We start from the raw sequence: 72,089 nt of genomic DNA, 5'->3' as shown, positions 1-72,089 counted from the left end.
ACTTAGTCTTGCGGTACATTAAGTAAATTTATTTGTATCTTGAATAGTTGTCTATAATTTAGACAAAATATTCAATACTACCTCTTGTCTGGATAGTCATAGGATCACACAAATCAGAATGAACTGATTTCAACATATCTTTGACTCCATACCCCTTGGACTAAAAGCTTCTTGGTTATTTTCCTTCCAAGTAAGATTCGCAGGTTGGAAAGATTTCCACTATCAATGAACCCAAAAGTTCATCAGCTACCAATGAATCCTACTCAAGTATAACCTAGCTTTAGATGCCAAAGATATAATTGGTTCATTTCCGAAGGTTGCTTTCTCTTAAAATTAGAAGATGTGTTACTAATTTCCATTTGTTGTATCGTGGGAGTTATTGGATTATAAATTGTCAACCATCATACCAGAATAGATAACTTCCCTATTTTTCTTGATAACAACTTTGTTATCAAAATAGACACAATATCTATAATAGTTTAGAAACTGAAATCAGGTTCTTTCTAAACTTGGTACGTAAAGACAATTACTTAAAATCCATATTTTATTCTTATCAAAGGATAAACATCTCCCATTGCAACAACTACCACTTTTACAGTAGTGCCCATGTGGACGGTGATTTACCTTTCATTTAGTTGTCGGGTTTCCTACCCTGCAATGAATTGCAGACATGATTAATGGCATCTTGTATCTACACTCCAGGTTCTGGTAGATAACACCACTAGACATGTTTCAACTAATGAATTAAATACACCTAAATTGTTCTTAGTTCTTAGAAGACAGTCTACCTTAATGTCCAAGTCCTATTTCCAATCATTACAATTGGGACTACTAAGTCTTTTCTATAGTATGACTACTAGGGATTGACAAACATCCTAAGAATCACAAAAACATTTGGTCAAGATCAACTCCTTAAAATCTCCATGAATTTTGTGTATACAAAATCAAGAGGAGATTTTATTCATTAATTTTATTATCTCGTCAACTTTACTTTATGAATAAAATTAATAGTTGATCTGTCTTTGATCAAATATTTGGTCAAAACTCTTTGAATTTAAAATAACATTGATTCCTCAAACAATATTATTTAAATTTACCAACACCTCAAACACCGTGAATTTTGCATGCCACGTTAGTGTGGACGATACAAATTCAACATTTGTAAAAGGAGGGTTTTACCCATTAACTATCTTGTCAACGTATCTTTATGACAAATAAAATTATCTCAACACCGTTAATTTTGTATGCCACGTTAGTGTGGACGTATACAAAATCAATCATTTGTAAGAGGGTTTTAACCCTTTAATTTTATTATCTTGTCAACCTAGTTTTATGACAAATTAATAGTTGGTTTCATTTGGTCACACAAATAATAGCAGTGACTCCGATGGGAGGATACTATTAGATGTGTCTAAGTGTATACCATTACTTGACACTAAGTCCATTAATAAGATTATGCCCCTTCCGTTGGGGAAGATCACACGCTCTTAATTAACTTCCTATAGTCATCCAAAATGGAAGTTTGTTCTAGTGATCCACAAACAAGCTCATCCGTTATGGAGGAAGGCACTCAGAGCCAACGCGCAAGCTTGTTTGCATCACTTACAAACCAGTAATGGAGACCATGGGATTTATTTAAAAATCCCTCTCCCACTTAGTTATTTATAAACGAGGAATTTTAACTATGCTAGCCTACTAGTCATGTATACTAACATGCACACACAGCACAATATATAAAAGCAATAAATAGAAAATCTAATTTTCAACTATTATGGCTTTTATCTCTAGTTGTCCTCCGTGTGTTGTCATCCCAAGCTGCTGCCATATTTGGCCACCGCCACCGGGTCTAGCTGTCGCATCCATCTTGCTCCTAGTTCCGCTGCGCCTCTGGTCCTTAGAAGGTTCCACGCTTTGCAAGATTCGATCCGCAACATAAATAGAATTTTACATTTTGATCCTATATTCCATAAAAGGAATGTACATGTATCTAGATCAAAAATAAAATCCTAATAAAACTAAATACAGCTCCTGCTGTATTTTAATACAATCATGCACACACAGATAAATGCCCTTGACATGTCCAAGGGTCCAATCACACACATAATAACTATAAGTCATAATAGTTGGATCCTGCATCCACAAAGTTAGCACATCCTACTATTAACCTGCCTAAATTATGTATGACATGTGCATAATTAAACTAATACCAAATACACAGAGGCAAAACCCTAGCTCTGATACCAATTGTTGGTTGCTACTCGGAAAGCCTAGAGGTTCCACTGTACAAAAATTTTGTACAAAGGTCTGAACCTTTTCCTAGCTACCATGTGTTCTTTTAAATTAAATTTTTGATCGCCTGCGGAACTTAACACGTTTGATCCAAAACTTAATCTATTTGTTCTTTTAGGTTTTGACTTGGATCTCCTGCGGAACTTAACACGTTCGACCCAAATCACCTTAAGTTATTAATTCCATTAAATATTAATTTCCATAATTGGTTCCCAGTACTGACGTGGCGAGGCACATGGCCTTCTTGGATATGGGAGCAACCACCACCGACTAGACAAAACCTTTTATAGAAATCTAATATTTAATTTCCTAAAATAACTTTAGGTTAACCGAAAAGAACAATCAAATCACAAGGAAAAATAAAACAAAAGAACACAACTTCGAAAAACATATTCGAAATACTAGAATCGTAAGCCTCTTGTATTTGGTATTATTTCCAAAAATAACTAGTATGATGCGGAAAGAAAAAATACTAGTTATACCTTTTAGAAAGACCTCTTGATCTTCTACCGTATTCCTCTTCTAACCTCGGACGTTGTGTGGGCAACGATCTTCCGAGATGAGAATCCACCAAAGCACCTTCTTCTCCTTTCTTCAAGTTTCGGCCAAGCACAAAGCTTCCAAAAGATAAAGATCTTTTCCACCAACCAAGCTCCAAGGGATACAAGCTTTCTCTCCTTCTTCTTCTCCAAGTAGTATCCGCCACCACAAGAGCTCCAAGCAAATAGAGAAGGTTCGGCCACCACCAAGAGGAAGAGAGGAAGAGAGGTTGGCCGGCCACAACACCAAGGAAAAGAGGGAGAGAAATAATAGAGGTTGTTCACCATGAAGCCTTCTCTACCCCCTCTTTTATAATCCTTGGTCTTGGCAAATAAGGAAATTTAATTAAAAACTTCCTTAATTCTTTTGCCATGAAAAGGAAAAATTTATTTAATTAAAACAATTTTCCTTTTCTCAATTTACATGGTCGGCCTATTAAAGTTACAAACAAGGAGAGTTTTAATTAATTAAAACTTCCTAATTTGTCTCTAGAAATTTATAAAATTTCTCCAATAATTTAATCCTTCATGATTGGTTTATAAAAGGAAATTTAATAAATTAAAATCTTTCTTTTAAACATGTGGATAAAAAGAAAGTTATCTCTAAAAATTAAAATCTCTTTTAATTTACAAATAAGGAAAGATATCAAATCTTTTCTCAATCTTTTGTAGAAACTAATAAAAGAAAATTATTAATTTTTAAACTTTTCTTTTAAATCATGAACATGGTTAAAAAGGAAAGTTTTCTTAAAATTTAAAATCCTCCTTTAATCAACAAATAAGGAAAGATTTCAAATTTTAAACTCTCTTTAAACATGTAGATGATTTACAAATAAGGAAAGTTTTACCAAAATTAAAACCATCCTTTTAAACTACAAATAAGGAAAGAGATTAATCTCTTCTCTTAATCTTTGGTAGAAAACTATAAAAGGAAATTTTTAATTTTTAAACTCTCTTTTAAAATCATGATATCCACATAAGAAATAATTTTAATAAAAATCCTTTTTAATATTCTAGTGGTCGACCACCTAAGCTTGGGACCCAAGCTTTGGCCGGCCACCTACATGGCTCATCCACTTGGTCTTGGCCGGCCCTAGCTTGGGTTCCAAGCTAGCTTGGCCGGCCCCATTGGATGGGTAAGAAGGTGGGTATGCGGTGGGTATAAATCTCTATATACTAGAGGCTACGATAGGGACCGAGAGGAGGAATTGGTTTTGGTCTCCCGATGAAATTAAGCATCCCGTGTTCGCCCCGAACACACAACTTAATTTCATCAATAATAATTCATTCCACTAAAGAACTATTATTGAACTACCGCACCAATCCCAAATTACATTTTGGGATCCTTCTTATTATGAGCGTGTTAGTCTCCCTGTGTTTAAGATATCGAATGTCCACTAATTAAGTGAGTTACTGACAACTCATTTAATTAATATCTAAGTCCAAGAGTAGTACCACTCAACCTTATTATCATGTCGGACTAAGTCCACCTGCAGGGTTTAACATGACAATCCTTATGAGCTCCTCTTGAGGACATTATCAACCTAGTATCTCTAGGACACAGTTTCCTTCTATAATCAACAACACACACTATAAGTGATACCATTTCCCAACTTATCGGGTTTATTGATTTATCGAACTAAATCTCACCCATTGATAAATTAAAGAAATAAATATCAAATATATGTTCTTGTTATTATATTAGGATTAAGAGCACACACTTCCATAATAACTGAGGTCTTTATTTCTTTATAAAGTCAAGATAAAAGGAACGACCTCAAATGGTCCTACTCAATACACTCTAAGTGTACTAGTGTAATCATATAGTTAAGATAAACTAATACCTAATTACACTACGACCTTCCAATGGTTTGTTCCTTTCCATCTTGATCGTGAGCTACTGTTTATAATTTATAAGGAACCGATAACATGATCTTCTGTATGTGACACCACACACCATGTTATCTACAATATAAATTAATTGAGCAACTACATTTATCATAAATGTAGACATTTGACCAATGCGATTCTTATTTCTAGATTAATGTTTATACCAAAAGCTAGGCTTTTAGTATACACTCTAACAATCTCCCACTTATACTAAAAGACTAAGCTGCCATATCTGCTGCCATACATCTGATTCCCAACCCTTCAACATGCCCATCAAAAGCTCTTGCCTTAAGGACCTTAGTGAAAAGATCTATAGGTCATCACCTGATGCAATCTAGGCAGCAACAACTTCTCCTCATTTATACGATTTCTCGTATTGGGTGGTACTTGCGCTCTATTGTGTTTACTTGCCTTATAGACTTATGGTTTCTTCGAGTTTGATACTGCACCAACATTATTACATTAAATTGTAACAATCTTTGGACAAACCAGAAATCATATCTAAGTCTATCTTGAGGTTATTGAGTCATTCAGCTTTTATGGCTACCTCAGAGGCTTGCCATATACTAAGCTTCTATGGTGGAGTCCAGAAAAACACCTATGCTTATCACTCTTCCATAGTTATGACTATACCTCCTAAAGTAATCACAAAACCCCGAGGTTGACTTATTATTATCCCTATCCGATTGGAAGCCAAAATCCATGCAACCCACTAGGACCAAATTAACTGCCTTGTAAGCTAGCATATAATCTCTAGCGCCTCTAAGGTACTTTAATATATACTTTACTGTAGTCCAATGTCCTTGTCAAGGGTTACTTTGATATCTGCTAACTATGCCCTTGGCAAAACAAATTTCAGATCTCGTGCATAGCATACATTAGGTTGTCTAACTGCCGAAGCATAAAGAACTGCCTACATGTCCTCAATCTCCTTTAATGTCATCGGAGACATCTCTTTAGATAAAGACACTCCATGCTTAAAAGGTAAGAAACCTTTTGAGGAGTTTTGCATGCTTAAAACGAGCAAGGATTTTTCCGATGTATCAAGCTTGGAATAAATATATTTTTTCTTGTGATCCCTTATTACTTTGATCTTAAAAATATATACATTCTCCCAAGTCCTTTATATCGAATTATTTGGACAACCATACCCTTACTTCTGACAACATTTTGATATTGTTTCCAACTACCAAAAATGTTATCTACGATAGTACAAGAAATACCACCACGTTTCCATCACATCTTTTGTATACACAAAACTTTATCCGTTTACTCAATAAATCCATAGGTGTGGATTACTTTGATAAACCGGATGTTCCAAGACCTTGAAGCTTTGTATCGGTCCATAGACGATTGAGCTTACATACAAGATGCTCTTAGCACTTTGCAATGAACCCTTCGGTTGCTTTATATGGATGCTTTCTTCAAGACTTCCATTAAGGAATCGTCTTGACATCCACTTGCCAAATAGATAAAGAATCGGATAGACTTAAGCATGGCTACCGGTGAAAAGGTTTCCTTTTCATCAAGCCTTGCTTTGAAGGTTTCTACCTTCCGTCTATCCTCTTTTTCTATTATAGACCTTTACACCCAAAGGCTTTTACACCACTTGGTGGTTCTACAAGCTTCAGTTTTATTATAATACATATATTCTAATTCTATTATTCATTACTCTTTGCCAAGATGCTTCATATTTATCTTGGAGTGCTTCGTCATATGTCCGGAGATCAGGTTCATGTCCTTCAGGGATCGAGTTCAAAAACTCTCCCAAAACATGAATCTTTTAAGGTTGCTTAACAACCCTCCCACTACGACAAGGCATTTTCTGCAATTGTGTATCATTTGTGATACGTGTTGCAGTTTTCTTGTGGTATCTCATCTTGTACAGTTGGTACTAGATTAGACATGTCTTTTATTATTTTCTTAAGAACAAATTTACTTTATGAGCACGTGGTTCATTATATAGTCCTTTTCTAAAAATCAGTCATTGATGTTATCAATGACCTTCTGATTTTTAAGACTATAAACCTACTTTTGTTTATCTAGGATAACTTACAAACAAGTGAACTCCTATCCAACTTATCATTATCTCTCTTTAACATATATGCTGGATTACCTGAATCCGAATATGCTTCAAAATAGGCTTACGACTATTCAGCAATTCTATATGAGTAGAGAGTTATGACTTGGAAGGCACTATGTTCACTTTCATTTTCAGAGTTTATCCTTAAAACAAATTTGGTAATTTTCTTAATAACTCATCATCTATCTAATTATTCCATAAGAGTTCTTTTCCTTCTTTCTACTACACCATTCTGTTGGGGTGTACCAGATGCAGTTAGTTAGGATTGAAATCCAACTTCTGATAAGTGACTCCTAAAATCTTTCAAGAGGTACTTGCCACTACGATCTTCCATAGTGACTTTGTACTTTATTCCTCCGCATCAACCTTGTACTCTTTGAACTAATCAAAGTACTTAGTCTTGCGGTACATTAAGTAAATTTATTTGTATCTTGAATAGTTGTCTATAATTTAGACAAAATATTCAATACTACCTCTTGTCTGGATAGTCATAGGATCACACAAATCAGAATGAACTGATTTCAACATATCTTTGACTCCATACCCCTTGGACTAAAAGCTTCTTGGTTATTTTCCTTCCAAGTAAGATTCGCAGGTTGGAAAGATTTCCACTATCAATGAACCCAAAAGTTCATCAGCTACCAATGAATCCTACTCAAGTATAACCTAGCTTTAGATGCCAAAGATATAATTGGTTCATTTCCGAAGGTTGCTTTCTCTTAAAATTAGAAGATGTGTTACTAATTTCCATTTGTTGTATCGTGGGAGTTATTGGATTATAAATTGTCAACCATCATACCAGAATAGATAACTTCCCTATTTTTCTTGATAACAACTTTGTTATCAAAATAGACACAATATCTATAATAGTTTAGAAACTGAAATCAGGTTCTTTCTAAACTTGGTACGTAAAGACAATTACTTAAAATCCATATTTTATTCTTATCAAAGGATAAACATCTCCCACTGCAACAGCTACCACTTTTACAGTAGTACCCATGTGGACGGTGATTTACCTTTCATTTAGTTGTCGGGTTTCCTGGAACCCTGCAATGAATTGCAGACATGATTAATGGTATCTTGTATCTACACTCCAGGTTCTTGTAGATAACACCACTAGACATGTTTCAACTAATGAATTAAATACACCTAAATTGTTCTTAGTTCTTAGAAGACAGTCTACCTTAATGTCCAAGTCCTATTTCCAATCATTACAATTGGGACTACTAAGTCTTTTCTATAGTATGACTACTGGGGATTGACAAACATCCTAAGAATCACAAAAACATTTGGTCAAGATCAACTCCTTAAAATCTCCATGAATTTTGTGTATACAAAATCGAAGAGGAGATTTTATTCATTAATTTTATTATCTCGTCAACTTTACTTTATGACGAATAAAATTAATAGTTGATCTGTCTTTGATCAAATATTTGGTCAAAACTCTTTGAATTTAAAATAACATTGATTCCTCAAACAATATTATTTAAATTTACCAACACCTCAAACACCGTGAATTTTGCATGCCACGTTAGTGTGGACGTATACAAATTCAACATTTGTAAAAGGAGGGTTTTACCCATTAACTATCTTGTCAACGTATCTTTATGACAAATAAAATTATCTCAAACACCGTTAATTTTGTATGCCACGTTAGTGTGGACGATACAAAATCAATCATTTGTAAGAGGGTTTTAACCCTTTAATTTTATTATCTTGTCAACCTAGTTTTATGACAAATTAATAGTTGGTTTCATTTGGTCACACAAATAATAGCAGTGACTCCGATGGGAGGATACTATTAGATGTGTCTAAGTGTATACCATTACTTGACACTAAGTCCATTAATAAGATTATGCCCCTTCCGTTGGGGAAGATCACACGCTCTTAATTAACTTCCTATAGTCATCCAAAATGGAAGTTTGTTCTAGTGATCCACAAACAAGCTCATCCGTTATGGAGGAAGGCACTCAGAGCCAGCGCAAGCTTGTTTGCATCACTTACAAACCAGTAATGGAGACCATGGGATTTATTTAAAATCCCTCTCCCACTTAGTTATTTATAAACGAGGAATTTTAACTATGCTAGCCTACTAGTATACTAACATGGACACACAAGACAATATATAAAAGCAATAAATAGAAAATCTAATTTTCAACTATTATGGCTTTTATCTCTAGTTGTCCTCCGTGTGTTGTCATCCCAAGCTGCTGCCATATTTGGCCACCGCCACCGGGTGTCGCATCCATCTTGCTCCTAGTTCCACTGCGCCTCTGGTCCTTAGAAGGTTCCACGCTTTGCAAGATTCGATCCGCGACATAAATAGAATTTTACATTTTGATCCTATATTCCATAAAAGGAATGTACATGTATCTAGATCAAAAATAAAATCCTAATAAAACTAAATACAGCTCCTGCTGTATTTTAATACAATCATGCACACACAGATAAATGCCCTTGACATGTCCAAGGGTCCAATCACACACATAATAACTATAAGTCATAATAGTTGGATCCTGCATTCACAAAGTTAGCACATCCTACTATTAACCTGCCTAAATTATGTATGACATGTGCATAATTAAACTAATACCAAATACACAGAGGCAAAACCCTAGCTCTGATACCAATTGTTGGTTGCTACTCAGAAAGCCTAGAGGTTCCACTGTACAAAATTTTGTACAAAGGTCTGAACCTTTTCCTAGCTACCATGTGTTCTTTTAAATTAAATTTTGGATCGCCTGCGGAACTTAACACGTTTGATCCAAAACTTAATCTATTTGTTCTTTTAGGTTTTGACTTGGATCTCCTGCGGAACTTAACACGTTCGACCCAAATCACCTTAAGTTATTAATTCCATTAAATATTAATTTCCATAATTGGTTCCCAGTACTGACGTGGCGAGGCACATGGCCTTCTTGGATATGGGAGCAACCACCACCGACTAGACAAAACCTTTTATAGAAATCTAATATTTAATTTCCTAAAATAACTTTAGGTTAACCGAAAAGAACAATCAAATCACAAGGAAAAATAAAACAAAAGAACACAACTTCGAAAAACATATTCGAAATACTAGAATCGTAAGCCTCTTGTATTTGGTATTATTTCCAAAAATAACTAGTATGATGCGGAAAGAAAAAATACTAGTTATACCTTTTAGAAAGACATCTTGATCTTCTACCGTATTCCTCTTCTAACCTCGGACGTTGTATGGGCAACGATCTTCCGAGATGAGAATCCACCAAAGCACCTTCTTCTCCTTTCTTCAAGTTTCGGCCAAGCTTCCAAAAGATAAAGATCTTTTCCACCAACCAAGCTCCAAGGGATACAAGCTTTCTCCTTCTTCTTCTTCTTCTCCAAGTAGTATCCGCCACCACAAGAGCTCCAAGCAAATAGAGAAGCGGCCACCACCAAGAGGAAGAGAGGAGAGAGGTTGGGCCACAACACCAAGGAAAAGAGGAGAGAAATAATAGAGGTTGTTCACCATGAAGCCTTCTCTACCCCTCTTTATAATCCTTGGTCTTGGCAAATAAGGAAATTTAATTAAAACTTCCTTAATTCTTTTGCCATGAAAAGGAAAAATTTATTTAATTAAAAACAATTTTCCTTTTCTCAATTTACATGGCCAGCCACCAAAGTTACAAACAAGGAGAGTTTTAATTAATTAAAACTTCCTAATTTGTCTCAGAAATTTATAAAATTTCTCCAATAATTTAATCCTTCATGATTGGTTTATAAAAGGAAATTTAATAAATTAAAATCTTTCTTTTAAACATGTGGATAAAAAGAAAGTTATCTCTAAAAATTAAAATCTCTTTTAATCTACAAATAAGTAAAGATATCAAATCTTTTCTCAATCGTTTGTAGAAACTAATAAAAGAGAATTATTAGTTTTTAAACTTTTCTTTTAAATCATGAACATGGTTAAAAGGAAAGTTTTCTTAAAATTTAAAATCCTCCTTTAATCAACAAATAAGGAAAGATTTCAAATTTTAAACTCTCTTTAAACATGTAGATGATTTACAAATAAGGAAAGTTTTTACCAAAAATTAAAACCATCCTTTTAAACTACAAATAAGGAAAGAGATTAATCTCTTCTCTTAATCTTTTGTAGAAAACTATAAAAGGAAATTTTTAATTTTTAAACTCTCTTTTAAAATCATGATATCCACATAAGAAATAATTTTAATAAAAATCCTTTTTAATATTCTAGTGGTCGGCCACCTAAGCTTGGGACCCAAGCTTTGGCCGGCCACCTACATGGCTCATCCACTTGGTCTTGACCGGCCCTAGCTTGGGTTCCAAGCTAGCTTGGCCGGCCCCATTAGATGGGTAAGAAGGTGGGTATGCGGTGGGTATAAATCTCTATATACTAGAGGCTACGATAGGGACCGAGAGGAGGAATTGGTTTTGGTCTCCCGATGAAATTAAGCATCCCGTGTTCGCCCCGAACACACAACTTAATTTCATCAATAATAATTCATTCCACTAAAGAACTATTATTGAACGAACTCCTCCCAAATTACATTTGGGCTCCTTCTTATTATGAGCGTGTTAGTCTCCCTGTGTTTAAGATATCGAATGTCCACTAATTAAGTGAGTTACTGACAACTCATTTAATTAATATCTAAGTCCAAGAGTAGTACCACTCAACCTTATTATCATGTCGGACTAAGTCCACCTGCAGGGTTTAACATGACAATCCTTATGAGCTCCACTTGAGGACATTATCAACCTAGTATCTCTAGGACACAGTTTCCTTCTATAATCAACAACACACACTATAAGTGATACCATTTCCCAACTTATCGGGTTTATTGATTTATCGAACTAAATCTCACCCATTGATAAATTAAAGAAATAAATATCAAATATATGTTCTTGTTATTATATTAGGATTAAGAGCACACACTTCCATAATAACTGAGGTCTTTATTCTTTTATAAAGTCAGTATAAAAGGAACGACCTCAAATGGTCCTACTCAATACACTCTAAGTGTACTAGTGTAATCATATAGTTAAGATAAACTAATATCTAATTACACTACGACCTTCCAATGGTTTGTTCCTTTCCATCTTGATCGTGAGCTACTGTTTATAATTTATAAGGAACCGATAACATGATCTTCTGTATGTGACACCACACACCATGTTATCTACAATATAAATTAATTGAGCAACTACATTTATCATAAATGTAGACATTTGACCAATGCGATTCTTATTTCTAGATTAATGTTTATACCAAAAGCTAGGCTTTTAGTATACACTCTAACAATAATATGATTTTTATTATTAATTGAAATATTTATACCTTTGCTTGTAGGGGTGGCATTTTCTTTGGATCCGGAGGTAGAAGCTTCCTCTTGATCGGACCTTGATTCTCCTCCATTTGATTTTTCTTGACTTGTGGAGGTAGAATCTTCTTCCTCCTCTTTGTCTCTTGACCCGGATGTAGAAGCTTCTCCTTCTTCTTAATCCGGCGTCACCAAGGATTGCTCCCCCTCAATCCTAGAGGTGGAGGCTTCATCATCTTGAATATGAAACAAGGAGTATGCTCCCTCTTTGTTCCCTTCGTTGCATTCCCTTGAGGATGAAGCTTCTTGGATTTCCTCTTCTTCGGAGGTTGAGCATCTCTCAACCTCGGAGTCCTCCTCTTGGTCTTGCTCCAAAGAGTCACCCTCTCTGGATACTTCTTGCTCTTGTACAGTGGAGGGGATCTCTTCATGAAGCTTGGCCAACTTGCTCCATAATTTCTTTGCATCTTCAAATTCTCCAATTTTGCAAAGGATGGTGCTTGGCAATAAATTGACCAAAAGCTTGGTCACTTTGTCATTTGCATCGCACCTTTGGACTTGCTCCGAGCTCCATTTGCTTTTCTTGAGAACTTTGCCCTTTGAATTTCTTGGAGCCTTGAAGCCTTCCATTAGAGCAAACCATTGCTCTATCTCCATCATAAGAAAATTTTTGATTCTTGATTTCCAAGAATCGAAGCTTGTGGATGTGTACGGTGGAGCCACCCTTGTGTCAAATCCAAGTCCATCTTGGAATTGCATCTTGAAGTTGAGCTTGATAAAGTCTTGGACTTGAAGAATTTGCTCCAACTTCTTCACCCTCTAGCTTTTCTAGTTATGCTTGACCCTTCCGGCGATGATTCCGGTGAAGAGCGGCCTTGCTCTGATACCACTTGTTAGGTCCAAAAGTAGCTAGAGGAGGGGGGGTGAATAGCTCGTCGCGTTCGCTCGTTGCTCGGCGCTGCTTGTTTCTTCAAGAATGCGCAGCGGAAAATACAGAAACAATCACACAACGCTAACACGGTTGGTTTACTTGGTATCCACCTCACAAGAGGTGACTAATCCAAGGATCCACACCAACACACACACCCTCCACTAATAAAACTCTCCTTTATGGTAACTACCAAGGGCGGAGAAGCCCTACAAGACTCAATATAAGAAGAGAGGGAAAGGATACAAGAAATACAAGCTTACAATGAGTATAAACCCTAACCCTAGCTTCTCTTCTTGGCTTTGATCCGCCTCTTGACTTGGAGAACTTCCAAGATCCTTCAAGAACTGGCGATCTGAGCTGTGGAGGAGCTGGCGAGAGATCTGGAGTGAATCGGTGAAGAGATGCCGAAGGAATCGTGCGCCTGCGGCCTTTATCGACGCTAATGGTCGGATCCCGATCGATTCGAATGTTCCCAATCGATCAGGGAGGCTTTGGATCGATCCACGGATCGATCCAGAGCGACTCTGTGCTCTGGAGTAACGCCTGGATCGATCCACGGATCGATCCAGCGCTTATCGCGCGAAGCAGCATCGTCCCGATCGATTCACTGATCGATTGGGACATCTGGATCGATCCACGGATCGATCCAGAGGCTCTCTGTTGCTAGAAAAGGCCTGGATCGATCCACTGATCGATCCAACACTTGTTTTTTGCCAAAAACCAAGTTCCAAGCCTCTCAAACCAACATCCGGTCAACCTTGACCTGTTGGTACATCATGCCTAGCATCTGGTCACTCCTTTGACCTGCTAGGACTTCCCACCAAGTGTCTGGTCAATCCCTTTGACCCACTTGGACTTTTCTATTCATGCCAAGTATCTGGTCACTCCCTTGACCTACTTGGACTTCCACCAGATGTCCGGTCAATCCCTTTGACCTATCTGTATTTCCTCGTGCCAAGTATCCAGTCAATCCTTTGACCTACTTGGACTTCCCAACACCAGATGTCCGATCATCCTTGATCAATCTAGATTTTCTCTTGCCTGGCTTCACTCACCAGGACTTTCACCTAGCTTCACTCACTAGGATTTTCCATCTGCCTAGCTTCACTCACTAGGGCTTTCACCTGGCTTCACTCACCAGGACTTTCACCTAGCTTCACTCACTAGGGTTTTCCATCTGCCTAGCTTCACTCACTAGGGCTTTCACCTGGCTTCACTCACCAGGACTTTCACCTAGCTTCACTCACTAGGGTTTTCAATCTGCCTAGCTTCACTCACTAGGACTTCCCTTCTGCCTGGCTTCACTCACCAGGACTTCCATTCTACCTAACATCCCAGTTAGGACTTCCCAGTCAAGTATCCGGTCAACCTTGACCTACTTGACTCTTCTTCAATCAATTTCTTATTGTCAAACATCTAAACTCAAACCAAGACTCAGCTTGGTCAACCAGGTCAACCTTGACCTGAGGGATGTTGCACCAACACACTGTTCTGGGTCCATCGGAATTATGGTGTTATCGACCGGAGCCTTGTAGCCTTTGGTGATGCTGAACCACTGGTCAAAGTCAGTCTTCAGATAGACCTCCATTCGCTTCTTCCAGTACGGGAAGTCATCGTCGTTGAAGAGGGGAGGGCGGACAGTGTTGTATCCCTCATTTTGGGCCATTACTCTTGCACACAATAAAGAAAAACAGAGATGGTCCCAAGACTTTTGGCCTTGGATTAGTAGTGTGGGACAAAAATAAAAATATTAAGATTGAATTGGTGTTGCACCAATTCAGATTGGTTTGCTACGAGAAAATGTTTCCAAAGAGGTAATTGTACTAATTTGAATTATGTCAAAAAACTTAAAAATTGAAAATAAGAAAATAAAAAATTTCACCCATTTTGCCTGATTGGTGGTTATACCAAATCAAAGTGGTACCTGCTCTGATAGCACTTGTTGGATCGAAAAGAGCGCTAGAGGGGTGAATAACGATCGTCGAAAATTGGTACTAAAATAAAGTACGCAGTGGAAAGATAACAATTAAAACAATGCTAACAAACCAAGTTTTACTTGATTCGGAGCCTTCGTCGACTCCAACTCCAAGGCCCGCATGTGAGAGTGTTTTCGGTGGGCAATTCAATAATATTTCGCAAATCTTTTACAAAATTAATACAATGAATGTATAATCTTAAGTGCAGAAGTAAATAAGTATACCAACAACTTCTCAAAGATCTGTAAGACTGTGCTTTCAGTTGTTGGAATCGCGTCACTCTGTCGTCGGAGTTGTGTTGCTCGGTCGTCAGAGCAGCGTCACTCGGCCGTCAGAGTCGTGTCGTGGAGTCGCAGGAGCATCTTTAGAGCAGCACACAAGAAAGTAATCGTAGAAGAAACTTGTGTTCTGTGCTCCTGATGGAAGGCTGCTTATATAGGCAGTTCTGGGCGCTTCGATCCCTTCCGGGTGCCTGGACCATGACATCAGTCAACCAATCAGGGTGCTCCAAGTTGGCAACAAGATAAGCTTCAACCATTCCGGGCACCCAGATATCCTTTTCCAGCAAATTGTATTCCTGCAAGAAAAGGTTAGTCCAAGGCAAATAAAAAGTATACTACCTTGCAAAACAAAGTTAGCACAATAACAAGTAGAGCAATAATTAGATTATGTCTCCTCAAGATCAGAATCTAGTCAAGATCTCAACTTAGATTTTCAAAATATATCTATGTTGGATCGACGCCTACTGTTCCCTCAAACGGGGAGCACACCCTCACCAAGTCACTCTTCTCCAGTGACTTACCTTAACTTACCACTTTGCCAGACATCTAGTCAGCCCGTCGACCTATCTGGACTTCATGCCAGCTATCCGGTCGGCCCGTTGACCTAGCTGGACTTCGTGCCATATATCCGGTCAGCCCATCGACCTATCTAGACTTTTTACCAGCTATCTGGTTAGCCCGTCGACCTAGTTGGATTTCTTGCCAGATATCCAGTCAGCCCGTCGACTTATCTGGACTTCTCCTGCACACTTAGTTAAATCATTAGACCATAACAAACCTGCTAAGTTAACTTACTTTGTCATTCATCAAAACTTGAGTTAGACCGTTAGTGCAACCTACACCAACAATAACGACAATAATAATAACAGAATTCTAATAAACTAGATAGGCTACCACCACTCCCGCTAGGACAGACACTAGAGCAGTAGCCAACATTATCCCTATCAGCCTGGATTCATTTAGGGTAATCTCAAATGGGGCAGCTTTAGGATTCTCCATCGAATCCACAATCGGATCCTCTTCTAGATCTTCCTCGATCATTTCCGAGTCCTCTTTGAACTCTTCAGGATCCTCTTCAGCCATATGGTAAAGTAGTTCCTCACATAATTCTGAATATGTGACGCGTCCTTCATGAAACCCCCATATACAGTCTACTATGAACTTAGGATGCTCTGGCAATGAACGCATCAAAGCTCAGATCCTATAACTATCCAGGACTGGAAACTCTTCTCTCTCAAGTTTCCAAAATAGGTCATCAAGTCGTCTAACGTATCCGTCGACTCCATAAGCAAAGTTATACTCTATCTCCTGAATTTCTTCCCTCAGCTGGTTCCACCGCACTTCACGACAAGTCAATGTAGTAATCGTCCGTGTCATCTGAAAAATTGAAATTAAATAAGTCAGTACAAAATTGACTAACCAGTACAAAATCGACTTAATTCAATTTATACAAGCATAGAATCAACATAATAAATCAAGAAAAATAAATCTTCACGATTTTTAGGAGCCTAAGTTTACTGACCCATCAGACCCGGTTGATCGAGAATCCAGATCCTAAGCTTGCTCCATTGTCCTCAATTGGAACCGATCTAATTGGACAGGGATTTACTGTACTTATGTTATGTTATTGTTTAATCTAAGCTCATTTCAACCAATTTCAGATTTATTGATCAAACTCAGGTTCGTTTGATCAAATCAATGTCCATTGGTGTAACTCTGATTCATTAGAACAAATCTAATCCAATTGATCAATTTAGACCCAATAGAATATATATGATCATTTGATCATTTTTTGTCCAAATCCAATCAATCAACCTAAATTAATTCTGATTTGAATCAACCTATTTTGGTTAAATCAATTAATAATTTAATATAAACCAAATCTAATTGGACCCAAATTGATTCCTCCATTAATTAAATCTATTTTCTAATTAATTAATGCATGCATTCAAATAATATTAATGCTACATGAAGCATGCATGGGCAAAATATCAAGGGTGCATGTTTTTTTTTTATTTATAAAATTCATTGTATGCAATAGGAAGAGAAAAAAAAAGTAAAAAAAATATCTCACCAAGCATTGTGCTTTCTCATCACTGTCCTTTCTTCTTTTTTTTTTTTTTTTTTTTTTTTTTTAACTCAAGGATTTCTCCGCCGCACGCTACCCACACCACTTCAATCGTGCAACCCCGATAGACGCGGTCACCTACCATACCAGCCTCTTGCCGACCTATAGGGAAGGTCGCTGGTCCTTTCCGGCACCAGACTTCGGTTGCTCTCGGTTCGACAAGGTCGCCTGTTTTTGTTCTGTCCGTCCCAACCACCAATACATCGCCGGCCAGACGGGACGTCATCTCCGGCCATAGAACACCTTTGTGGGCATATCCCCGCAGCATGAGCCCAGCTCAGATGGAAATCACGACCCTATCTCGATTTTAGCACAGTGCACTACCGAACAGTAGTGCTATCACCAGCGGCGATTCAATCGCTGACCAGCGACCCTATCATTAGTCTCCTGCTGCTTTAATGCAGTCGTTGGCCCTCCTTTGCATCGACCAAACCGTCGGCTACAGGAGCACGGAGATTTCCATTCAAAAGTCACCTTCATGACTCGTTGCGGCGTGATCAACAACGAGAAATCATAAAAAGATATAATTCCTAATGCTCTTATACCAATGAAGGAATTATATCTATTAATTGTACAAAATAATTAAATATTTATATCGATCTCTCACAGATCTACAATCGACGACAATGGGACTTACTCTCGGAAGAATCATCACAGAATCGGAAAGTTCTCTGTAATTATATGAATCAAATTTTACCGTCTCAGATGTTCTTCTTCCTTTCTCGTTGTCTTTTTTTGCATCCTCTTCCTTGAATGATCCTTAGATGTACCTTTTATAAAAAAAATAACCCAAAATATAATAGACTTTTCCATTAAAAATAATAGGATATATGAAACACATTCCCGCGTTCTCATTTCTTACCGTTGATATTTTATGAATGATTATTTTAATAGATTTTAACATCAATTTTTAACGGATACTAACCTTCCTCGTACAAAAGTCAATTACTCTAAGATAAATGTATCTGTGGTTTACTCTATTTCAGAAAGTGTACAGCTATCTTGAAAGAACCACTAACATGACAACTTTATCTTTTCTTCTAATGGAGAGTTTTCTCCACCTATAAACAAATTTGAGTAGAAGAAAAATAATGAAAAATTTAGAGTCGCCAAAGAATTATAGGTGGTGGATAGAAATTAGAGATTCTAACCATATAAATTAATTTATTAACATTAATTATATTCATACGCATTTCTATTGTGACTAATCGTGGTTGATTGTCATTGCTAAAATTATGGGTGGATTTAGGATTTTAAATTTAGGAGGTCGCATATTAAGTGATGAGTATTATCAAATTTACTATGTATATTTACCTTCAAAGGGTCTAAAGAAGATTCTAGGAGAAGAATGGAAGAATTTTAACTTGTAAGGTGGATAACTTATATATTTCTTCTTATTCTTTTTTCTTGTTTATCGATGTTCATGTCTTTCATTTTCATATTCAATTGTTATGACACGAAAAAGATTTTAAAATTTTATTTTGTGTTTCATAGGTGTTAATTGTGATTTCAATTTGAGAAATCGGGAGAGAGAAAAGTCTTTAAGGGTAGATTTGGGAATAGAAATATTGTTTCATTAATTTATATAAATAGTCTGCCATTCTGAAAATTTATTTTTATCATTATGTCTCTTCTTATAACTCAGCACAAATAATATTAAATTAGCGAATTCTAACTCTAAATCCTCAATTAGTATGAGTGGTAAAAGATGAATATGTTCATCCTAGTATATCTCAGCGCCTCTGTTAATTCGTCCCAAGGCCAACACAGAAGAGATAAATCATGGGCTGCTACTAGTCTTTGGAATAGTGACTAGCACATAAAGGAGACATTTACCTTGGTTTTGTCGAGATTCGAACCCTAGATCTTATGCTGATAACACCTTATGCTCTAGTCACTAGATCCATTCGAAGGGACTAAATCCTCTGTTAATATGCAACTATGGAAATTTGTGTTAATTATAAATCCTTCGATCATAAGTTTATTTTTCGAATTACTACCGAAGATTAAAGAATTCTTAGACCTATCATGATGCAGCTTGTAATTGTTTTTTTTTAATGAAAATTTAACAATTTCCTAAAACTTCACCGACGAACATTAAATTTAGCATAAATACAGATAACTACCCGTTGAAACCTTCAAACCGTTTCATCATTACCAATCTCTTTAAAAACAATTCCAATTTTTTAGCTTAAATAATTTATTGAATCCATGTACAAGGAGAGACCTTTGTTTAAAACCTAATTTCGTCCCTCTAATTTATTCAATGTTCCAACTTAATCCCTCTTCTTTTTCATGTACCAAATGCATCCTATAACTTTTAAAAAATGTCCCAAGATTGTCCCTCCTTTTATTTGGACATTAGTTGCTGACAGAGGAGTGTCTGAAAAACCTGATTCCATCCCTCTAGTTTACTCACTGTCCCAACTTAGTCCCTCTTCTTTTTTATATGTCAAATACATCCCTTAACTTTTAAAAAATACCTCAAGATCATTCCTCTGTTTATTTAGATGTTAGTTGCTGATGAAGGAGTGTCTCCTTTTCTAAAAATTAATTTTACAACAATAACATCAACACAAAATGAGGGAAAAAGCATGAAACCAAAATAAGGTGTATCAATTAAACCAAAATAAAGTACATCAGAATAAAAATAACATACTGCCATTTACATAGAAACAACATAATATCAATATTTCAACCAAAAAAAGAGTCTGCTTGATATTCAAATAACAATAACAAATTCAACACACTTGACCAATACTAATTAAGTATAACCAAAAATAATATCCAAAATATACAAATAACAACTACAATATCACTGTTTGGTAATTGATACACTTGACAATTCTGCTTGCACGCTTTCTTTTGTTGGTTGTCCAATGAAGCTCGTAATCCTGATAACATCACAAAGTTCTTTCCACTTTTCACAAAAACATGATTTTGCCCATTGAATACTTGCTTCACTTGGAAAATAAAATTTTCAAAAACTAAAATTCATCCAATGAAAACAAGTAATCAAATATAATTCTATTTCACTTACGTTGATTAATTGCAAATTGCATCTTACACAAGTCAACAGAATGCTACTGGTTTGGCCCCATGATCTGATAATGTGTCTCATCAGATATCATGGGACTATATCCAAATCCTTCCAGGTGATTCTTTCCCAACACCGCCTTAATTTTAGGACATATTACACTATTCCATTTCTCAGCCTTTGCCCTATTCATTTAAAATCTAACCATCGGTAATTTCTTATTGCTTCAAACATGGGAATTATTGATTTTTCGCTTGCATCCAATATGAAACTGTTGAAGCATTTACACATTATTAAGAAGTATGTCACATTTAGGAGCAATGCTAAAATGTGACCCAGATCAATGATGCTCAGGTTTTTTTGGCTAACCACTATATACATTTTCATCAATTTTCTTCAACTCTTCCTTGCGTCTTTTGAACACTTCAATTCTTGTCGCTCTAGTAGTAGCCCAAAGAGCATTCTTAACCGCCACACCTCTAAAGCCATTGTGTTTTATGTTGCTGTAGATATGCCTCACATAGAATCTATTCTCAGCATTTGGAAATAACGGCTCAAAAGTAGGAATCAAACCTTTTTGTTTGTCAGACATAAAGGTCCAACCATATTGATCCTCTAAACCAATATCATTGTCCAATAGTTACAGAAACTATATCCAACTATCTTTCGTCTCTCTTTCAGCCATGGCATAAGCAATAGGAAAAATGTTATTATTTGGATCTAGCCCAACTGTTGACAACAATTGCCCCCTATTCTTGTTTTTCATAAAACAACCATCAACACCAATCAGAGGCTTACATGCCTATTTAAAACCTTCTTTATAGGCGGAGAGGCAAACATAAAGTATATGTAATCTTAGACCATCATCATCTTCTATCAACTTTAGAATCACCTAAACACCTATATCATACCTCTTCAGTTTAGCATAGTAATTTCTTATTTTGCTAAATTATTCTTCTATGCTGCCCTTAATTATCTTAAGTGTTTTTCTCTTAGCTAGATAAGCTTGTTTCTTTGAAATATTTGCCTTCAAAGTAGTGCATATCTCTTGTTTGAACTCATTGGTCTCCAACTTAGGATTTGATTTGAATTTCTTTGTAAAAGTTGTACCCAACCAGGTTGAGCTGATGCTTTTACTAGTACGCTTCCAATAACAGTTGCTATGTGTAGATTTCAATGTCTTTATTTGCTAACAAGAATCTTTATTCATTGGCGATACAAGAATATTTCATCCATAGCATTCAGTTTTGTACTCACCCCAATGTCTAATTTTATCATTCTTGATAAAACTTACAAGCTTCCCTCATCTTATATGTTGGCTTTCTATCGTAAACTTTGCCTCTTCTTTCGAACTGAATATCATACCAAGTTTCAATTTAAGATTTTTGAAATCTACATTCGAGTCATAAGTCAGAAATCTTTTTGAATCATCATCTTCTTCTGATTCAACAACACTCCCCAAACCATCACTATCTACACAGTCACCATCCCCTTCATCTCATTGCATTATTGACAACAACTCATCAGAAATGTCTCCCTGATTTCCTAGACCCCCTCTCCCCCTCAATGAATTTGTCAAACAATTCATCATCTTCCTCAACACCCGATCAATGAATTTGTCAAACAATTCATCATCTTCCTCAACACCAAAGTTATTATCATAAAATTTATCTCTAGCTTTTTTATCATCGTCTTCCTCACTCTGGCTACCATTTATCATCACTTCAAGACCTTTGCTTTCTCTAAACCATCAGGAGGATTTATCTGATTGATTGTAACAACATCAATATGTTCTATATAAATTTCTGCTTCAAAGTTTCTAGGAGTATGATTCCTAATATCAAGTGCAGTTTCATCATTGTCCAAATATCTCCCATTATATAAAGTTCTTCCAACTTTGTGCCAAAATCTGAAGCTAGTTTTCTTTGTACATCCTACTTCTTCAGCAAACCCCTAAAGTTCAATCATTCCCATCTTCTCCATACCGACATAATCAAAAAATTCAACACTCCCACCTCTATATACTTTCTTCTTCCCACTAGTTTTCATCATACCATTGTAGTACAATTTGATCGAAATACAAGAATGCTCCCCAATAGAGCATGTATACAAATAATTAGTCCCCTCAGATGAGTCTAGTGGCTAGCATATAAGGTGTTGCCACCATGAGATTTAGAGTTTGAATCTCGACAAAGCTGAGGTAAATGTCTCCCTTATGTGCTAGTCACTATTCCAAATGCTAGTAGCCGCCCGTGATTTACCTCCTCCGCGTTGGTCCTGGGACGGGTTGACGGAGACGCTGGGGACGAACGTATTCATCTTTTTACCATCATATATACAAATAATTCACACCTCAACAAATTTATCCAAAATATCATCCAATTGACAAAACTAAAAGTGGCAAAGCTTCAAATGGATAAATATTACCATTATATGGGGTGAATTCCAGATAATGTTTGCTTCATCTAGCCATCAACCAACACCACTTGCACTTAATATAAATCCAGTAATTAATTACATCAAAAATATAAAGCAATAATAATAGTCAGATTTATAGACAAAAAAATAAATCTAGCAACTAACTACATAAATAAAATAATTCTCATAAATTTTAAATTTAGGAATCAAAATATATACAAAGTAGTAATAACTTGGAAAAAGAAAATAGTTGTACCAACAACAGCAAACAAAATCGACAGAGCCTTCATAACTATGACATTATGGAAATAAACTTTGAATTGAAGCTAATTATGTACTTATTTCTGCCACTTACTTTGATTAGACCCAAGTAAAGCCAAAAAGTAAGAATAAAAAAAGTCATATTTTCACACCTTTCCCCTATATAACTCCTTTCAATCGCCGGTTTTTTCACACAATTCTTTTCACTTCCAACCCATTTCTTTTCTTGAATATATATATTAAATAGTCAAAATTTCCAACAAAAGGGAAAGAAAATAGTGAAAGAAAAGAAAATTAGAGTCTCAATACAAACCTAGCGACAACGAAGGAGTAGAGAGCGGTGCAGATTTAACACATGGCACAGAACACGAAGTAGCAGTGGCTAACAGCAGGAACTTCAGAGGTTAGGACTTTGTTCTGTGGGTTCTAACGCTGGCTCTCTATCTAAACTCAGAACACAACACACATGGTAATTTGAACCAACAAAGGGTTTTACATAAATTTTATGTCGGAGACTAAGAGTGGATGAGACTTCATCCCAGGCTCAATTTTGAAACACAAATTTGAACATGTAAAAATCAATGGTTTAAGAAGATTTTGAGAGAACCCCATGAAGAAGAGGGGGCGGGGGAATAAGTGTGATTAGGGTTCTAGATCTAATTTTAAGAAATAAGACATTCCTTCCTTCGTTAGTAACTAACGTGAGGGATGATTTTGAGATATTTTTTAAAAGATAAGGGAGGTATTTGGCACATAAAAAAAAGAAGAGGGATTAAATTTAGACAAGGAGCGAGTGAACTATACGGACAAAATTAGATATTTTTTTTCCCCATTTTTTCTCTCAATTCACTCTTCCCTTTAGGGGTATAAATGAACCAAATTGCTCATGAGATATTCGAAGTTCGATTCGATAAAAACTCGTTTGAGTTAGTTTAATGGAGTTCATTAAGATAAACAAATCAAGCTCAAGCTTCATAATATTCGGCTCGTTAACTCGTGAACATGTTGGTTAAGCTCATGAATAAATTTTTAAATAAAAAATAATAATTTTGGTATTAAATTTATAGGTTTTATAAGTTATGAAACTTATAGATAAATATATTAAATTTATTTATTAGAATAAAATTATAAATTTTAATAAGAATATTATAATTTTATATAAATGTATAATTTTATTTTTAATAAATATTTAAATTTATAATATATATTTATTAAGTTTGTTTAGGTTCGATAAAAGCTCGAATAAGCTCGTAAACTATAAATATATTCGTTAAATAAAACTCGAGCTCGACTCGATCATAAACGAGTCAAATTCAAATATTTAAAAGTTCGACTTTGAATTTGATTCGGCTCAGCTCGACTTATTACATCCCTACTTTCCTTTCTGCATTTGTTATTAAGGGGGTGTTTGGTTGATGAGTTTGGGAATGAGGGAATGGACTGATAGTAAAAGATAGTGTTTGACTTGTGGGTTTGAGAATGATAATTTAGAAATGATTTCTAGATTTTTGGGAATCAACAAAATCCATATAACTAGCTGAGTTTCATTTTCATTCTCATTTCTATTCCATCTTACTATTAAACCTATACCTATAATCATTCTCATCGTTAAACCAAACACCATCTAAATTTAGGTATCCGTGTTAAGACCTTTCTAGAGATATTTTAAATAATTAGGTAAACTTTGCGGGCATTTTGAAATTTTGTCTGAATTTTTCCTGTGCATAAATATCTATCCCCTTTCTCCGTCGCAGAATAGCAGGCGTCCGACTCCGACGCGCTGCGCCGCCTTCTAAGTCGCGGGTACCTCTTCTCCGGCATCTCACCACCGTCGATCCTCTTCTTTACGGCGGCCATGGCGCTCGTTGCTCTTCCTGTTCTCAGCCCACCAAGATTGAGCTCGGACCCTTGCATTTCCCCATTTCTCAAGTCCTCCTTCCTCCCGGCCACCATCATTCCCTCCTCCTCCACTTCCTTCTCAAACCGCACCACCACCACCACAGGACGGAAATTTCCTCGTCCTTTAACCGTCACCGCTTCCTCCTCCAAGATCGTCCGCTTCCCCCCGCTCGACCGCAACGCATCCAAGCACAGCCGCCTCCGCTTCGCCCGCAAGCTCAAGACCCTCCTCCTCTCCAAACCCCGCCACTTCCTCCCCCTCCGCATCCTCTCCCGCTGCCGCCCCTACCTCGGCCTTCCCCCCTCCCGCTCCCTCCTCTCTATGGTCCTCCGCTACCCAGCCCTCTTCCGCATCCTCCGCTCCCCCTCCGACCTCCTTTCCGTTGCCCTCACCCCTGCCGCCGAGGATCTCGCCGCTCGCGAGTCCCTTGCTCGCTCCCACCTGACCTCTGCCCTCGCCTCAAAACTCCAACGCCTACTCATGCTCTCCCCTCGCCGATCCCTCCTCCTCTCCAAGCTCGTCCACCTCGCCCCTGACCTTGGCCTCCCCCCGAACTTCCGTTCGCATCTCTGCAACTCCCACCCCGACCGTTTCCGCACCGTCGACACATCGTACGGCCGCGCACTCCAGCTCGTCGCCTGGGACGACGCCCTCGCCGTCCCTTTTCCTTCCTTCCGCCCGCCTCTGTCCTGCGAAGACCGCCGCCCCATCATCGATCGCCCTTCGCGCTTTAAGCACCTCCCCCTTCGCCGCGGCCTCAATCTCAAGCGCCGTCACCGTGATTACCTAATTCGCCTGCGCGAGATGCCCGACGTCTCTCCCTATGCGGTTACGGCCGATCGAGGAGAAGAACAGAACCGTTGGTTGTCGTCTGAAGAGGCTGAGAAGAGGGCGTGCGCGGTGGTGCGAGAGGTGCTGGGAATGACGGTGGAGAAGCGCACCTTGGTGGACCACTTGACGCACCTGAGGAAGGACTTCGGGCTGCCCAACCGGCTGAGGGCGTTGCTGGTCCGCCACCCTGAGTTGTTCTACGTGAGTGTGAAGGGGGTGCGCCACTCGGTGTTCTTGATGGAGGCTTATGACGACAAGGGGAAGCTGTTAGTGGAGGACGAGCTGCTGGAGGAGAAGAGGAGGTTGATGGAGTTGGTTAGGGAGGGGAAGAAGATGAGGAGGGAGAGGAGAAAAGATGTTGGATACAGTGACCATGCGGACTCTGTGGAAGAGGAAGAGGACGACGAGGAGGAGGAAGAAGGCAATGAGGATGATGATTTTGCCAACCTGTTTGAGTCTGGGATTGGGGAAGACTGGGAGGAGATTAGGAATTGGACTAGTGATGGGATTACGGAAATTGAAGTCGAAGAATTTTGGGTAAAGAAAGCTGCCTCCACTGGTGTTGTTGAAGGTGTTGGAGAGTTGGAAGCCTGGTGAACCATAGCTCCATGGATATTAAACGTATCGGAGACTATTAAGAGAGAGATCAGTCAGTTCTCAGGGAAACAAAATTGAATCTAACAATTACTCCTGCAGGTATGCCTTTATGTGGCTTGTTATATTACTGAAACAATAAGAAACTATATACTGAATCAAAAAAAAAAAAGATGAAATGTTAAAATCTAGTTTACGTTCTTCCTGATGTTTCCAAAAGGGTTATGCAAATTGGATTCCTTTTCTGTCTCTTGACTTGCGAATCTGAATAGGTTTTGCTGCATTTGCAACAGTAAGAAACTATATACTGAAACTGGGGGCAACAAACTATACACCTCAGAAGTTCGCTTGATTAGTTTTTGAAGTACATGCTATCTCATTCCATTTCAAAATCCTTGAAGAGATTTTTAGAACTCAGATTATGGAAAATCTTATGGCAAACTGAGATCTCTTACCTTAGAAGCTAATGATATCAGACAGGTAATTTAACATTTTATCTGCAACATTTAGATGCTATATGGTTTGTTTCGTAAAACTTTCGACAAATGTTGTAAAATTCTTGAGCACATGCTGATTTCACACATTAAATAGGGGATAAACTACTGATGCATCTCAGATAATTAGTCGGTGTACCAATGCCTGTCTATCAAATGAAAATTTGACTTTGTTCATGCTGATATACTAGCCTATGCTAAAAATTCCAATATAGTGAAAGTCTTGAGTAGGCATGTTCAAAAGTAGGTCTATGTCCCAAATGATTGTTGTACAATTGGGATTACACTTGGACTTATTTTTTTAGAAAACAAATATGTTTTTTAATTTTAGCTGAGTTTGTGTGTTGCTAAATGTATTTTTGTTATTTGTCGAATGATAATTTTTTACCTTGCATATTCCACACTCTGCCTTCTAATAAGCATTAAGCACACCTTTCTTTCCGGGGAGGATTGCATTTCATCCTTCCTGCTTGAAGGAAAGTTTACACACTCTTTAAGTTTTATATTTTTGTGGGGGACATCATCGTCTTATTAAGCAGTGTTGGTCTTGCAGAGAGTGTTTCAATTTGTCTAATCCAACAATTTGTTTCTTACACTGCAACTTAAAACTGAGCAAATTCATATCATGGAAAAAGTGTTCTACGTCAGTTCCAACGAAGATGAATGGATTTATGCAATATCTTGTGTAGCAATTCATGTTGATATCTCCGAAGGCATTTAGTCATCAACAACCATATTTCCTGTTTTCTTTCCTTTTTTTTTTATTCCTAGATAATGTGGTGCTTTTATGAGCTTCAAAATTACTTTATATGAAATAGTTCTAAGCACCCACATTTATTTTTCTTTATTATACAAGAAGTGGCATACACTTTTTATCTTAGCCATATGTGCATGATCCAATCAATAACAACAACCAAGTCTTTTCCGGGTCGGCTGTATAAATCCTTTTACGCCATTGAGTTCTATTTTCTATTATATCATCATCTATATTTAAATAAATTTTATCTTGTTTTATTGTTGCTAACCAAGTCTTTTTTGGTCTTCTTCTTCCTCGTTTGACATGCATGTTTATCATAGTTTCACATCGTCTAATTGGAGCATTTGTTGGTCGTCTAAGTACATGTCCGTACCATCTTAAACGTGTCTCTTGGAGTTTTTTCTCAATAGATGCAACTCCAACTTTCTCTCTAATGCTCTCATTTCTTATTTTGTCCATCCTCGTAGGTCCACACATCCACCTTAACACCTTCATCTCTGCAACTCTCATTTTCTGCTCATATGCTTGAGTCATAGCTCAACATTCAGTTCCATATAACATAGCAGATCTAACTGCGATTTTATAAATACCTTTAAGTTTAAGAGGTACTTTACGGTCACATAAAACACTCGACGCTCCCCTCCATTTCACTTATTCTACTTTTATTCTATGTAAGACATCTCTCTCAATCTCTCCATCGTTTTGCAAAAATGATCCTAAATATTTAAATCTCTCGGTTCCGGGCAACTCGTCCTCTCCTATCTTAACAATTGTTTCATTACTTCTAATATTGCTAAACTTAAATTTCATATATTCTGTCTTTAATCTACTAAACTTAAAACCTTTTCCTTCTAGTGTTTCCCTCCAAGATTCTAGTTTAGCATTTATTCCTTCACGTGTTTCATCTACCAAAATAATATCATCTGCAAATAACATACACCACGGTACTGTGTCTTGTGCACAGTGAGTTCGTCCATAATTAGTGTAAAAAGATAGGGACTTAGAGTTGATCCTTGATGTAACCCTATCTTTATTGGAAATGCTTCAGTTACTTCGCCTGAAGTCTTTACTCTGGTCGTTATATCCTCATACATTTCCTTAATTAGTTCAATATATGTTACGCTAACACCTTTCTTTTTTAAAATTCTCCATATAATTTCTCGTGGGACTCTATCATAAACTTTTTCTAAGTCAATGAATACCATGTGTAGATCTTGTTTTTGCTCTCGATATTTTTCAATTAATTGTCTAAGAAAATGTATAACTTCTATTGTAGACCTTCCAGGTATAAACCCAAATTAATTTTCTGTCACTATGGTCTCCTTCCTTAATCTTTTGTTTGTGCATGATCCAATTAGTAAAATAAATTGAGTCTCTGAAGATGTGCTCGGCTCTGAGACCCACAAAAGTTTTTCTCAGAAATCCTACTTACATGCCAAGGTCAAAAGCTCTGGTGCAATACCATAATGCAGAAGAAACTTTTTACTGAATGCAATCAGTTTTAAAAAAGAATAAGGAGATAGTGAGATGGGCAGGAAAGATAGAAGGGTAGTTGATTCTTATCTTTAAATACATGTTCCTGTGTGAACACTTTCTATACTGACTTTGCTACATGGCTTCACCCTCCTTTTTATGTGGATACAACCCAAGTATTCGCCTTTTGCCACCATGGATACAACCCAAGAAGCTTCCCCCTACTAAGCTGGTGGCATTCGTTGAATCAAGGTGCTAAAAGAACTTCTCATCTGCCATTGAAGAAAGGGAACGCAAGTGAGCACTTCCTTTGTTGGTGCAAATGAGCATTCTATTTTTCTCACTCCCTGTCTTAGGTTGCCTTTGGGCAAAAGTTTTGATTGAATGTATTGGTTGTGCTAATGAGTTGCAGCAGAGTCTCTTACTCAAGGTGAAACCCGGATAGAAAGGGAACTTCAGTTAGAAAGTCACCTATCACAACTGCAGCTCTTCTTATATTATTATAAAAACTCATTCCCTTCCCAAGGCTTTAGGGCAGTGAGTGACCTCCTTTGGTTCAATCCCTGAATGAATAGGTGGGATGGAGATCACAACCAAGAAGAGTTCTGTTTTAATTAACAACAGAAATAAAAGGTGTTCATTGATATTGAACGCAAAGTAAACTAATTCTTGCAGTTTCCTTCTGAACATTTTCTTCAGTTTTTTTTTTTTTTTGAGAGATATCCCTTGACTCCTTTGGTGGTTTAATTTAAAGTAACTGGAAGTGTTTTTTTATTCAAGATTTAGATACTTTCCTCAGATATTATAAACATATCAATGGAGAAATTCTGCATGTGTGTTTCAGCGGAGCATTAAGCAACCAGAAGCAGATATTGTTAATTGCCTTCAAATCTCCAATACCTTGCTAATCGTTAGGTTTTTATTTCCACTATTGAGTCCATAGGGTTGGATCATCTGCAGAGAGCTGCAGAGGGAGTCTTCTGTTGATTGGGAGGATTGGTCAGGTTCAATCCCTTTGCTCTTTTGTTGATATATGTTGTGAAGCAAGGGGATACTGTGTTTGGAGTGAAAAATAGGAAACATGGAATGCCTTATACTTGTTATTTATGCCTTTTTGTTTTTCCTCCTGTTTCCTCTTACCTTTCCATCCAAGTAAACTAAGTGCATCTCTGGATGAGCCAATATCAAGTGTCCTACTTTGGTGTGAATATGTCATGCAATTTAGATTTCTTATATCAATATAAGAAAGGGCATTTTAATCTTATGAACTAACATTGCAATTTTCCTTTTAGTTGAAATACGTTGTCCTGATGTTTGTTTGACATGCTACCTTGAACAGGCAGCGTTATTGATGGACCTGAGATGTATGAGATTTACAAGCCGATCACCTTCTCTGCCTATATAAGGCAAATGCTACTTGGATTTAAGAATGAAGGCAAAGGACCTCGACGGCACTAATAGCAATATTGTGAATCAGTCTACTCTGCAGTTCTCGTTTGCCGCTTCATTAGTATGTGGACTCATCAATTGCTGTTTTCGATAGTAAACGTGAGCAAATATCTCCAAGGTGCAAGTTGCAAATTAATTTCTGTTTGTAAAGTGATTCTGACCTATTTAGTAGATCTCTCAGTGTTCACTCGAAGAGATCTTGCAATTTTTCACTACAGAACCGCAATGAACAATACAAGCATGACCCTCATCAACATTGCTATTGTTGTATATTCATTTCAGTTAGGCATTATGACTGAATACATTATGGCTTCTCAGACATCAGTTAGGAAAGCAAGCATCCATTCCATGTAGCTTTAACCTGTTTGGTTCACAGTATAGAGTCATGAGTTCACTGTGTCTCCACTGAGCTTTTGATTCGTTAATGCAGCACAGTCAGACGATGAGGAGATTCGTCTCTCGTTTCAGGGTCCTGCAGAAATGTCTTTGGCTCGCTTTCCTCACAGTTTGAATTCAGTTCGAGCTTTCAGCTTCAATGAATACTCTAGGCAAGCCCATCTCAACTTCATCATCTGCCACTTTTTCTCCTTATAATTCAGCAATTCATAGGCAAGTCCATCTCAACTTCATCATCTGCCACTTTTTCTCTACCCTATTTAGTGGGATAAATCTTAAATATGATAGTGGAAGGAGTTATAAAATTTTCACCAACCATATTTGCATTGGAGGCGCTAACCTAATGTGAATGGAGTTCCAACCGCTCAGCCCCTTTCCCTTCCAACTGACTTCATTTTGACAGGTTCGTCTATAGTTGAATCAACAAAAAATATTCATCTACTTTTTCGTGTTAATGTGATATATTTAGTCCAAATTTAAAATCATCTCTTCCGTTGTGTCGTATCTAATGTAATAGTTTTTTTTTAATCTCTGTTTCTCCCTTAAAATGGATTGTTGTTCATCCAACCTATACTCAGTGATCAAAACCGAAACTTGTAATCCTACCTTTCTAACACTCTCTATCATGGTGAGATTTTAAATTCATGAACTTACGCAAATTTAAATTTAGATTTTAAGATATGAATGTATTGTTGTGGGTCCTAGACTTGCACTTTCATTTCAACTAATTTTGGAGGTGAGCATCTTCCCTCCTAGCTCCCCCACCAGACATACATTTTCATTTTGATTCATAGATGGCTAATTATTAAAGTGATATGTTCATTTCATCTTAATGGATCTACTACACCTCTCAAAATGAAAATCAGCATGTATGGATTTCTTTAACCTACACAGAATAGCAGTGGTCTTAGATTTTTATTTTAGGCATTGCAATGTAGAATTGAAATAGAGGTTAGAGGAAGGTGTGGATAATTAATCATTTAACTTCTATTAAAAAAAAAAGAATGCGCTACAACAAAGAAACAATAACACACAAATGTAAAAATAAATAAAGAAGACAATGCAAATGAAAGTATTTATGTGGTTCGTAGTTCTAAATTTCTATTCTACGGGTTATACTCTTCGGCAAGTCATTTCACGAAATTTATTAATTCTCTTTATCAAATACCTTCTAGAATACGAAAATTCTTCAAACTTTTGGCAAAAAGAAAAAAAATTACAATTACGACAAGAGAAATAGAGTGAAAGCTGAGAATATAAAAGAAAATAAGTACTTCTATTAGTTTTTTTAGCCTCTTAATCCCTATTTTTAGTCCTTAATCAAGTTTTCATTTGAACTTCATAGTATCTTCTCTATAATGGTCTAATCAATTGTAATGTGCGGGGAAGGTGACTCGTTCATCCTAAATGTTCTTCATTATCAGTCCTATAGTGAGATAAAAGGAATAAATCATGATGATTGAGCGGCATCTTTAGATGGGAGAGATTTTATTTTTTAAAGAAATTGTTGGTTCGAGGATTCAATCTCTATTTTTACATGACAATCTACTACTCAAGTACTTGTAAGGAGCAACTAATTGTAAAATGCTTCTAATAAGCTATTCATTCATATGTGATAACTTTATTTGTCATTTCAATCAATTGAGTCTCAACTTTGATAAATTAATGGATGAATTTTTCTTAATAAATGGTTGATTTAAGATTGATGAATTATTTATTGTGAGTACTTTTTAATTTATCTTAATGACCGATAACTAATTTTTATAAGATTGAAATGATTATTCTAAGATTAATAAGTGTAAATCGGATATCCCATATCAATTTAAAAAAAATAAAATTGGTCATGTTGAAGCTTCTGGAAACTCACTGTTGTAATAGATTAATCATTCTGTTGTAAACGCTTAATTGCTCTATTAGTTAACTGAATCTTTCATCCATTGGCTGTGCTTGCACAACCTTCGAGATCAACTGACTTAATAAATTAATTATTTCATTGTAATAGTAGAGCAATTTCTTAAGTCAAATTGACCTAAGTTGATTGCCCTTTTATAAGTCAAATGACACATTGGTCAACGGTTCTCATATTAATCAAATGAACGATAGACTAGCTTTTAGGATTCCAAGTAGGATGTATTTATAGGATTTTTTTTTCAATGAGATACATAATTAAGGGATATTGAAATCCTCCAAATTCAACATTATTTGATTTGATTAATTATTTTTTTATTAATTTATTCCAAGTCAATTAACTAGTCGACTCAAGTTTCACACGATTGAAAAACACATTGAGTCGGTTATTTCATTACCAAAACTATTTCCAAGATTTAATGTGCCTAATCTACTTCACAATAAACCACTTTGTATAAATATTATCACTCACTTTTGTACAAATAGAAAACCACTCAGATTTGCCAAGAAGCCTGGATTTTCTTCTTTTCTCAAACATCTAGTTCATCTTAATCGACTGTCAAGGCTTTGTCAAGCATCTAGTCATGTTTTTTTTTAAAGTTTACATCAGCTATCTGACTCTTTTAATTGATTAAACATCTAGTCATGTTTGAACACCACCTTCAATATTGGTGCCAAGTCTATATATATATATATATATATATATATATATATATATATATATATATATATGCATTTACACACTTAACTCTCTTTATTACTAAGTACCACAAATTCTAACTTCAACCTTATATCTAAATATCAAAATCATCTAGAGACATAATTGCACAAATAATCTTACTCTTTATATATTTAGCAACCCATTTAAATTATATCATATTAAAATTGGAAAAAAAAAATACTACTATCCTATGTAATAACTCTCCTTTAATTAAAACTATTGCTCCGATTAAATGCATCAATATTTTTTATTTATTCTTTCTTCTCTAATTTAACATTGTTGGATATAATTATCCCTATTAGATGAGCTTATTTGTAAGTTACACATGTAAATACGATCTGAACTCATTTAAGTGATTTAATTTAAAGTTATTGAGTTTTCGGATTATTAGATATGAATCTCATATGTGTAGAACCCATTATTCGCATCCATTATCATCTATGGATTGATAATGGATGTGCACTATATAATGGATTGGTTCCCAGAGGATTAGGACATCTATTTGAGACTTCTCTTCATTTCTCATTGACGCTGTCAACTCTAACTCTTCCGAAAACCTTCTTCTCCTTCTTCTTTTTCCACAGGATTATCGGATTGACGAACTCTACACAAAGAACAATGACAATTCTGTTACGTTCAAATTCTTCATAATTATAATATTTATGTATTTATTTTTTATACCTGTTCTTGATGAAATGAAAATTCATATTTGTATATTTTTATATTTCCTATATACAAATTCTTATATAGTTCTTATAAGTTATAAGGCTTGAGTTTTTAAAAAACTATCGAATATTTCTTCTTCCATTTATTAGACATCAAAAATATATTTATAAGGGTCCTATGGGTGTGATGCAATGGTAAAGTACAGGAGCAGTGAGCGAATATTCTAAAAGTTGACTTTTGAATGTGCAAAATTATGTTTTAGATTTATCCAATAAATAAATTAAGAGAAAACGCCTTCGACCTTCTGAATTAGTCTGGCGAATATATTAAAGGAAGTATGCTATGAGTTGGGAAAATCATTCATAAATTGTAAATTTCACCTTTCACTCAACTTGACCTTTTCTCAAAATGAATTAAAATGCAGCAATAATTTCTGTAAAAAATTGTTAATACTTTAATTGATATAGTCACCTTACATTTGAAATTTTTTGTCAACTAAATTTGTAAAAATTCTCAAAAAAAAATTATTAGGTTCAAAATTACTGAAAATTTATAGACATATTTGCTCTTTCATGTTTTATGAGGAAAAATATTTTTTTTATGAAAATTCACTATTAGTGTGGCACGAGATGCAAAGCATCCAAAATTTGTATCAAGTAGGGATTCAACAAGTAGTCTGATTTCTTATTTGCTTTTATAACCATTTTAATCTACATTTTAAAAGTATTTTCAATCATGATCATGGAGAACTATATATATCCCTTGAACATTAAGTCTTCCATTGTACTAGTTCAGCTTTGAACAACAAATAAAGCTGGTGAATGATCTAATCTCAGCTTGAACTTCAAAATCATACTTGTACTTCTCCATTAGCTGATAAAGAAAGGCATCCACTAAAGGACGTTACATATAGATAGATATCTGAAATTAACCTTATAGTCATTCAATTTTGGCCACGTTACTTAATACACATATTTTGCTTCCTCAAATTTCAAGCCATGTGAACTAAACCTATTGTTGCATGATACTACTATGATACAGAAAAAAATATTTTTATTTTTTAAAAAACATTGATATGAGGAGATGAACCTAAGCATTTCTTCGCTTAGCGTAAGGGAATACCTACTGCAATAAAAGTTCGTGCATAAGCTGAAGAAGCTGGGAATTTTCACATTATGAAGATCATTCACAAGCCTCTTTCTGTACAGGAATCATGCTGAGAGCTCGTACCATCTTCCATAGACTGCTGTTGGCCAAGTAGAAAATGAACTTCACTAGCATTTGGTCTTGAAAGATCATAAACTTTATAGTCATAAAATGCAGTGCCTGGCCTCGGAACGGACATCTGAAAAGGTGAGCTAAAGTTTAAATTTGATGGTGGATGTGGAAGAGTAGGCTCTTTGCAGTGAAATCTGGATGCAACTGATCCAAATGACAATGATTGTAGCATATCATAGGATGGAAAGGCCCTTGACAAGTCGAAAGTAGCATTCCCTCTGTTACTTGGAAATTCAAGATTTTCATGGAAGCTGGGGAATATATTCTGGCTTTCTTTGAGTTTGGAAGTGATGGAGGATTGAGCAGTTGGAGTGTTCTGTGGTTTCCCACCAGCGTTTGGTTTAGGCACGTCATGGTTGTGCTTTCCCTCATAAGTTGTGATCACTGATTTCAAGTCATGTGAGGCTCTTTCGATGAGTTTCCTTACTGAACATGTCGGATAGGTACACTTGTAATAGCTCCTGTTGTATAAAAGGACATATTAATAAAGCTGAGTCGCAACAAATCTGGAAACAGAATGTAAACATATTAGTTGAATGAATCAGTACATATCTGAAAAACTAAATCGCAAAAATATTTAGTCACAATTTAACATCATCAAAACTTAAACTAGTGCATCCGGGATGTTCCTATGAGGCGGTGCACTGATCTTCAAGCAAATGATAAAATTCCCCATATGAGTTGGAGGATGGAGAAGAAAAATCAGATGAGACTTGTTAGTATATTAAGCTAAATGGATAAACTATGAAGCTAAGTTATGAATGACGTGTGTAAATAATATATGGATCATAAAGTCCATTAAATGGATAAGACATGAGCTTTTTGAGAAGCTGCGGAGAAGGACTGATCCAAGTGTTGCAGGCTTAATCAACAGAAAGTTGATACATGTTTGATCAACACGGAGCTATCATTACGAGGACAGGCTGGTTGGACATGGCGCCCCTGACCACTGGGGGAAGTGGCTGTTGCACAGCTGCTCACGTCAAGACCTGTAAAAGGGGAATCAATGCGGTGTACAAGGATAGCAAGAGAAGCATTTGGAGAGTTACTACCATGAACCAGAAAGCTCAGGGCAACAAGTAACTGCTACCTTAAGCAAGCTCAGCTAACTCTCTCCACTGCAACCTAAATCAACCCACGAGTTACACCATGCCTTGTAGCCTAGCTTCACATCAGCCCAAGAACTACACCATGCCTTGTAGCCTAGCTTCACAACAACAATCACCACCCCACGCCCATACACCTCAAACAACCTGCTTACGCCTGTACCGAATTCAGTAAAATTCAATTGAACTCGACCCAGCCAAAGAAAAACTAATACCCTATCCAACCCAATCCAACTCTTCCAACCCAGTCTTCTCTATCTAGCTTCCCCAAGGTTGTCAAACTAGACCCAAGTTCTGTTAGAGTAATATATCTACTACAATCATGACTTTACCAAATTAGAGTTGTCAGTTGAAACTTGCTCAGCGTGGACTTAAGAGGAAACAATTAAAAATTCATTGGACATGCCCAGGAGGAGAAAAACTAAAACTGCAATTAGGCAAGAAGGGGAAGGGGGAAGTGTGAATTTCTACCTTGCAAAGCTATTAATAAAACAAATTGTTCAACTCTTGGACCATAAGCTCAGATGTTTCATTTAATTCACAAGTGGTGGACGGGGAAGGTTGAAAGGCAATTCAAAAGCAAAGTGAATGTCAAAAATAATGAGGGAAGATGCATATTGTGAAGGAAAACGAAGAAAGCTTAAAGGTGGACAGGGCTACATGGAAGAGGAGTTTGAATACACAAGGAAGAGGAAGAAGAAGCACTAGAGGATAGTATAGGGTGGACTGATGAAGAGGGGAATCTGGGGTTTCTTATTGGCAAATGAAAAAAACACAATTCTAGGGTCATAAGCTCAGAAGTTCTATTCAATTCAGTGGTAGTGAACAGGGAGACATGACAGGCGATTAAATCACCACTAAAGATAGTGTTAACAATAATGAGGAAGATATTCCTAATCTTGCAAGAAAGGAAGTTCGAAGGTGGATCCAGGGCTACTCGTGCGCTTTGGAAGAAGAAAATGTATGACTATGAAGAACCAAAGTTTGAATATCCAAGGAAGAGGGAGAAGAATGCCCTAAAGGTTGGGATAGAGTGATGAAAAACACAAGAAGAATATAATGTAGAAATTTCAAGAGCAAGACTGAAGAAACTTCTAGGCCATGCATAAACAAAGGGGGAGTATAGGTTCATCAGGACATGTGTTGAGTTTTTCCAACAATATTGTGGGGTGTGCACATTGGTGTTTTGCCCACTATGATTGGACCTCTCAAAGTTTTTAAAAAGATTCGTTAATATTATTATGCCGGTGGACACCCTGAAATAGAGCTAAGGTGGGAAAATTAAAGCCTCGAAGGGCCAAATAACTGAGGAAATCTAGGGTCCCCAAATCAGTTAGAAAGGCACCTGAGGGTGTTAAGACAAATGCCCACTATGGATGAGGCTCAAACGAACACCACTAAATGCCCTGCAATTTAAAGTATCATGGAAATCAAAGATCAGTTGCTTGAGCTCAACCTGGCTATAAGGTCTTCATTTCATAAGAAAGATAGATTAAAGTATTGTTAGTATCATAGAGAGTATAGGGACAGAATAGCTAAATGGATTCATTTGTAGATTCAAATTGAGAAATCAACAAGGGTAGAGCATTTGTGCAAGTTTGTAGGATAATGAAGGAGGATAAACTAAAGGTCGACTTACGTATTGTTACATCCACATCTAGAGGGGTTGTAATAAGTTCGTCTTATGTTGGAACGAAGCAACCTCAAATGTTGAAGACGCCAAGTAAGTCGAAGATTGTTGTTGTAGTTTATTATTTAGTTATGAATAAGCAACCTCAAATGAGGTAGGAGTCATAAAGTTGATCTAACGAAATGGAGTTTTTCCAAGCATTTCTTGAATATAGGACGAAATTAGTACATCTAAGAAGGTTATTAATAAAGAGAAACAGTCTGAATTTGGCCTTAGAGCCGAATAAACAATCCATAGAACATTAGTTTAGTAAATGAACATAAAGGAAGTTAAATCTAGGATTCGAAGGCGGTGAAAATTAGATTTAAGGTCTTTTGTAATTGTGCAAGGAGTAAAAGAGCCTCTTTGCTTGGTTAATGGACAACATGCACAAGTTGCACTTTGAGCAAATAAAGTCACATAAAATAAAGACAACATCTGAAGAACTCTTAAGACTAACTTTTTAGCGAGATAAATTTAGTCAAACTAGTGGTGAGTTGGTCACACCTAGGATAGATTGAATATATGTTGAGTGCCTCCCTAGTTGGCCATGAAGCGCAAACATGGGTTGAAAAAAAACCTGTTTGGTTGGACAATTTTCACCCAGTTTCAATTTCCATTTTTTTGAAAATACAGAAGTTTCTGGAGATGTGTTTGTTAACTTATTTCTGTGAAATGACACTCTAAAATATAAGAAGATGAAAAGGTGGAATTTGAAAAGAAAATAACATAAAAGCATGGTTTGAAATCTTGTACCGTGGCATGTGAAATGGTTGACCATTCTAATAAGTTACCAAAACTGGATACTACTCGGCACCTCCTATATCATTGTGTAAATTATGCCAATGAGTATCATTTCATGTCATCGCTCAACAGCTTGACATGTTAAAATTGAATAATGTTGTTATTTTTTCTTTTATAATTTATCTTCATACAAGCCGTGCCATGTGAAATGGTTGACCATTCTAATAAGTTACCAAAACTGGATACTACTCAGCACCTCCTATACCATTGTGTAAATTATGCCGATGAGTATCATTTCATGTCATCGCTCAACAGCCTGACATGTTAAAATTGAATAATGTTGTTATTTTTTCTTTTATAATTTATCTTCATACAAGATAATGTAAAATCGTAGCATTTGAGCTAGAAAGCAAACATTGAACTTAATTATATAGTCAGTGGCGGATCTAGACAAAAAAGAAAGAGGGTGCTCAAAGAAGGGAGCTGGAGCTTGTCTTCCTTCTCGCTGTCCCTCGGACTGCAACATACTGATGGAATTTTCCGGGAGCAAGGGGGTGCCTAACTTTTGTTTCTCCCAAAGGACGCAACCTTTCACCCAAAGTTAATATTTTGACCCCACTAAAAGAGTTAAATTGAGACAACCTTGCAATGCCCTGATTCCTATTGAAAACCTGATCAGTCATCCCTTCCTAAAGCACAAAATCTCACTAAACCCTATTTTCTAGAGTTAATTCCTGCTTCTTCCTAGAAACAATTGTGCTTTTTCACTCAATGCTTTCATTTTCACCTACAAGCTGATCATTTATCTTCTTCATCACCAGAAGACACCTAACAACTCTTCACTATGTATTTTATTTTTTTTTCATGTATTTTTTGGTTGGTTCTTATGATGGAAACATATTAGAAGAGTCTAGCATCCTTGTAATATCATCCTATATTGTATGAAAGTGACAATTGATTTTCACACTTACATGAGCTACTTTAAATATTCTATTGGTTGGCTCAAACGAATTGTATCTGGTGCAAGTAAAACTTGCTTGTTTCTCTTCCAACCATCTTTCACATGTATTTATAAATTTCCCCCACCCTTTATTGCCAATGAACATTTCTTAATATTCTAACAGATTTATAGAACATTGGCCTTTCTCAAAAAGAAGAGGAAAAGAGAAAACCTCAGAGATGCCATTACCTTGGATTTGGATTTCCTTTAACTACCTTCTGGCCATACTTCCTCCACCGGTATCCATCGTCCAGAATGTCCACATCGCTAACTGTTTGAATAACCACTCTTGGTTCACGAGCACCACAAATTGTATTTGAATCAACAAAATAGCTCTCTTCCTTCCTAATATTAACATGAGATTACACTCTTGTTTCTTGAATTTTGAAAAGTCTCTTGTTAAACAGTAAAATTGCATTGTGAAACTAGGAGGAAAGTTTACCTTCTTTTCAGCTCGGATTTGTTTCCATCATCATCATCATCCTGCTCAGCTTCATTTGCTTGAGTAACTGGATGCTTCATAGGAACTTTTGAGCATTTTTCTTTTGCCGTAGAGAGAGCATCTGAAAACTCAGTAAAATCAGATGTGGGTGATGCCCTCTCCATAGCTGTGTTCCAGTTTACAGCATTTTTATCATTGGATTCTTGCTGAGAACCTGTACTAATTGATTCCTCTTCAACATTTATGGTTGCTTCAAGACCAATTGCAGAGGTGGACAACTCGATTGAATAAGATGATGAAAACCCAGAGCTATGAGTTGGTTGAGGTTTTGGATGACGATGAGGACCCTCATAAATGATATCTGTAATATCACCTTTCAGAGAATGCTCTATCTTTTTCTTTACTCGACAGCTTGGATAAGTACATTCGGAGTAACACTGAGGAAACTCACTGCATTCGACCTGCTTCTGATCATACTCTCTCCAGTTGTATCCATCTTCTGATGTTCTTCCTATTAGAGTTGCAAACTCTGCTGACTGATCTTCCTTATGAAGTTGTTGTGCCATCAAATCCTTCCCATTTAAAGACTCATTAGGAAAATATGTCAACACGCTTACAAAATTGAAATCATCAATCAAACTGCCCTCTATTGTTGAAGTAATAAAAACTCCTTTATTATCCTCGAATTCTATCTGCAGCTTCCGCAACATATTTTGGATGGTTAAAAGCACCTGCTCTACTCTAGAGTCTAGATAGATAAGAATGCTTATGAATTTAAAAAGATAAGTAAAACAAACAAATGTCGTGGGAACTAATTTTGAATGGATACATTCAAAGTTTAAGACAGTTTCTATCTGATTGAAATGTACGATTTTGATATTGTACAATGTCATGCTGGTGCAGTTTTAATAGTTATTTAATTAAATTTTAATAATAACATGATTAATGTTATTATAAGTTGTAATTTTTAATTTAGCTATGATTATAACTAATTGTTTACTGAATAATCAATTAGAATTCTAATATATAATAATGTTCTTTCGTTAATATTTGTCAATTAATCAGATTATCTCATTAGAGTTAAAAAATTTATACTAATTAAGTTTTAATTTTTAGCTTTAGTCACTTATAAAATGTAAACTTCTTCCATTTTATAATGATTTATACTTATAATCTATTTAGCTTTTTCAGGTAAAATGCTGGAATAAGCAGCAAAAAATGAAACCTTCCTTTATAAACTAAGGTATACCTTTGATGCAGGATCAATCCAATAAGACCTCTTGAACTTCAAAAACTCATAATTTTTTACTTGGGACTCGGAATCAGGATTTGTCTGCGCTCACGTGTGCAAAATTTAGAGATTTACGTTTGTTACTAGAACCAGTAACTGCCAATTTTGAGCCAAAACAATACTGTATAGGACCTTTTCAGAGGATCCGAATATCTTTTTTCTATTTTTAATAATTTCTATTTTTATGGTATTTCGAGTATTTTTGGTATGTCGGGTATGGGTTTGTCTATATAAACGTCATGTTTAACTGTTTGCGGAATTATCCTATCTATTGAATAAAGTTTCTTTTTTTGGTAAAACCTTAAGAACGACGAGTTTTTCTTTGTTTTCGACAGTTTCTCTTCTTTTCTTCTTCTCAGTTCCCCCTTCTCGTCAGCTAACATTGTATCGGAGCTGGCAGGTTTTGATTGAGGAAGTTGAGCATCAAATCTAATGGAAGTTCGTCGTGGTTGTGCAAGACAAGTTCCGGCTGAGGAAACCTCGCACTGTGGTCATAGCACTCGGGATGAGATTGAGGATTTACAGAGACAGGTTGCAGATTTAACGTAGCGTGTAGCAGCATGAGATCTCGGAGATCATGAGATCGTGGATCTAAGTCTACCTTCGAGAACCCATATCACCGACAGGGAACGCCGTGGTCAGGAGGAGCCTTATGGAGACCTCGGTTTTTGGATTGATCTGCCCAAATTTTCTGATATGTTACAAGCAAAGGGCTTCGTTACGAAGTGGAGCGAATCTTCGACTATAAATAAGTTCCGAACCGGATAAAGGTGAAGTTCATTGCCATCAGACTTAAGGAGCGAGCATTGGCGTCGTGGGAGCAGATGCGACACTCATGAGGCAAATAGGGCAAATCCCAAATAACTGACGGGGTGAAGATATAGAAGAAGATGAAGGAACACTTCCTCCTTTCAGGTACACTTAAACTCTATTCCAGCGACTTCACTCATTGAGACAAGGGGCGAGATCAGTCGACGAGTATACAGATGAGTTCTACTAGTTGGTTGCTTGACACGACTAATCCGAGACGAAGGAGCAGATGGTGGAACCATACTTAGGAGATTGTGCTAGGCCTATTGTGGACGGTTCCAGAGGCCTTCCAATGTGCACTGGCGGTTGAAAACAATAGAATCGGAAACCAATGGGTAGAGGCTACCAAAACAATCGGAAAATTCGCCCTCAAGATTCTCTTCCTTCACAGCAGCAACCACCACAGGTTAATTCTAAGGCCCCTTTCAAGTGTTATCGTTGTGGTGAACAAGGCATAGGGCAAACCAATGCAGGAAACTTGATGCTAATTAGAAAGGCAAAAATTTATTGATCGAGGGAGACGTGGAAGAAGAGACAGCAGCAATTGGTGAACCGGTGTATGAAACTGACGACATGCTTTATGGTGATGGCCATGAGACTTTGGTCATTTGCAAGAGTCTGGTAACTCCCAAAGACAATTCAAGGGATGAATGGTTGAGATCCAATATTTTTCAGACTACCTGCACCATTGCGAATAAAGTTTGCAAGATGATCATCGACAACGACAGTTGTGAGAACGTAGTATTAGAAGAAGTTGTCCAAAAATTGCAATGGAAGACGAAATGTCATCTTAAGTTATATAAGTTGTCATGGCTGAATAAAGACAGTGAGATAACAGACAATGTCTCATATATTTTTCAATTGGCAGCAAATATTTTGATAGTACTTAGTGTGATGTGGTAGCCATGGATACATGTCATGTATTGTTGGAACGCCCTTAGCAGTATAATCGCAGCGTTATCCATGATGGACGAAAGAATACTTATACCCTTCACATCAAGGGAAAGAAGATTGTGTTGGCTACAATCTCAAGTCACTCAGAGAAGAAGGTGTACTTAAAATCCTAATCTCTTGTCTTCTTCTTCCTTATTATTGTGAGCTATTTATGTTGAGAGAGAGAGAGTTGTAAACCTTGTAAAGTTTCTCTACCTTCGGCATAGTTCCGAGAAGGAGAGGTTTCATAGTGGAAGGGTGACTGTGGTGTGGATCCTTGGACTAGTCATCTCCTCAAGGAGGTGGATACCAAGTAAATACAAAGAGTTGGCATTGTCTTCAAGTTTCCGCTATGCAAAATCAAGTCAACCAAGAAATCGAAAAGAGTCATTCACCCCCGCCCCCCTTCTAGCTCAACCAATCCTAACAAGTGGTATCATAGCAAAGTTGGCTTTTGAGGATTCACCTCCAAGGAAGCACAAGTTTAGAGCTACAAGATGAGGGACATAGCACTTCACGACCACCATTCTATGAAGGCAACAACTTTGCTTACTGGAAGAGTCGCATGGAGCACTATACCGAAATTGACATGTGGTTCTCAATCACGGAGGGATTCATGGTGCCAACCGAGGATGGAAAAGTGCTTAAATCATCAAGGTGGACCATTGAACAAAAGATGAAGACTCAAGCAAATGCTAAAGCGATCGTGACTCTCCAATGTGGGTTGAGCTCGGAGCAACTCAACAAGGTTGGACCCTTCAAGAGTGCCAAGGATTTGTGGGATAAGCTCATTGAGCTAAATGAAGGCACCAAGAATTCAAGAATGGCAAAGAGAGATCTCCTAATAAATCAACTTCAAATTTCACACTGAAGGATGGAGAAACAATAAGTTCACTACATGGGAGATTCAAGGAACTCCTAAATGGTCTTCATTCAGTTGGAGAAAGTGTGGAGAACCGGGATCTCATAAGGTATGCACTAAAATCCTTCCTAAGAAATTCATTATGGTCATCCATGGTGGATGTCTATAAGGTTTCAAGGGATTTGTCAATAGTAAAGTTAGATAAATTATTTTGTGAACTCGAATTGCATGAGCAAGCTAACGCAAACCACAAAAAGAAAGGTATAGCATTGATTGCAGATGAAAAGAGCAAGAAGAAGCACAAAGAAAAGAAGAAGGAGAAGGAGTCATCTTCAGAATTTGAGCAAGACAGTGATAGTGATAGTGATAGTGATGAAGAGCTATCATCAAGTGAAATGACAAATTTGTTCGAAGAATGATGAGACGCTCAAGAAAGTTTGACAAGAAGAATGTCAAGAAGATCTTCAATGATGACAAAAGAAAAGGTAAATCTCTTGTGGATTCGAAATCTAAAACAAATGTAATTTGCTATGAATGTAAGAAAAAGGGGCACTACAAAACGGAGTGTCCAAAATTGAAGAAGCAAGAAGAAAAGATTAAGAAGAAGAAGAAGGCTTTAAAAGTCACATGAGATCTCATCGGAAGAAGATGAAAGGAAGAGCTCAAAGCACGTGGCATTCATGGCCTTAAGCCATGTGGAATATAGTGAAGGTGAAGATAGTCATGGGGAAAATGAGGAATCTTCAAGTGAGTCATCATCTAGTGATGACGACGCAATTTCTGCCAAGCTTGATAATGTATGTTACCATTGCATGTTTAACTAATGCTCTAGCAAAATCAAAAGATAAGGTTAGAAAGTTACAAAATGTATTGAAATTATTTAAGAATGAAATTGTGTCATGTAAAACTTACATGCGTCATGAAAATGACATGAATGAATTTGATGACCTTATAAATGAGAATGCATCTTAGAAATTACAAGTTAATGATCTTACAGGTGCTTTAGAAAAGTTTACTTCAAGCTCTAATATTTGGACAAGATTCTAGGAGCTCAAAGGGGTGTCTACAACAAAGCGGGTTAAGGATTTAAATCACAACATAAAGAAATCAAATTCATGTCTCTAGTTAGTAGAAACCATTGCTTCAAGGGTTAAGATTGTGTAAGCTTGGGTACCCAAGTAATTTGTTGTTAATGCTACCGGATCCAAAATTTGGGTACCAAAATATTTGGTTTATTGTATTTGAAGAAGCATGCACCGAGGGGGAGCATCCAACAACATGATTTATAGATAGTGGATGCTCTAGGCTCATAACGAGAGACTTATCAAAATTCTCATCATTTAGACACAAAAGTAAAGGTATCGTTTGTTTTGGTAATAGTAGTGAATTAAAAGTTATGGGAATAGGAGATATCAGAATTTCTGAAAAATTTGTGATAAAAAATGTTTTATTAGTGAAAGGCATGACCTTTAATCTTCTAAGTGTTAGTAAACTATGCGATTCGGGTTATGGAGTTAACTCATCTCAATGTCTAATCAAGCATAGTAAACTAAACACCATTATGCTCATAGGCCATAGAAAAGAAAATATTTATCAAGTTGAATTATTTGGTGCTATTAATGTATTTGGTAAGTGTCTCATGTCTAAAGAAGAGGAGACTTGGCTTTGGCACTGGAGACTTGCTCACACCAACATGAGGAATATCAAAAGGCTTTCAAAGAAAGAGTTGGTGCAAGGATTTCCAAAGTTAAAAGTTTCAAAAGGATAAAATATGTGATGCATGTCAAATGGGTAAGCAAACCAAAGCTATCCATAAAGCTAAAAATGTTGTAAGTACTTCAAATGTATTGGAGCTCATTCACATGGATTTGTTTGATAGTAGTAGATATATTTCTTTAAATGGTAGTAGGTATTGCTTTGTGATTGTAGATGATTACACTAGATATACATGGGTATTTTTCTTGAAACATAGGGATCAAACTTTAAATACCTTGATTGCTTTTTGTAAAAGGGTAGAAAATGAAAAGAATCACAAGATAAACAAAATAAAAAGTGATCATAGAGGTGAATTTGAAAATGATAGGTTCACAAGTTTTTGTATGGAAAAAGGTTATAAACATGAATTTTCCACCCTTAGGACTCCTCAACAAAATGGAGTTATTGAGAGGAAAAATAAGATTTTGCAAGAGGCCGCTAGGAGCATGTTAAATGAATATTCACTTCATAGCTACCTATAGGCCGAAGCAATTAATACGTCTTATTATGTACAAAATCGAACATTAATACATAAGTTTCTAAGAAAAACACCTCATGAGTTGTGGTTTGGTAAACCACCTACAATTAAACATCTTAGAGTGTTTGGATGTAAGGTTTACATTCTAAACACCAAAGTTCAATTAGGAAAATTCTCCACTAAGGCGAATGAGGGTATTCTTGTAGGTTACTCAAGTTATAGCAAAGCATATCGAATTTACAATAAAAGATCTAAATTAGTTGAAGAATCATTAAATGTTGTGTTTGAAGAAAATCCTCCATCAAATCCTACTAGAACAAATAATGAAGAATTACAATTTGAGGTAGAGAAATTAACATTAAAAGAAGGAAATGATCAAGGGGGAGAAAACCAAGAGAGTGATAGTGAGAAAATTAAAACTTTACCACTTGAACCCGAAATTACAACAAATCAAGAATCAAGACCTACTAGGATTCATGTCAATCATCCCTTAGATCAAGTAGCAGGAGATATCACACAAGGAGTGAGAACTCGATCTTATTTTAGAAACAAAGGAAGTTAAGTAGCCCTAATCTCTCAAATTGAACCAAAAACCATTGATGATGTCTTGCTTGATCCGGATTGGATTTTGGCAATGCAAGATGAATTATCTCAATTTGAGAGAAGTCAAGTTTGGAATCTAGTTCTTAGACCTAAAGAAAAATCAATTATTGATACAAAATGGGTCTTTAAGAACAAACTTGCTAATAAGGGAGTAGTTGTAAGAAACAAAGCTAGATTGGTTGCTAGAGGCTTCAATCAAGTAGAAGGGTTGGATTATGATGAAACTTATGCACCCGTAACGAGATTGGAGTCTATTAGGATGATGTTGGCATTTGTCGCTCATAAGGGATTTAAATTGTATCGCATAGATGTAAAATCAGTGTTTTTAAATGATTTTATAAAGGAAGAGGTATATGTAGAGCAACCAGAGGTTTGAAAATTTAGAATCTCCAAATCACGTGTATAAGCTTAAAAAGGTCTTATATGGGCTAAAATAAGTTCCACGTGTTTGGTATGAACGGTTATCAACATTTTTAGTATAAAAAGGATTTCATAGAGAAAAGATTGATCCTACCTTATTCTTGAAAAATAGTTGTAATGATATCTTTGTGGCCCAAGTCTATGTAGATGACATCATTTGTGATTCCACGAATAAAGATTTCTTAAATGAGTTTATCAATCACATAGAGAATGAGTTTGAAATAAGTTTGGTTGGTGAGTTGACATTTTTCCTACGTTTAGAAATTAAACAAACAAAAGAGGGAATTTACATTTATCAATCTAAATATGCCAAAGAATTATTTACGAAATTCGGAATGGAAAATGCCAAAAATATATCTACTCCCAAGACCACTAACACTAAATTAGATAACGATCTCGAAGGAAAAGAAGTTGACTCTAAGGTGTATCGTAGTGCTATAGGGAGTCTTCTTTATCTCACGGCTAGTAGACCCGACATACTTTTTGTCGTGGGTATGTGTGCAAGGTATCAATCGTGTGCCAAGGAGTCACATTTGAGTGTCGTTAAGTGAATTTTTCGATAGCTCAAGGAAACTCAAAATGTCGGCCTTTGGTATCCACAAACCGAAACTTTTGATCTTGTGGGATATAGTGATTCCAATTATGTCGGATACAAATTGGATCGCAAAAGTACTAGTGGTGGATGTCAATTTCTAGAGTCCTCTCTAGTAGGTTGGTCAAGTAGGAAACAATATTGTGTAGTTCTCTCCACAACCGAAGCTGAATATATTGTTATAGGAGAGTGCATATCACAATTATTGTAGATAACCCATTCTCTAGAAGACTATAAACTCACTTATAAAAATGTCCAAGTCCTTTGTAATAATGTGAGCACAATAAATTTGACAAAAGATCTCGTCCATCATTCAAGAACAAAACACATAGAGGTCAAGCATCATTTTATTCATGATCACGTGACTCGAGGTGATATCGTTCTAAATTATATTAAGTCAAAATCAAACTTAGCCGACATTTTCACTAAACCTCTTCCCGAAGTTGATTTTAGTTTTTTTCGAAGGGAATTGAGAATGTGTTATATTGTAGACTACAATCCTCCATGATCATTTCAAAGATAAAATTATCGAAGTTTCCTTAACCTTTGTTTTCCTTGCTTTGTTCTCTTGACATGTTTAGATGAGAGTGAGAAGTTAGGGACAATTCCTTTGGTCATAATGCTTGTTATGATGCATTATTTTGGTCATTTGTCTAATCATAGGGAAAGCAAATGTACAAATAATATACATTTAGCCCAAAGATTATGGTTGGAAATTCTGTTTTGAACAACATCTCAAAATCATTTGTTTTTAACCTTGGTGAAGTCTATCTCTTAATCAGAATCACCATTAATTCATTAGATACAAACTTGAAAAACATTGAAGTTTTTAAATGGTTTCCAATTATGTGACAATCCTTGAAAATAATGGTTATTTTTATCAAAAACTATTTTTCCTTAATAATAAAAGACATAAGTAATGTATGCCCAAAATTTCATGATTTTTGAAATTGTGTACAATTAGTTATGCATTTCTGAAATTCGGTCCAAATCAAATTCAAAAATGCAGACTTATCAGTAATCTCAATCGATTGGTCAATCGATTAGGAGGCCCGTGTTTTCACACAAAGCATCACGGAATCGATCACTAGATCGATGCAGTGAAAATCAATCGATCAATTGATCAATTGATACGTTGTTCGAGTCGCACAGGGTTGTCTTGAATCAATCAGGCAATCGATTCTATTTGTCGCAATCGATCGGACGATCGATTGGGGAATTCCCTTCATGGACAGTATGACCCGTCGATTCACTTATTTAAAATCCCTATATCTTCGCGAAAAGCAATTCCCACTCTTCAAACACTTCCAAGCGTGTCCCGCGCCCTAGGTCTCGAGCGATTTGGGCGATTCTCCCGGCGATTCTCCCATGCCTTCCAACTAGCGTCTCCAACGGTTTTCTCCGGCGACAAGGGCCCTCATCTTGTTTTTCCCACTTTCGTGCTCTCTTCTCACGGAGAAGAAGGCGTTCGGGTCTACTACTTCTAGTCTCGTCGTCACACAACCCAGCTTCACTCAACGACCATTCTTCGCACGTAGATGAGGAATCCGAACCATAAGTAAACCCTAAACCTTAACTCTACTCTTTTTCCAGATTCTGTAATATTAGTAGTGCTTTAGGTTTCTAATCTTTTTGTGATTCAACATGGCATATCACTCATGCATCATTTATGCACTGTATTCATTGCATTGGTGTTGTTTTCATTTCCTTTCATTCATTATGTTTAGGAAAAAGCCGAAGGTCAGTGAATCCAGTGAGGGGTCTTCTCAACTTCTACCTCGACCCCTACCCCCACTTACCAGCATTTCCCCAATGCCTTCAGCAGGCGTTTAACAGAAATACTTTCAAGCTTATCCCTCCTAAGTCTATTGATAGGTAATTTTATCATAATTCTTGTTTTGAGGTATATTCCTTAATCGAACACTATAAGCTTGATTCCATTGTCTATTGTGAGAGGAGTGTCAATGTCGTGCTTGTATCTGAGTTCTACAATAACTTGCATACATCAGATGGAGTTGTTTACCGTACTCGTATCGCCAAGCGTAGTTTGAACTTTTCTTATCAAATCCTTCAGAACTTTTGGGGGTGTCGTCCATCGACGAATGAGTTTGTATTTTATCCTACATTACCTGATCTTTTGTCTCCACCATTTGAGCATATCACTATTGATTCTATGCATCAGAGTCTCTTTGGTCGTCCTCGTCCGGACGGTCCAAATGCACATGTTAATACATTCTCCCCACTTGAATTATCCGCCAGGGACAATGCATTATTCAAAATAGTTATTAATTGTCTTTTACCTATTGTCTCTCGTGCCTTAGCCCTCGTCAGACCCTCTCACATGTTTTTGTTGTACGCCATATGACATTCCCTTGATGTCAATATCATTTTGAACATCTTTCATTGCATTATTCATTTCACTCAGCCGGTGCATCGGACAATCCGCATACCTTTTGGCAACATCATTACAGATTGGCTGGAGTCCATACACATTAATGTCTCTCGGGGGAAACTAGAGCCTATGATCGTCGTGTATTCCAGAATATCTGCATGGTCCTTCACAAAGGCCGGTATAGAGGCTGGGTCGGATGGTGTACAATGGATCGACTGACGTGCCCTTAGTGAGGGGCCAAGGGATCGACCTCAGGGGGCAGTGCAAGAGCTGGCTCCGGGGGCAGCTGATCTTAAGGAGGATGTTGAGGCACCTGCTCCTCCATTAGAATTGCTTAGCTTTATACACTCGAGGAGACCATAGGCACTCGTCTTGAGGAGCTGCGCATGGATATTGCTGAGGTGCGCGCAGAGGTTGCCACCATTGAGCGTTGACTAATTGCTATGTAGGCTAGCTTTGACTCTGGCTGATTTAATGTAATCCTGGATGTCGGGCCACTCTTCTCAGCTTCCCCCCTCTAACGAGTGATGTCCCGCCTGATGTAGATGTCCCCATGGGTCCTGCTCCGCTCCGTTCCGCTCCTGCTCTGCTCCTACTCCTGCTCCTGCTCTGCTCCTACTCCTGCTTCTGCTGAAGGCAACACAGTTGATTTTTATGTCTCGTTATGACATGTCGCTCTCACTTTTTTATGGATATGGTTGTTTGACTTGTCGTTTATGATGTGCACTTTGGGCATTTTGTTTGTGTGCTATATATATGATATGTCACTTATATGACTTTATGTTTGTGATGCAGTGTCTTCTATTTTGTTATCAAAGTGTCTGGTTGCATAATACGTAGAGATATACCCTATCGTTCTTTGGTTTAGGGGGAGTGCTCCTATCAGGTTTTGTGACTACTTCTATATTGTGATCGCTTGTGCTTGGGGGAGTGCTCCGAGTGTATATTGTGATTGACTAATGCACACATTGAGGGGGAGCTCTTATAATTTCCTTTTGATATTTGGCAAAGGGGGAGATATAAGTTTAAGTTTATGCTTATTTGAAATGAAATTCATGCTCACTTGATAATTTAATAATAACATGATGATTTGCTAATTTTGATAATACTATTTACCATTTTGTTATTATGATATGTTGAAAATTAGTCTAAACTTAAATAAATTGTCAAACATCAAAAATGGGAGATTGTTGGTGCAACCATGCCCTGAAAGTTTTAATGTGTTAACAATTATTTAAGTTTAGGTTAATACATTAGATCTAACATGAGTTGCGAGTTTGCAAGAGAAGCTCTTGTAGATTGGAAGACCGGATGCAAGGTAAGAGAAGTCCAACGAGGTTGAGGACCGGATTCTTGGCAAGCGAAACCCTTGCAAGTCAAAAGATCGAATACAAGGCAAGATAAGTCTAAGGAAGTCGAGGACCAGATTCTTGGTATGAAAACCCGGAGATGAGGAAGCTCTAAGCATAAAGTCCAAGGAACAGAAGGTTCATCTAGCATGAGGTACTTGAAATGATTTGGGTTTATGTAAAAATTAAATTGTGAGCTAAAATGTGTTTCAATCAATTAATTGATCGATTGGGAACCAATCGATTGAGAAACACCTTGCCGAAAACAGTGTGTTCCTGGATCGATTAGCCGATCGATTGAAGAGGATTTTACGTAAAGCACAGAATGCTCCTAGATCGATCAGCTGATCGATTGGGAGTAACCAGTCGATCAGCAGATCGATTGACAAGGCTTTTTGCTCAAAAGCAAAGAATGCTCCTGGATTGATCAGCTAATCGATTGGGAGTAACCAATTGATCAGCCGATCGATTGACAAGGTTTTTTTTGCGAAAGCACAGAATGCTTATGGATCGATCAGCTGATCAATTGGTGGTAACCAATCGATCAACCGATCAATTGTGCAGCCTTTTCGCGTAAAGAAACAGAAGCCTTAATCAATAAGTGGATCAATTGGTGAGTTCAATCGATTAAGTTTTTAGCCCAATCGATTGGGATTCAAATGAAACGATCTACACCGTTAATCTGGAGTTGGTGGCGCTCAACGGATATCTCGGAATCGATTGGAGATTTACCTGAATTGATTCACGGCGGCATCTTTGGTTGAAACGGCTATCTTTTCGAAGATTTTTAAAGGAGTTCTCAGCTAAAAGCGATAGACATCGCTTGAAAACACTGTTCCATCGCACTCCACCGTCTCTATTGCTCACTAGTGCTCAAGCTCAAGCAAAAGTTCAAGCACTCAAGCTCTCACTAGTGCTACAATCTCAAGCCACTCAAAGAAGAAGAAGGTGTACTTAAAACCCTAATCTCTTGTCTTCTTCTTCCTTATTATTGTGAGCTATTTCTATTGAGAGAGAGAGAGCTGTAAACCTTGTAAGGTTTCTCCACCTTCGGCGTAGTTCCGAGAAGGAGTTTCATAGTGGAAGGGTGACTATGGTGTGAATCCTTGGACTAGTCATCTCCTAAGTGGATACCAAGTAAATACAAGGAGTTAACATTGTCTTCAAGTTTTCCGTTGCGCAAAATCAAGTCAACAAAGAAATTGAAGTCTAGCTCAACTGGTCCTAACATGTAAGACTATAGGGAAGCTTTTGCACCTGCAGCCAAACTAAACTTAGTTCAAGTCCAACTAACAATGGCAGCAAATTCGAATGACCTCTTCACCGACTTAACATCAAGAATGCTTTCCTACATGGTGAATTGTATTAGGACGTATATATGGAAAAACCCTCTATATTTGAATGATCAAGGCAATGTTAGGAAAGTTTGTATACTTGAAAAAAACCTCTATGAGCATAAACATACCTAAAAGCATGGTTTGATCAACTAACAAAGTCATATCTTGTTTGTGAAATTAAAACAAGGGGAAAAGGATTATCATCGTTGTGTACGTGAATGATATCATAATTATAGGACACTGTAAGGAAGAAAGTAGTGATGTGAAGAAGCTCTTAGACTGAGAATTTGAGGTAAAGATCTTGGGAATTCTCAAGTACTTTTCTTCAATCTACTTAAATCCTAATTGCATTCGGTTTTCCAGCTTAAGCCTAACTAAAAGCTGCCTAATTTGTAAAGCTGTTACCATGTTGTATCCCTCTAAACTAGCTTCACATTCCCAAAAAACCCAATGCAATTTGGAAGGTTACATTTTAACATGTCATAAATTTATATAATTGTTCATTATGAGAGTGTGTGCCTACTGAAAAAGCCTATTTCTTCACTGAAGTAATTAACATGAATGTGTGCACCTTTCGATGAAATATGATTTTTGAAAAGTAATATGACTAGTTTTAGCTATTGAACAGCTTAATCTCTAGTTTTTCATCCTTCATGTTCATAGAATCATGAGAGAAAACATGTTTGAATATGAGTTGTCACTTTAGAAATGATGAGATTCTCATACTGTGAGAAAAGCAATGTCTCAATAGTCATGAGGAACTCTCAACAGTCTTGTCCCAACTGCAAAGTAAGTGTAAGAATTATTCCTAGAGAGTAACAACTTCAAAAACTCAATCATCTTTTTATATTTGATAGACTTGTAAAATCACATATATGGATTTGAACTAGTGAACACAAGGAATGAGTATTCAAACAACAAGAAGATTGAGATGTTCAAATCCCAACAGAACAGTTTGGAATCCAAATTTCATTCACTTTCGTAGTAAAGATTCTCATTCTCAACAATATGTGAGGTTGCTAACACTTGGAATTCAACTTTGCCTAATTGAGATTTATAGAAACTCAAACAATAAATAGCACTTGCAGTTCTCATATTCCAAAGGAACTCTCAACATTCTCGTACCAAGTGCAAGATGAGAATAATTGGTAGTGCAACATCTATCATGAATTAATTTTTTATGAGAAGAAGAAGAAATTATGGATCTGGAATATTCATAAACCAGGAATGAGTGTTGAAGCTACTAAAAAAAATAGTTTTCCAAATTCCACTAGAAAGAATTTTGGTTTCCAATTTTATCAAATTTTTCTGATTAAATAAACCTATACAGAACAGAAAAGAATGATCTAGGAAAGAACCAAATGAAATGCATGAATCCCCTAAAGCACCAGGTCTGGAGTTATATCTGAGAATTCATTTCTGCATGATATGAATTTTTTTTTTCTATATAAAATGAGTTCAAACCAAGTTTTAAACTAAAGAAGGTGCATCTGAGCATGTCGTCTAATAGGTCACGGGAAACACTAACAAAAGTGCCAAAGAAAACCCAAAAAGTTCAAGTAAAGGCACGAAATGCTTCCCACCCCACATTAGCACGGACCGACACATCCAAATCAGGACGACGGACCTTCTGCGACAACATAAGATTAACAACCGCGATCACGAAATCGACGGGAGGGGGGAATAAAGCTTCTCCGTACCTGATGAGACTTGAGGAGCAAGACCGGCGAATCGAGCAGCGCAGTGGGGCTGATACCGGGCGGAATCGTGACGAGGGCAGCGGGCGAAGCGAGAGGGCTGACGCTCCTGAACCGAGCCGTCGTGCTCAGTCGTGGCGCAGGCTCGACGAACCCACACCTCGCCGCCCTCCTCGCCGCTATGCTCCCGACCGCCACCTTCCTCGCACCGCCGCCGCTTCCGCCGCTACTAAGATCCGCCATTTCTCCTCCAGAGTATTTCCAACACTATCACCGATTCAAATCCACAGCAGCTTCCTACTTTCCTGCATCGATGGATCGCCAGTGTCGCTGCAGAGCACTGTTAAAATATTCTTTCATTTTAAACACATTGCGGAATTCCACTTTACCCCCTCGAGCAAAATTCCAATTTATCCTTTTTACTCCGTCAAATTTTTACTATAAAACTTTTCATTATAATGTCAAACTGATCCAATTTAGAAATCAGTGTGGATTAAATTGTAATCCGTCCTCTTGTAAATATCTTTTAGCGTCCGAGTGCTATCTAATTGCTCGTTGTTAATATTTGTGCTGTGTTTGAGTGGGATTGATTTGGATGTAATTGGCTCTTCTTCCGCATCTTATTATTATTATTATTTTTTTTTTTTTGACTTTTTTGAATCGAGCGCCGATATTTTATTCGATTTAATAAAGAGCCTCAAAGACGAGAGACGACAGAATGAAAGGGGAAGAGGAAAAGGACGTTGCGTGGATTGAGTGAGTTGTTCGACTGGCGCAGATGCTTTGACTGAAGAAGCATTCGCCCCTCCGTCCAATTTCCAAAGTGGGGATTTCACTTTACTACTGCTATTTTTATTAAATATTCTTTTCATTTTAGTAAAATACTGATTTTTTTATTATTATAAAATACTTATATAAATACCAACTACATCCAAATAAAATTAATGTTAACATGAACTTAATTTTTTTTTAAATCAATTATGTATTATATTTAAAAATAGGTAAATTATAAATATATTTTTTCCTCCCTTAACCATATTAGATTTTAACTCTCAGCTTTTGGCAATAGCAATGAAAATTTTCATTTTAAAAAAATACATGAAACTAACAAAAAATGACTTGGGTTTTAAAAGAAGAAGCTACCATTGATTTAAGTTGAGACATGTTGATCATTGGTAAGTTGGAGTCAACTATGTTGACTAAGGGAATAAAAGAAGTAAAAAAAATCAAAAAATGGAGAAAAATTTCAAGCGTGTCGAGTGCTAGTAACTATTTTGGAAACTTAATACCATTTTTAAGAATTAAAGAATATGTTTTAACACTCGATCATATTTTAATTAATGTTTGGTTACTAAAAAGGTTATATAATTCTCATGAATAAAAAAAATGGATCCTAAAATAATAATAATATATATTATATTATTTTCCTTTTTTGACACCATCTTTATTTTGATATATAATTATTTTTGGTCAAATCATGATTGATTCGGTACCCAAAACATATTATTTAGATCACATCATAGTTTTAAAGAGTCATAAAATGTATTACTTTTTTAAAAGATGTTTTTGACGCATTCAACTGTCTTTTTGAATTTTTCTAGGACTAAATTCCGGTCAAAATTTATTCCATTTGTGGCCTCTAGCAATCTTGCTTTGACCATTTGTGGCCTCATAATCCGGGTTAAAATGGATTCTACTTTGATTTATAATGGTAGATGCGAATTTAGTTTTCTCAATGCCCATTGTGACCATTTATACATGGTCCCCTATTTAGAATTTGCGCCTCTACAGATAGGTGTAGTTAGTACTTGTATGAATGTTTGTTTTAATAGGAATTGGAGTCACGGATACAAAATATTTCATTAGATGTTTAACTTCCCCCATGCAAAGGGTTGTTGGTGCTAAAGCAAAATGTATCTCGTAATTTATATGTTTGTATCTTATCATAGGGCCGGCGATAATTGACGGTTAAAATGAGTTATATTACTTTTTGCTCCTATTTAGAATTTGCACATCTTTATTCTTGTTTTTTTGCATTTAATTTGTTTATTCTCAATTACTTGAGCCTTGATTGTTATTTGGGATTGATACTGAATCTAGTATTCATGGTGCTCGATAGTCCACTTTATCAGTCTCCCTAAAACCTTTGGATGAGTAAGGATATGACCTATGGGATTGTTATTAGTATTGTGACTGAGTGAGACAACAAATAAGGCAGAGCCTACTAGCGCTGAGGTTTAATGCCAAGACAAGTGATAGTATTCTTTTTGCTTGATTGGGCTCCTCCTCTTTAGAAGTTAGATCGACTTCCAAACTCCCATGATCCGGTGGCCTGAAAGGTAACACAAGTTAAGGGTTGGCTGGCTCTACCGGTGTAGTCACTCTGATGCTCAAGTCAGTCACCAATAAGAGGGATCTAGGGTTTTTAGAGATGTAAAACGGGAAGAAAAAGAAGAAAAAAACTAGAAAAGAGAAAACGTTAGTGGAGAAAAGTTGCCTCCGCTTGCAAAAAGAAAACCATACCTCCAACTTACTCTCTCTCTCATGCTTATATAGTTGTTAAAAGAACATCTCTACATTAGATATCGTGCTTTCCTTCATTCTCCTGGTAATAATGAGTGAGGGAACCAAATCCGACGATCATTAGCTACCTCTCTATTCATCAATCACCATGTATTCATAGGAGATCAATTAGGACACCAAATCAGACAACCATTAGATATCTCTCCATTCATCAATCGCGCCGTATTCATAAGAAGACCATTAGGGGAGCAGATCCGACAACTACTACTAGATTTTCTATTCAGAAGATGCCATGTATTTTAGAGGAAGGCAATTAAGAAGCTAGATATAAATACTTAGCCTGGGTGATTAGAGGAATCTGATATCTGAATACTGAGGCTAGGTGCTCGATGGATGCTAGTACCTGAGCACAAAGTCCAAGTGCTTAGTAGATGTTGGTATATGAGCACTAAGGCCAAGTGCTCGGTGGAAATTGGTATCTGAGTGTCAAGATCGAATGTCCAGGATAATTCGATACCAGAGCACCATGGTCGGTGTCTTGGTGGATGCTAGTACCCGAACACTAAGTTTAGGTGCTCGATGGAAGCTAGTATCTGAGCACTGAGGTCAGATGCTTAGTGAAAATTGGTATCTAAGCGTCGAGCCCAAATGTTCAGGAAAATTCGATACCTGAGCACCAAGGCCGGTCTCGATGGATGCTAATACCTAAGCAATAAGATCGAGTGCTTAGGAAATAACTCGAGTACCATTAATAAGTTTCTCCCAGTTGGTGTATCTTAGCTTGACCCCTTTGAGCAGGTAATTGGCATAGTATACCAGTTTCTAAATTAAGACCTCCTGTTAAAGAAGGACCAAGATGATGGCTTCCTCCATCACTACTAACTATATCATAGCTGATCTCCCAAGATAGACTTTAACATAATTGAAAGGTCAACCAAGGATTTTTTTTTTTTTCAAATCAAAGAAGACTTGTTCACATTTTCATCCTAGTGAAAACAAGCAGTCTTCCTTAGGACCTTAAAGAATGATAAACTTTGATTGACTAATCAGGAGATGAACCTAGAAAGGGCTCGGCCAACCAATCATGGGATCTCTTGCAGATTTTTCGGGGAGCTCATGTCTTGCACAATGTTAAAAATTTCAAGATTGACTTCAATTCTCCTTTCCATGACTATATAGTGGCAAAGCTTCCCACTTCTGACATGAAGGTACACTGGTATATGTGTTTCTTACGTGATTTTTAATATTATTTCGCATAAATTATGTGGCATTTTATGAGCATATTTCACATTCTCTCATCTTCCTTTTATTTGTTTTACTTTTCTAGTTTAGAGAACTTCTCTTTTTTTTTATTAATAGGATGTGTATTCGGGATAAAAAATAGAGTAATTAAGTATTAGAACGAGAATCTACAGCAAGCAACATGCTCTGGTCATGTTTCAAGACACAGACATGTTCCTCTGGCCAAAGTTAATCAAAGAAGGAAGTGAAGATGGTGTTTCTAGCACTTGACATGGTCATGCCTCCCAGGCACGGTCATGCTTTTCCCCACATCACTAACAATCAGATATGCCACGACCATGCCTCCCAAGCATGACGTTCTTTTCATCACAGAGCTGGATATAGGAAGGTCGTGCCCCCTTGCACGGGCATTCCTTTCATCGATGCACTAGACCAGAAGCTAGGCATGACGTGCTTTTTGCTCTAGAACCAAACAGTAGACCAGCCACGATCGTATCTCCCAAGCACAACCATGCTTTTATCCACCGAGTCGGGCATAGGCAAGCCATGCATGCCTCCCAAGTACGGCCATGCCAAAGCTATTTTGTCCTAACAATTGGGTCGTTTCCAAGCATTTTTGAAGTTTGGAAAGGGTATAAAAAGCCTAAGAAGCCTTTTAACTCAAAGAGGAGGGTTTTCCCTGTCTTAGGGATACCTACCATCATCGTTCCAAGAGTTATCAAAGAGATCCATTCACGATTGGAGCTTAGAATTTTTTTCAAAGACTAGCAACCATCTCGATAAACCTTCTCTTCTCCCCTTTCTCTACTAGGAGTTATAGATTAGTTTCTTTCATGTCTTTAGATTGTAACTCTATTTCTATAATATGGCCAAGGGGTTATACTGCATGTCCCAAGAAGTTGAGTAAGGTAGTAATGACTAGTTGTAGCTTGGCTTGCCTAATTTGCATTCGATCGAAGGATATCTATCGAATAATACATTGATGGATCTATCTAAGTTGACAAAGACTCGAGTGATATCATAGTTAAAGACAATGACTTGGATCACCAATGCATCATTATCGAGGGTGGTCCCTCAAACCCATCTTATGAGATATGTACCCTACTATAGAAATCGGTTCTCCTCGCATACAATAGTGCCCTCTCTTTGGACACTTTAAAGAGGGTGTAAGGGATAAGGGACAAATGGTCTCAAGGGTTTGGCCCTCGAAGCCAGATGGTACTTTGCCCCCTTTTTAACTGCTCAACAGGTTGGCCAATGACTTTTTGGCTCTTGCCTAAGTTACTACACTTCTTTAACATTCATGTACTTCTCTACATGATCGATAAGCTCATCATAGTCAATCGGGGGCCTCGTTACGAGGGACTAAAGAAATCTCCCTCCTTTAAGCCCTGAGAGAAGGCATTAGTCATCACTTTGCATAGAACACTTTTAGAGTGCGTTTGGTTCAAGTTATCATATATAACTTTGGTTATGTGATTACCTGGTAATCACATAACCAAAGTTATGGGGAATAGAACATAACCAAATGTTGTTTGGTTCAATTTAGGTAATGCAACAAAACTTGTTTGTTGAAGGTTTTAATGAATAGCCTAGTTTAATATTTTACTATATTACCCTTAGTTACAAAACCAACTATACATAATAATAATAATAATAATAATAATAATAATATATTATCATTATTATTATTACTATTATTTAAACTCTACATTTATTTTTTACTTTTTCTTTTTCACGTTTTCTTTATTTATATATATATTTTTTATTTTGTTTGTTTTTTTTTTAATGTTTTTTTTTATTTTTTAGTTTTTTTTACTTTTTTATTTTATAAGTTGTTTTTTACTTTTTTTTTTTAATTATAATGTTTTTACGTTTTTTTTGTTCTTTTAAATTTTTTTAATGGGTTTTATATTTTTTTATGTTTTTAACATTTTTTATTATTTTTTAATTTTTTTAAAGTTTTTTCTTTTGTTTTTATTTTTTTCTCATTTTAAAATTTTTTTAATGTTTTTTATATTTTTTAATGTTTTTTTTATTTTTTTAAAGTTTTTTACAATTTTTTTTTTTTTATGTTTTTTAAATTTTTTCTTTACATTTTCCTTTTTTGTCACATTTTTCTCTTATCTAAGAGTATTTTAGGTAAAAAAAATTCGTTAACCCCGAAATCAAGAAAAACCTCAGTTTTCTGAGGTTTTTCGATTCCTGGTTGCATGCACCTTTTGCTGACGTGTCGGGCATAGAACATTACTCGGGAATCATCGATTACCTAAACCAAATAGAGTTTTTGTTGATAACCTTACATGGATAACTAAGATTATCAAGAATAACCTTCAACCAAACGCACCCTTAGTGTTTCTCAAGTGAAATGCTGATATACTCTAAAAGTACTTTTGCCTTGTTGCTTTAGAATGAACAGAGTAAAGGAGTTTTTTGGAACTTCTTGCAGCTAGCAAAGTGCTACAAGAAATTAGAGCAAAAATCATCAAAGGAGTTGATGGTGTTGGGCTTTAAGGTGTTAAATTATTATTGTGCTGGCCCAACCAAAGTTATTAGTAATATATGATACTTTACCCCATCAGTATATTAGTGAAGAAGAACACATTCTCAAAACGACATAGGTAATCTTCTGAATCAAATAATTCATTGTATTCCCCCCACTTTGGAAATTGGTAGGTAGATCCTTAGCGAGGAGTTTAATAGAGAATGAGGTCCCTTATACATAGAATATGTTAGTACCTCGAATGATTGAGGGGAAGATCATTGGAACCCCCAGTTGATGTGGAACACAATTTGATATTTGGTCAAATATTTAAATCTAAGTTAGGCGTTGTTTGTATTTCTAATATGTGTGTCTAAGTGTGCAGGAACTTAGGAGAATGCACAAGTACTCGATGACTTAGGTCTGATGGTCGATGGAGTATAATGAACGATAGTATGAGACACTCGAGGGATTAGAAGGACAAGGAGTATCGGAGATAGCAAGACTTAGGGCAAAAGGTGCAAGTGAGCGATAAGGATGGCATGATAAGGGAGTTGATGGACTTAGTGCATCCAAAGTATAGGATCTTGGCGAAAGAGTACTCTGATAGAACGAGAAGGATGCACAAGGAGTAAGTCGGAAGAACATAATGCATTTGAGGGATGAGAAACCGGGAGAAAGCCTGTGCAAGGTAAGCTAGTGAGTTGAGTTAAGTGACCTGTACTTAAAATAAGGGTTGAAACTCAACTTAAGCAGACTAAGTCATAGTTGACATGAGTCAGGGTTATGGAGTAGGAACCTTAGGGGTTATTGAACCAAGTAAATCTTTATATTTTTATTGTGGTTTCTTGATCGACAAAAAAGTGACGAAACAAATAATGTGTTATTCACTCCTCCTACTTTAGCACACTCTCAATCATATATTGCCCCCACGGGCTGGATCAGCTGGAAAGGTGCTTGACGCATGCAACGGAGGTTCAAGGGTCGAGGGTCGCCAGTTGCACACGGGCGTAAAACCTCGGTCTGCTGCGCTTTAAATTCCACTCGACACCCAGTCACCCCTCCTGCCCAGCTTAACCGTGATTTACCCCCTCTAGATATCTGTGGGGTCGGACCCAGGGGGCCGCTAAGGTGGCGGTTCTACTTTTTTTTTTTTTTGCAACACTCTCAATCATATAATTAGTATTAGAGTCAAGTCTACTTGCAGTTAGGTATAGTAGACTATCTACTGCACTCATATAATATTTAAGGACTAACTTGTTTTAACTCGAGGAGTATAAATGGACAAAAAAGAAACAAGAGGAGTTCATAGCCAATGGTAAGGCTTAATTTCATATTTTTATTTTTCCCGTGCATGAGATAAACAGAATCAAAACATACCATTCTATCAAAGAACTCTGGAGAAATTTTTGGAGTTTCAAGAAGACACCTTAGAGCCAAAGTTAGCACAGTGTGATCTACTCAGAAGCCAACTCAATAACCCTCATGCTTAAGAAGGGAGAATTCATAATGCAACTTCATGTCAGACTCAAAGATATCTCCAATTAATGTCTGCAATCTTGAGGAAATTATATAAATCGCGACATTTTGAGATATGCAATAAATACATTTTTCAAGGACTCAAGAGAGTGGGTACTGATGGTGGATTCATTTTATATATCCATAAACCTTGAAGTAAGTACTTTACAAGTTTTTTTGCCATTATTGAATTATACGAGTCCAGAATAGTAGGATTGAAAAAAAATAGAAAATACAAATTGAATTATGGCCTAGCAGCTAAGAAGAAATCAGAGTGGGATACCTCATTGGATAGTAATCAAGCAGCCTATATGGTATGGAATTAGATGAAATAACTTTTTAAATCTAACAATTTTAATACAACAAGTTATCAAATTGTTAAGTAGAAGAAGAAGCAAAGAAGTAATATGCTTCAACTATGATGAGAAGGTATCACATCAAAGTAAATTGCTCCAAACTCAAGTAAAAGACCAAATAAAATGGCAAAGACAAGGCGCCAACGAAGTCCAAGCAACAGAGAAATCTGAAGGCAATTTGGAATAGCTCCTCAGAAGACTCAGTATTTGAGCAAATAGTTAGTCTAGCATTCATGGCGATTCACAATGAGAAAGAAAAACAATACTTCATGTCATCTGAAGAGAGTCAAGAGAGTAACAATGAAGGAGGAATATCATTTTACAATTTTGACACAGTGAGTTAAGAAATCTATCTTTCAATAAGCTCTATGAAGCCATTAAGATGCTATCAAGATCACTATGTAAGATTAGAAATAAATACATAGATTTGTAAATGGTTAAAAATTAATTTAGAAAATAAATTGATAGATTATTGTTCAAAAGAAGACTTTAAAAAATTAATAAATGCAAACTTAAGGTTAAGGGACTAAGGAGAATCCTTGAAATTGACTTTGAAAAAGTTTTTTTGTTAGGTCAAATAATCTGAATCTATTATTAAATAATCAAAGAATAAAATTTGGAGGGAAGGTTTAGGATTTGATGGGCCTAAACATAGTTTTATAAAACTTAGGGGTTATATTAGAAAAGTGGGAAAATCTTTTATTCCTAAAAATTATTTAGTAAATCGCATTGGCCCGTATCTATATTGGGTGGCAAAATCTATTTTGAACTTTAAAAAAAATCCTAGAATAGTCGACTATAAGAAAATAAAACTTAATAAATGATTGTCTCAATATGCAAGTTTGTAATTTGAAATGTTTGAATCCTTATATTCTATTCGAAATTTTTATGTAAATTAATTTTATGTGAAAGTTTGCTAAGTCAATTAGTGGTTAAAATAGTTTTTTTTTATATTTAAAAAAAATCTAAAGAAAATCATGCATTTCAAAGTTAACTATTTAATTTTCAAAAATTTAAAAGTTTTTTTAAGATTTTTTTTTTGAAAAGACAGAATTCTTATTAGACAGGATCAAAATCTCAAAAAAAAAAAATTACTTCTAAAAATGTTTAAATAAATTTTCTAAGTTTGAAAAGTCTTATTATTAGGAAATCTATTGTAACTTTAAAAATAAAATGGAGAAAACTGAATTTTCAAAAAATAAAAAAATATCTCGAGATCCCTAGGTCCCGTTTTTTTTAATTCATAAATTCAAGTTTTTTGAGGGAGAAGAATTAGATGAAAGAAAAGTTATATTTGATTTGATTAATCTTGATCGAGAGAAAAGGAGAGAAAAATAATACATACAGGGACCTAAAATTAAGTCAATTATTTTGCTTTCTATATGATTTTATCCTAATTTATTATTTTTACAAATATCAAAAGGGAGAGATTATTTGTACCTTAAATGGTTGTGGATCATAATTTTGATATTTGATCAAATAAGTTTAAGTTATGTTTTGCTAATGTTTATGATATGTGTGTCTAAGCCTTTATGATCACATAGGTATTTGATAACTCAAGATCCAATAGAGTACGATGGAGAATGGTGTAGGACACTTGAGAGATCGAAAGGACAAAAAGTATTGAAGACAATGAGAGTTGGGGTAGAAGTTGTAAGTGACTGAGAAGAATGTCACAGAAAAGGAGTCGACGAGTGGGTATGATCCCGTCCGGAAGCTGAGTCAGACGGACCGTCGGGTGAGGTGGATGAGATGTTGACTGAGTCACGACGTCCCGGAGGGGGGTGTGCTGAGATGGCTTCCGTATTGACCAAGTCTTCAAAAGTCCTCTGGTTAATGCTACCTGCAGCCAGTGACCGGGTTGACCCGGCCCCCGGTACCCCGATGCTCGAGGCAGATCCAACGAATATATGAGTACAAGACTAAACCATAAAATAATGAAATATGCATAGAATATGGACGGAGAACGTACCCTGGCCCAAGGGGGCGCCCTCGGATGGGACGCGGCTCGAGTTGTCGCGACCCGGAAGAGTGGATGACTCCGATTAGGCTGGAGAGCTGGATCTGACGACGAGGAGCTGAACGCGGCACGGGCTCGAAAGACGAGCTGCAGGTCGAGATAAAACACCGGCACGCAACCCGGGAGATATTAGCGGTATGCAGGCCGGGACACGAAACCAGCACACAGACCGGGAAACGCGATCGGCACGCAGGTCGGGACACTAGGTCGGCACGGAGGCCGGGACATTAGGTCAGCACGCAGGCCGGGAAACTAGATTGGCACGCAGGCCGGGATATAACATCAGTACACAGACAAGAATGCAAAATAAGCACACAAGTCGAAATATAACGACCGCTCGAAGGACGAAATACGATGATGGCACGAAGGCCCGATCAGTGCCGAAAGTGCACCGCGGCGTGGATCGAATACCGGATCGATGTCAAAATTGTACGACAATGTGGATCGGAGTTCATCTACGACGATGGGGAATGGCTGCGGCTCGGGGAGAGTCCACTGTGAGGCTCACGGTGAGGCTGCAGCGAACCTTCCGGCGGGGCAGCGCCGAACATAGAATGGAGAACCTCTTCGGCAGAGTCAAGGCGGAGAAAGGAGACGGTCGTGCGTGCTGAGTGGCTGGTCCGGCGAGCGGCGAAGGCGATCTGATGTGCAGCGAAGGCAGCGAATCAGAGAGGAGGAGATGGTGGCTAGAGGCGGCGCGAGGGGAAGTGGCTCCCTGCGGCGTTAGCGGTCGGCGTGGAGAGGAGGTGGTGGAGTTGGTAGCCGGCAGCGACAAGGGCGGAGTGGCCAGCCCCCTGGCGGCGACGGAGGACTTGTGGGAGACCTCCTGTGCGCGAGGTGGCGGAGAAGAGGGAGAGCAGAGGGAGAGGTGGGCTGCCAAGTTCATTCGGCGGCAGCGTTGCAAGGAGGAAGAGAAGGATTCCAACGGCGACATCGCGAGGAGGAGGAGGAGATTCGTGGCCGATGTCGAGAGGAGAGGTGGCGGCACGGTGAGGAGAAGGAGAGGAGCAAGGGCGGAGGCCGGCGTCGGCGCCGGCAAGGAGTTTGAGAGGAAGAGGACCCTCCGGTCCTTGTTCCTGGCGGCGTCAAAAGAAAACCCACCAAAAAAACCCCCTGAACCAAGCCAGCTCCCCCTCTCTTAAGCCCTAAACAGTGGTTTTCCCACCTTGCCCCTCTTCTTTCCTCCTATTCTCTTCCCTGCCCCTAAACCCTCTCTGTATCAGGGTACATTTTAGGTATGAGGAGTTTGATAGAAGAGTACTCAGATATAGCGAGAAAGACACACGAGGCATGAGTTGGAAGGGCTTAGTGCATTAGAGGAAAGTGAAGTCGGGAGGAAGTCTGTGTAAGGTAAGTTGGTGAGATAAGTTGAATGACCTACACTTGAGACGAGGGTAGAGATTTAATTTAGGAAGATTGAATTGTAGTCAATTTAATTCATGGTTTAGGCAATCAAAGTCGAGTTTTGAGCGACTGAAACTAGGTTTTGGGTAGTCGAAATCGAGTTATGGGCGATCTAAATTTCTAATTGATCAAAAAACATATTAGATGATGATGATCTACCATGCCAGAGTTTTCTGTGTAGAAATTGACACTAAAGAAAAAAGTAGTCGTCTTGATTTGATAAATTCAAAAGGTGATTAAGAAATAAAGAGTAAAAAGTCTTATATAGTTAATTACAAGAAAACTTAAACCCTAAATTGAAAAGGTAAAATACTAAATTGCCCTAAAGGCTATAAACAAATAATTCTAATAAAATTATATAATCTAATATCCTCCCTCAAACTCACGATGCTACAGTCAGAAGCATTGAGAGTTTGTTAGACAAAAACTGGAAGCGTGAAGCGGAATGAGTCTTGGTGAACATATTAGCTATCTGCAATGAGGAAGGAACAAAATGTAGTGTGATAGTGCCAAGCTGTAGATGATGATGAGTGAAATGACAATCTATCTCAATATGCTTCGTTCTCTCATGAAATGTGCAATCTGAATTGCACTCTGATTATCATAATGAAGAGCAATAGGTTTCTGAAGTAAATTTTTCATATTTGCAAGCAAGTAACGTAGCCAAACAATCTCACAAGTGGTGGTAGTTATGGCACGATACTCAGCTTTTGTGGAGGATCTAGAAATAACATCTTGCTTCTTACTCTTCTAAGAGATAAGAGAATCTCCAAGAAAAATACAGAAGCAGGTGGTCAACTTACGATCCGTAAGGTTACCGCCCAATCAGCATCAGAGTATGCATAGAGCTCTAACGAGGAAGTAGAAGGGAATAAGAGACTCTGAAACTGAGTTCCCCGAAGATACCAAAGAATGTGAAGAACAGCAGCCCAATGAATTATGGTTGGTGTAGTGATAAATTGACTAACCACATGTACAACATACACAATATCAGGATGAGTCACAGTGAGATAAACCAAGCTTTCCACAACTGTACGGTAGAGGTTATGATCTAGCAAATGAGAATCATCTGATGGAGAGTACATAGTATTAGTCTTGATGGGAGTATCAATTGTCCTATTGTCAGTGAGACATGCTCGCTCAAATAGAACAATTATGTACTTTGACTGAGACAAGAGATAACCTTTAGGTAAAGAGGTGATCTCGATCCTCAGAAAATAGTATAGTAAACCCAAGTCTTTCATAGCGAAACAATGAGCTAATTCAAACTTTAAAAACTCAATTCCATCAAAATCATCACTAGTAATTATCATATCGTCCACATATAAAGTTAAAAGTATACGACTTGCACACATACTCTTGACAAATAAAGCTGAATCATGATTACTGGAACGAAAGCCAAGCGAGGTAATCACCGTGGAGAACTTCGTAAACCAAGCATGTGGTGCTTGTTTGAGTCTATAGAGAGCTTTGTGGAGCCTCCATACTTCACCAGATAGGTGAGTAACTCCAGGAGGAGGCACCATATACACTTCTTCTTGAAGATCATCATTCAAGAAAGCATTCTTGACATTCATTTGAGATATTTTCCATTGACGAACAGAGACAATGGAAATTAACATATGAACAGTGGTCATTTTAGCAACAAGGGCAAAAGTTTCTTCATAATCCATGTTATACTCCTGAGAGTAACCTCTAGCAACAAGACGAGCTTTGTATTGCCCAACATACCCATCAGATTTAATTTTGATCTTATAGACCCAACTAGGGGTACAAATGAATCGAGCTGGCTCATGAGCTTTTTGAGCCAGTTCGAAAAATATTTGATTCGTATTCAAATTTATTGAATTCGAGCTGAATTTAAACATGTTCAAACTTTTTTTTTTGAGCCGAACTTGAGCTCAAATTATATTGTTCGATAGTCCGTGAGCCACTCGTAAGCCTTAATATTTTATTAATATAAGTTAAATATATATTGAATAAAAAAATTTTGAGCCGAACTCGAATTCGAGCCCTAATTTGAACCAAACTTGAACAAAAAATTTTGAATTTTTCGAGCTTCGAATCAACTCAAACTCGAATATACCTATTTCTAGCCGAATTCGAGCCTTAGATTTTTCTGCATATTCGGCTTGATTTTATTCGTTTACACCCCTAGATCCAACGAGAACCAATGGTGCATTTTCCTAGTGGCAGAGGTACCAAATCCTAAGTATGAGTATGATGCAGAGTAGTTAATTTCTCATCCATAGCATTCTGCCAAAGAGGATTGCCAATAGCTTCTTTATTGGATAAAGGCTCAAAAAGATGATAAATAGAGGCAATAAAAGAAACAAAGGAAGTAGAATAAGCAAAATCAGGTAGTTTAGTAGACTTACGAGGACATGTAGACCGATGAATAGGATTGCCCGCATCTCTAGAGGTGATGGAACAGTCGCAAGAGGGGGAGGGAGAGGGGGAGGTGGAGGAGATGTCTCGAGAATACCAGATTTAGTGAGGTCGTCATGTGGAAGAGTAGCTGTGGGGGAGGCTTCGTCGATGTCGGTACTGAAGAAATCAATGTGAATAAGATCTACATGAGTCATGTCATGTGGTAGAAGAGGTATGGAGAAGAAAGGAATATGCTCAAGAAACACAACATGACGAGAGATATATAATATTTTACTAACTGAATTAAAACAATAATATCCCTTTTGACCAACACCATAACCAAGGAAGACATACAAAGCAAACTTAAATGACAACTTATCATGCTAGACGTGTGGTCGAAGAACAAAATAGGTACAACTAAAAACACGTAAAGAGGAATAATCAGGAGCATGATCATACAGTTTTTGAAAAGGAGACAAACCTGAATTGTGAGAAGTTGGAATCCTATTAATTACATGAGTAACAGTAAGAATTGCTTCTTCGTAAAAAATACTAGGATATTTGCAAATCATAAGAATGAACAAGTTGTCTTGACAAGATGTCTATGCTTTTTCTCTGCAACCCCATTCTGTTCAGGTATTTCTCAACATGAGATTCGATGTATAGTACCTTCTGATGCAAGTAAACGAAAAAAACTATTGGAAGTGTATTCGCTCCCCCCCCCCCCCCCAAATCACAACGAAAACACTTGATAACCGTCGAATGTTGAGTTTTGACAAGAGCTTTAAAGTCATTGAAGATGGTAAGATAATAAGATCTGTATTTCATAAGATAAACCCAAGTATAGCGAGTGCAATCATCAATAAAAGAAACATAATATCTTGATCCCTCTTTTATAGTAACAGGAGAAGGCTCCCACATATCAGAATGAACAATATCAAAAGGATAAGGAAAAAAAATAGACTTTTATTGAAAGGTAATGCAGAAAATTTTACCAGTTTACAACCACTACAATCTGAAATATCATGACTTTTTAAAGCTCCTAATACAATAGACTAGGGTGAGCAAAAGTTCGGTTAAACCGAATTAACCGACCAAAGTTAAAAGTTTGGTTTAATTAATTCGGAAATTCAATTTTTTTTCTAGAAATATCAATTTAGTCGGTTCGGTTTCAGTTTTGAAAATCAAAATTCGGTTAAATCGATTAAACCAAAATTTTGATTTGAACCAAACCAAATCGGAACTAAATCAAACCAAATCAAACCAAATCGGAACAAAATCAAACCAATATTATGAGTTGAACCGAACCAAATTGGAACCAAACATAACCAAACCAAATCGGAATCAAACCAAACTGAAAATTTGGTTATTTCGGTTAAAAATCGAATGAACTGATGTTTTATCGGTTAGGTCGGTTTAGTTTTTTTTTGAAAAGTTTGGTCGGTTCGGTTGGTTAAAAAAAATCGGTTGGTTTAGTTTTTGGTTTAATCAGTTTGGTCGGTTCGATTTAAACCGATTACTCACCCCTACTTTAGACGAAGCTAAAAATTATAAACGAGACACTGAAATATGACCTAGACGAGTATGCCACAAATAAAAATTAGAAGAAGAATGACTCAATCGGAAAGATGATAAATCAATACTAGAAGCTACAACATTTGGTACTTGAAGCTTATTCAAAGACATAGAGGCCCCCTTGCCTACGACCTATCCCAATCACCTTCTGAGATCACAGGTCCTACACATAACAATTGGACGAAGAAAAAAAATTGAATATCCAGACTCAGACAATTGACTAACAGAAATAAGATCAAGTGTAAGACTAGGAATATAATAAACATCAGGAAGAGATAAGCAAGTTGTAACAACATAACCAACACTTAATAATGACATCGAAGTACCATCAGCCGTCATAATTGATAAAGATGAATTAGAAGATAAGGAAATAAAAGATGACAAATTAGGTGACATATGATGAGAGGCTCCAGAATCTAAGATCCATAAAGAGGATGATATACCTAATGTACCAAAGGATGACAAACCTCTAAGAGAAGAAGCAGACATGGCAGAGGGCTGTGAAGCAAGGAATTATTGAAACTACTCAAGCATATGCGGATCTAAAGAGAGGCAACCACTGCATTACTAGACTGAGATAGTCCATTTAGCAATTGTTGTGATTGATTACCAGATTTCCATAAAGTATTCTGATGTAGTAATGGTAGTTGTTGAGGTCGTGGCTGCTGATATTGCTGTTACGGTGGCTGTTTTTGTTAATGCAATAGTTTACCTTTGTTAAACAATAATGGACACTAAGACTTCCAATGTCCTTTTTCTTTGCAATAAGCACACTCATCACTAGAAACCTTCGAAGTTGACCTATCTTGATTATGTGGCATAGACCATTGTGGTGCTACAAAAATAGATGGCGTAGATGGTGCAATAGTCCTCTTATCAACCTGAAAGTTAAGACGAATCTTCTTAGCTAGCAATTCATGTACTGTTGAATCAACGGAAGGGAGAGGACTACAATGCAAAACTATTCCACGCAATCTTTCAAACTCATCAAGAAGAGCCATCAAGAATTGGACTAGACGTTGTTCTTCTCTACGAGTAATATAGGTTGGGAATGTTCGTAATTCTGAGGATTCTGTTAGTACTAACTGATCCCATAGTTCTGACATGGTAGAGTAAAAATCTTGGATGCTCATATCTTGTTGCCGAAGTACGCGGATATCTGCTTCCAATTGATATTGTTTGGCAAAGTTAGACTATATGTATAATCTTGCCAGATGATCTCAAACCTCTTTAGATGTCTCGTACTTGGCCAACTAAGCACCAATGGAGTGCAAAACAGAATTATTAATCCACGTAATAATCTTTGCATTATCGGTCCCCCACACATCCAACAACTTTTCATAATCATCAGCATTGATGTCCGTAGGTTGAACTTGCACACCTGAAACATATCCCCACATAAATTTTCCTAGCAAAAATTTTTTTATAACATATCCTCAATACAAATAATTTTTTTCATCTACACTGATCGATTGAAGCGAATCTTCTGTGCGACCACTCATGATGATAGAATGAATTG

General features: G+C 36.9%; 2 protein-coding genes across 6 annotated transcripts; one reads left to right on the top strand and one right to left on the bottom strand.

The window, feature by feature from the left end:
* Nucleotides 1–24,861: 24,861 nt before the first annotated feature.
* LOC122055980 (protein WHAT'S THIS FACTOR 1, chloroplastic-like) lies at nucleotides 24,862–31,588 on the top strand. 4 transcript variants are annotated; one of them, XM_042617703.1, is made up of 4 exons: nucleotides 24,862–26,560; nucleotides 26,752–26,938; nucleotides 30,522–30,749; nucleotides 31,062–31,588. In XM_042617703.1, the coding sequence occupies exon 1, from the start codon at nucleotides 24,989–24,991 to the stop codon at nucleotides 26,459–26,461; it is 1,473 nt and encodes a 490-aa protein (XP_042473637.1). In that variant the 5' UTR covers nucleotides 24,862–24,988; the 3' UTR covers nucleotides 26,462–26,560; nucleotides 26,752–26,938; nucleotides 30,522–30,749; nucleotides 31,062–31,588. The 4 variants fall into 4 exon arrangements, with proteins under 4 accessions (XP_042473637.1, XP_042473634.1, XP_042473636.1 ...); XM_042617700.1 differs by lacking the exon at nucleotides 31,062–31,588 and having other exon boundaries at nucleotides 30,522–30,955; XM_042617702.1 differs by lacking the exon at nucleotides 31,062–31,588 and having other exon boundaries at nucleotides 26,731–26,938; nucleotides 30,522–30,955.
* Nucleotides 31,589–35,159: 3,571 nt separating this feature from the next.
* LOC122055979 (probable WRKY transcription factor 26) lies at nucleotides 35,160–55,434 on the bottom strand. 2 transcript variants are annotated; one of them, XM_042617699.1, is made up of 4 exons: nucleotides 55,084–55,434; nucleotides 40,562–41,133; nucleotides 40,309–40,464; nucleotides 35,160–36,106 (listed from the first exon to the last, which is right to left on the bottom strand). In XM_042617699.1, the coding sequence occupies exons 1-4, from the start codon at nucleotides 55,321–55,323 to the stop codon at nucleotides 36,082–36,084; spliced, it is 993 nt and encodes a 330-aa protein (XP_042473633.1). In that variant the 5' UTR covers nucleotides 55,324–55,434; the 3' UTR covers nucleotides 35,160–36,081. The 2 variants fall into 2 exon arrangements, with proteins under 2 accessions (XP_042473633.1, XP_042473632.1); XM_042617698.1 differs by having other exon boundaries at nucleotides 35,160–36,061.
* Between the last annotated feature and the right edge of the window lie 16,655 nt (nucleotides 55,435–72,089).

The sequence above is a fragment of the Zingiber officinale genome, chromosome 3B (genome assembly GCF_018446385.1).
Source record: "Zingiber officinale cultivar Zhangliang chromosome 3B, Zo_v1.1, whole genome shotgun sequence".
NCBI lineage: Eukaryota > Viridiplantae > Streptophyta > Magnoliopsida > Zingiberales > Zingiberaceae > Zingiber > Zingiber officinale.
Note: the sequence above shows the minus strand (reverse complement) of the source record. Positions and strands in the feature narration are given on the sequence as shown.

Bases quoted from the DNA above. Each gene is read 5' to 3' on its own strand.
- LOC122055980 (XM_042617703.1), top strand. From the start codon at position 24,989: ATGGCGCTCGTTGCTCTTCCTGTTCTCAGCCCACCAAGATTGAGCTCG.
- LOC122055979 (XM_042617698.1), bottom strand. From the start codon at position 55,323: ATGGCGGATCTTAGTAGCGGCGGAAGCGGCGGCGGTGCGAGGAAGGTG. The intron at 41,134-55,083 runs GTACGGAGAAGC...TTAAATGGGAAG, and splicing joins TGCTCCTCAAGTCTCATCAG to GATTTGATGGCACAACAACT. The intron at 36,062-40,308 runs GTAATGGCATCT...TTTATACAACAG, and splicing joins AAAGGAAATCCAAATCCAAG to GAGCTATTACAAGTGTACCT.